The sequence below is a fragment of the Anolis carolinensis genome, chromosome 5, assembly GCF_035594765.1.
Source record: "Anolis carolinensis isolate JA03-04 chromosome 5, rAnoCar3.1.pri, whole genome shotgun sequence".
NCBI lineage: Eukaryota > Metazoa > Chordata > Lepidosauria > Squamata > Dactyloidae > Anolis > Anolis carolinensis.
In genome coordinates, this window is record NC_085845.1 from 147,431,780 (window position 1) to 147,503,868 (window position 72,089).

The window sequence follows — 72,089 nt, forward strand, 5'->3', positions numbered from 1 at the left end:
CCTACGATCCTTGAACCTGCAATCTGCAAGCTAGACTGCTCTCACACGCTTTTAGGTGCCAGATGTTCCCGCGTTTCACCAGGATTTGTTACCGAGCTCTGATCTGGAGTGCAATACCTCCAGAGCTCCTCCCACCTGGGTCTTAACAACGGAACCAGTTCCTTTTCAGGGCGTCCCCTGTTTCACGTTGGCGCCTTTCCTTCGAGGAGCTAAAAATCTGCTTCCTCCTATCTGGCTCCTTTGTTCAGTACCCTGAATCAGATCTAGAGAGAGAAAGGGACTGCCAGAGAAATTTGGATGTGAAATGAGGTCAAATTGTTGGTCGGAGGGCCCTCCTTGCAGCCGTTTCTCTCCCCAACCTGTTCCAGAATATCTGGACCAAGGTCGCCGCTCGGAATTTTAGCCTAAAAATTGATTTTTTTGGAACTTCCAAGCAAGTCCCTTCGTGGTAAAGCCAAATTATGTTGTCGACCGCGTTTTAGGGGATCGGGCCCTTAAGGAGAGACCCGATCTGGTCCTGAGAGAACGGACCTTGGCGGAGCCAAAAGGAGAATTACGAGCCGCAATACAACCTGAAGCCGAAATGAAGAAGGTCCGCCAAAGTTGAAGGAAAATCCGCCAAGGAGTCTTTATTGAGCAATTCAGCTGAAGAGGACTCTAGTAGCGATCATTCGGTCTACTAGGGTACCATACAATCAAAATAAAGCCATATTTATACAAAATTTCAGTCTGACAGCCCTTTGAATTTCCCGCCTTGCTCCCCCGCCTATCTGATCGTTGATAGGCTAGAAGGTTGAACGAGGTGGGCTTTCGCTTCCCGCCTCGTTTCGTTGGCCCAATAGGAAGCTGCCTTATGTCTCTACTCGGACCAATCAGGAGAGAGAAGGCGGGAGTTATCGAAACAATGAGGTGACGGGACAGGAACTAGCGGATTAAGTCCTGCTAGACCGATTTCTAAAGGGTGCTTAATTTATTAATGGCAGCAATCAAGGGTGTCCGGGTTTCTGTCACGTATACAGATTTTAGATATGCCTTGGGGTGTCAGAGATGAAAGCAAAGATGGGTGGTGATGAGCCATATTGACAGGCTCTGCAGGGCGCCTTCCTGAGGTGTCCTGGTTTTTCCTTTGGGTGAGATATGACAATGTTTGCCTTGGGGCGAATCACCTTTAGGTCAGCAAACTCCGAATTCAGCGACTCAAGCCCTATATTGCCCATGCAATTTGAATTTGATTGGATTTAGCGGTGGCAGATCATCCTTTTGTTTTTGGGAAAGGAAGCCTGGGTCATAGGAAATAGGATAGGTTCTGGGGTTCATGTTGAGTTCAAAATATTTCCTATTTGATTTCATAAATTGACAATTATATGAAATAAAATGAAAAATAAAATAAAGTTGGAATATAAACCATGCTGGGAAAAATACATATTTTCCGGGTTCAGCTAGAGTTCAGACTGTGCCTTCATTGATTAAACATACTAGGGGATATAGAGAATCATATTATAGCCATTTTATCCCTAAACTGCCAGAAAAAGTATTACATATTAACACTTATAGCTCATTTTCCCTCCCTGCGTTAATAGCGCTGATTGGGGAGGCTATTTACGCAAAGAGAGCGATTTGACTGTCAGCTGTTGAGCCGAGGAAAAATGGTCCAAGGTGGTTTCTGCTGGTTGTATTTTTAAGACTAGACAATTATAGGGATAAATATGAAAAAGGGTATTTTTTGGTGTGAAATTGAGTGAGTTCTGAGTGGAAATATAGGCTGGGGGGGTGTGTGTGGGTAAACAATCTGGCCATATCGCGGGTTTCCTAGGGACCGGGAGGAAATTCAGATTCCCTCCGGCTTTAAAGCAGAGAGTAAACCCGGTTTCCTTTTTTTGTAATATAATATATAAAAAAGGGAAATATATGAATTTGGGAATCTTCCAGGGGACCTATAGACCAAGTGACATTTGGCTAGACAGTAAATAAAGAATTGATTCCAATATTTCATAAACATATAAGCATGCAATTCATGAAAAGTTCATAAACAGTTCAGGCAATAGGAGGTTCATGGAAATAACAAAGTGAAGGGATTCCTGTTGATTCCAGTCCGGTCATTCATATGAATGAAGGTGAATGGATGAACGGAGGAGGATCGCGGCTGGTCCTTGAGGAAACTATATTTCTCTTCCAGGGGAGATGGCAGTCCACTACCAGCAGTCCTGGAAGTAGCTTGTGTCCCTGCAGAGGCAATCCGCTCGCCGCGGGAGCCGGGAAGCGGCTGTGGCTGTAAAGGAGCGATCGGAGCCGGCAGTCAGCTGTTCCGCAGTTTTAAACTGGACCGATTTTGGTTCCGCTTGTGGTCCTTGGGTCAGGAGCCTTAGGAAGGGTTAGAACTAAAAGAAGAGCGTGCTAGGGGTAATTTTGATAAAGATATGAGCCAATTTGTATCGTCCGCCGTATTAACCTATGGCGGAGGAGCCTCAGCCAGAGTTTAAAGGACGGACGGGTTAGAGAGAGAGGGAGGGGGAGGATTGCGTGTAAAAGAAGGAGTCAGGGAAAGACACAAAATAACCAGATAGAGAGTGTTACTGTTAAAAATGAATGCTACTTTTATTGGGGGGATTTGTTACATAGTTCAGGGAAGGGAAAGTGAAGAAAAAAAAAGATCTTTTAATAATAGTCCACTGTGGTCCCGCTCTGTTCCTTTGGTGATGGATCTGCGGAACTCTCCGCTGCGGGTTCAAATCAATTTGAATGCTGGCGCTTCGGACATCAAGAAGAGTGGAATATAAATACTGTAAATAAATAATTTTTTTTCATTTGGGTGTTAGGGTATGGGGATTGGGCTGGGTTTCAGGTTCTGAGGACTTCATGTATCATGCAGATGGTGTTATGTGCACTCAATGTAGTCTTATGGGAGCATTCAAAGTACTATGGGATGTTATGGGAAAAATAACAGAAACAAATGGGATTTACTGCCCCCTTACTGAGTGTTATGTTCTAGCCAGCTGATCATGTTTTCTTTCAGGATAGCTTTTCTACTCTTTTTCTTTTTGGATCTTTGTCTTACCCCATCAGTCATTATTCTGTATCGACTGAGTATGCTCTGTCTTGATTTGGAATCTACAAACTTTATACTTTATACTCATTTTTCCAAACTCAAAGCATGAATCCAGTATAAGTATTCTTAAATGAGCATCATAACAATATCATGTTCAGACTACGAATAGGAATGCCTATTCCTATTTCTCAAAAATATATGGTGCCTTAACATGTATATGTTTGCCAATCCATGGAGCTAGATTGGTGAGTAAAGGCAGAATTTTGCCTGTAGCAGCACCCTGGAGTTGGAACTCCTTTCCAAGGAGTTAGGCTGGCTCTATCCATTCTGAGTTTCTGGTAAGCACTTAGGACAGTGTTATTTCACTTGCCCTTGGGGCCCTTCCCCATAATCCTATATCTCAGAATATCAAGCCAGAAAATCCCACATTATCTGACTATGAACTCAGATAACCCAGTTCAAAGCAGATATTGTGGGATTTTCTGCCTTGATATTCTGGGATATGGGACTATATGGAAGGGCCCTCGATCTTTAAAATTTGAACTGGCTGGTTTAATTGCCTGTGGTTTTAATTCAATTTTAGGAATGATTTTACTATGTTTTTATTCATATATGCAATGTTTTAGATATTTTTAATTATTGTCCACTTCCCTGGGGCCCTGGTGGGTTTAGAAGTGATGCAAAATACTTTAACTAAATACAGTAAACAAATAATCTAAGCCTGGTCATTTCCTTCATTTCCATTAGATTTGGTAAATCTGTTAATTTAAATGACCTGTTCAACTCAGTGTTGATTGTTAGTGTAAAGTAATCCTGAATGACAGAACTATTGATTAACACAGATGTCTTGTGAGAGAGTTCTGAGAGCTTTAAAATGTGTCGGCACGAACATATTTGTTTATTGCTTCTCAGCCTGCTAGAGCCCTTAATGTGATTTGCAACAGATAAACATGGTTTAATAACAACACAAAGCATTTTTTTAAAAAAAATACTTATTTAAAAAATGTCAAAATATTGCCAAAGGGCAATTTTGGTTTTATGAACCAGAGGCCATACAAAATACTGCAATCTTGGTTGCCTGCTGGAAGCTTGGAAAGAAAGGAACGAGCCTGACATCCTTTGGGAGGCACTTCCACAACTGAGGTGCTGCTATTGATAATGTTTTGTCTCATGTAGTCAACAACAACAACAACAACAACTCTTTATTGATTAGTCAATTTTGACCATATCAAAACATGTGAAACATACAAAACGTACACACTTACCCATACATACAGTAAAACCATGTATAGATACAAAGCATCCCGGCCTACAGGCCTAGGTAGTTGTGCAAATACAGAGTAAAAAGATTAAAATTAATTATTCCCTTAAGGTAAGGTTTGAGCGGGGGCAAGGGTAAGTGAAACTAGTAGATTGTCCATAGTAAATTTTAAATTTGGATTTTGTTAATGGCATTAATGTCACAGCTCTCAGCTTCCATCTTTTCGCGGATGACCAGCACTTTTTGCATTAAAAGGGTCAGTTTTGAAATAGAGATTTTATCTGAACCCTGTAGAAGGATGTGCAATTTCTCCTTATTCTCTAAATGAGTATGGCTCTCCAGCAGAGGCTCTAAATAGAAAGATTGAATCCTGTTGTAATAGGGGCATTTTAAGAAAAAATGTTCTGAGTCCTCCACTTCTGCATCTACCTCACGGCACCCACAGGTTCTCTTCATATAGGGGATATTCTGATGTCTACCTAGCTTAGACTTAATGTCGAGTTGCTCGAATCTAGCCTGGGTAAAATGTTTTCTAATATATAGTGGAAGTGTAAAAAAAGAGGTATCTCATGTAGTCACCAGTCTGGCTTCTTGAGAGATAGAACATGCAACAAGGCCTGTGCATTTCCTGATCAAACTCTAGTGAAGGCCAATTAAGTATTAAAAGATCAATTTCAATCTGATTTCAGGCCTGGATATGGGACAGAGACAGCTTTGGTTGCCTTGGAGGATGGTCTTCCCAGAGAGCTGGACAGGAGGAGTGGGTTCCTGCTAGTTTTTCCTGGCCTCTTGGAAGCTTTCGATACCATTGACCATGGTGTCCTTCCAGGCTACCTCGCTGAGATGAGATTTAGAGATACTATTTTCCAGTGGCTCTGTTCCTTCCTGGAGGGGCAAGCCTAGCCATTGGCTTATGGCATTCATCAGGACTTTATCTTATGCTGTTTAACATCTACATGAAACTGCTGGGAGAGGTCATCCAGAGTTTTGGAGTGTGGTGCCATCTATATGCAGGTGACACCCAGCTTTCCCACTCCTTCCCAACCAAAGCCAAGTAAGCTGTCCAAGTCCTATACCAGTGTCTGTTATCAGTATGGACTGATGAACAAATTGAAATGAAATTCAGACATCACAGAGATCCTCCTGGTTAGTTGGAGGGCAGGTCAGGGAACAGGGATTCAGCCTGTACTACATGGGGTCAGAGGCAGTCCAACCACCAGGCAATCTAGGCATTTGCCTGTGGCGCCATCGTCCCGGGGGCGCTGTCGAGGCCCCCAGGAGGGTGGCACCACCCCCCGCCTCCTTCAGCTTCGGGACGTGCCTTCCCGCCGTGGCCCTCACGGCCAGGCCATGCCGGAGAGCACTGTGTCACTTTTCTCCTCAGCAAAGTGCCCAGGAACATTTGCCTTCTTGCCAGGAAGACATTCCTGGGTGCTTTGCTGAAGAGAGAAGCGGACACCGCTTTTCTCCTCAGCAAAGCACCCGGCCCCAGGAACGTCTTCCTTCCCGCCCCACGCGGTCTTGCCTCCTGCCCCACATGGCCACGCCTCCTGCCCTGCGCGATCCTGCCTCCGGGGGGGGGGGGGACACACAAAAATTTCATTTGCCTACTCCAGAAAATTACCTAAGGACGGCTCTGCATGGGGTTACACTTTCTCTGAAGACACAGGTCTACAGTTTGTGGCGACTCCTGGAATTAGTGTGGAACCTGGAGGCCCGGGTTTCTTCAGTGCCAGGAGTGTGTTTGCACCTTTTAAACTTGTGCACTAACTGCTCTTTCTTCATTCTAGATTATATTCATGAACATTTTCACATTTCTATGCTCTTGGATTTTGGATATTTGACTTAATTTGAAGTGAGGATTGCGATGAAATGTTTGCACTGTTCCTGGATTGTATGACATTATAAAGAAATGCTGTCTACAAGTATGATCAGAGCATGTTTCCATTTCTGCTAAATCAGCAGATAAGATAAGCACCATAATGTAAATGTAAAGAGAAAAGAGAACAAGAAATAAGAGACATCCCTGACTTAGACTGGAGCCCCTGCATCAGCAAATTCTGCCTGAAATAAGACAGCTATGCTCCAATAGTCTCAGAGCCAATGTCAGCATTTATCATGTGCAAAGTTAAATAATGGAATTCTGTGCCTCAAGGAAATCACTGCAACAATGGATTCAGCAATTTCCAAACGGATATTAGCATAAAAATATACATATAATTTCTTGAAGATAATGCCAAACCACAACTTTATCCATTACCACTTTGTGATTGGCTTTAACCCCTATGCTGCCATTTTCTGACTGGTGGGTCTCATTTTTTTCCTCAACTCTCATTGTTTGAGATTTTTCTTTGGGTTGAAAGTTTGAGAAACCCTGCTTTAGGATATGAATATTCTTGTGGTAGCCCTGACTAGTATAAACAGATCAGCTGTGTTGGCACAGTAAAAAATGACAGGCACACAGTGATATTCTGTGTTGGTATCACTTCTTTATTTTCACCCACATCCTTCAGATTAGCCATGAGCCACATGACTTTCAACCATCACAGAAGCTGCCATCTAGAAATAGCCTAAGAAGATTTATAGAACTAAATTGCAGCTCTTCTGAATGGGTACACACACCCCTAACAGATGTTTCACAAGAGAACACTGTAGTAAGAGAACACTGATACATGTTATGTAATGTTGCCTTAGTGCACAATGATTTTATAGCAACATAGTTTAAACTATACAAAACCTGCTATTACATTGGAGAGGAATGATGACTTGCTGAAAATGTGCAGCCATAGTTGTGACTCACAAATTAGTTGATTTTTAAAGAACGAAAAGTGTAAGCCAAGCTGGTATCAGTGTTCAACTCTAGCAGTTTTATCAGCAGGCCTGTTCAAATTCTAACTGACAGTCTGGATGCCAATATCACCAAACACCATGGAGTTAACATGCTAATCGTTTTTACTGAGCTTTTAGATTTAAGTTACAACCAGGCAGAAAACACTGGTGGGAACAGATGGATAAATGTAGTTCCTCCCTGGATGAGCCATATTCATGTGTAAGAGTATCTGCGCATAAATAGACTCTTAGGCCCTTTCCACACTGCCATATAATCCAGATATCAAAGCAGATGATCCACATTATCTTCTTAGGGCTGGATTATCTGAGTCTACACTGGGCCCCTGCTGGTGGCGCAGTGTGTTAAAGCGCTGAGCTGCTAAACTTGCAGACTGAAAGGTCCCAGGTTCAAATCCTGGGAGCGGAATGAGCGCCTGCTGTTAGCCCCAGCCAACCTAGCAGTTTGAAAACATGCAAATGTGAGTAGATCAATAGGTACCGCTCCGGCGGGAAGGTAACGGCGCTCCATGAAGTCATGCCGGCCACATGACCTTGGAGGTGTCTACGGACAACGCTGGCTCTTCGGCTCAGAAATGGAGATGAGAACCAACCCTCAGAGTCAGACATGACTGGACTTAACGTCAGGGGAAAACCTTTACCTTACACTGCCATATAATCCTGTTCAAAGCAGATAATCTGAATTTTATATGGCAGTATAGAAGGGGTCATAGATTCTGTTCATGCTGTTTTACAAAAAATTTGCTTCAAAATTGTCACCACTGGTTTTCAAGAGATTATGCACAAGCAGTAGACTCAGTTCCCCCAACCCTCAGGTGTACTTCACTGCTTTGTTATAGGTTATCCACATGGCTATTGAAAGGGAACAGCTACAAATAGTGAGAGAACTGAATATTCACAGCCAGAACCACTGTTCTTTTGTTAAAGTGACAAGCACACAGAAAAATAATGGTCTCTCTACTGTTTTCTTCTTTTCCTTTGTGCTGCTCCAAGCCTTTGTTATCTTAATTGGCAAATGTACCTGTTAGCAACTCATATCACGTCTTGCGTACCTCATGAGCTGGTTAGTTTCCCCCTCTCTTATTTCTTTTTGAATGCTGTGTGTATCTTCAACCAACAAAATCTTATTTTTTTTTCTTCTGATTTACAGGAATAGGGTCTTCTTTATAGCCCAAAGCTTTGGAATCCCCTTCCTAAAAAGGCTTGAAAACACAAACACGGATGGGCTTTTGAGAAGAGAATTTAACATTTTAATAACATTTTAATAACATTTTAATCAATGCATGAATAATCAAATCTGCAAGTCAAATCTGCAAATGTGGAGGGCAAACTGTACTGCTCGGTCAGCTTGACATAAATACTAGAAAGATTCTAGAGCAGATCGTTAAACACATATTTCGCAAGAACTTAGAAAGGACTGCTATGATCACTAAAAGTCAACATGGGTTTCTCAAAAAGAAGTCACGCCAGACTAATCCCATTTCCTTTTTTTATAGTTATAATGTTGGCAGATGAAGAAAATGGAATGCTGTGGATATAGCATATCATGATTTCAGTAAGGCTGATATCGAATGAGAGACTCCCTCCTGGGGACATAGAAGACTGGGTGACTTGGAGGGCACTGAACAGACTGCAGTCTGGCACCACGAGATGCAAAGAAATGGGGCTACAAAGTGGAGGTCACGGGCCCTTCCAAACAGCCCTATATCCCAGAATATCAAGGCAGAAAATCCCACATTATCTGCTTTGAACTGGAATATATGGCAGTGTGGACTCAGATAACCCAGTTCAAAGCAGATATTGTGGGATTTTCTGCCTTGATATTCTGGGATATAGGGCTGTGTGGAAGGCCCCGAAGACATGCGATTGTGGAGAAGAGCAAACCACAGACCACCTATTACAATGCAGTCTGAGCCCTGCCTTCTTATAACAACACCAGAGATACTCCAAGTGGCCAGCTTCTGGTCAAAGGACATTTAGTATAATGCCAAGTTTTTAAACTTTGTGTCTTCAAATACATTACAACTGTACCCACGGTTCACTTCTGACATGATAAATAAGTAAGGCCTTCGACAAGATGAGATGCAATATTCTTGCAAACAAGTTAGTTATATGTAGGCTCAACAATGCTGTTAAAGGGATTTGTAATTTCATGAGTCACTGAACCTAAAGAAGTTCTAAATGGTTCCTCTCCATGTGAGACAGAAGTGATGAGACAGTGCCGCAGGGTTCTGTCCTTGGTCCAGTGCTATTCAACATCTTGATAAATTAATTGGATGGTGGAATAGAAGGCATGTTTATCAAATTTGCAGATGATGCCAAATCTGGAGGAGTAGCAAATATCCAAGAAGACAGAATCAGAGACCAAAATCACCTTAACAGATTGGAGAGCTGGTCAAAACTAACGAAATACGTTTAGACAAGGAGAAATGTACAGTTCTACACTTAGGTATATAAAAAATGAAATGCACAGATATAGGATGGGTGGGACCTGGTTTGACAACAATGTATATGACAGGGATCTAGTAGTCTGAATAGACCACAAGCTGAACATGTGTAAACAGTGTTTTGCTAGCAGCTAAAAAAGCCAATGGAGCCTCTGGTGGCTCAGTGTGTTAAAGCGCTGAGCTGCTGAACTTGCAAACTGAAAGGTCCCAGGTTCAAATCCGGGGAGCGGAGTGAGCGCCCGCTGTAAGCTCCGGCTTCTGCCAACCTAGCAGTTCGAAAACATGCAAATGTGGGGCCGGGCTGTGGCGCAGCTGGCTAGTAACCAGCTGCTATAAATCACTACTGACCGAGAGGTCATGAGTTCGAAGCCCAGGTCGGGTTAAGCCTCCGACCATTAATAGCCCCGGCCTGCTGTTGACCTATGCAGCCCCGAAAGACAGTTGCACCTGTCAATTAGGGAAATTTAGGGACGCTTTATGCGGGGGGCTAATTTACAACACCATAAAACTGCCAGCAAAACACAAGGAAAGGAATGAGGAAGTACAGCCACTACTGGACGGTGAAGCAACAGCTCCCCCTGTGGCCGGAATCGTGAAGCTGGAAAAATGTTTTAAAAAAAATGCCTCTGAGTCTGTCTAATGTATGTTGTTTGTCTGTTGGCATTGAATGTTTGCCATATATGTGTTCATTGTAATCCACCCTGAGTCCCCTTCGGGGTGAGAAGGGCGGAATATAAATACTGTAAATAAATAAATAAATAGATAGATAGATAGATAGATAGATAGATAAATAGGTACCGCTCTGGCGGGAAGGTAACAGTGTTCCATGCAGTCATGCCGGCCACATGACCTTGGAGGTGTCTACAGACAACGTTGGCTCTTTGGCTTAGAAATGGAGATGAGCACCCACCCCCAGAGTCGAACACAACTGGACTTAACATCAGGGGAAACCTTTACCTTAAAAAAGCCAATGCGGTCAATAGGACTATGATATTTATGTCCAGGGGTGTAATAGTACCACTCAATTATGCTTGAGTTAGACCTCACCTAGAATATTATGTCCAGTTCTGGGCACCATAATTCAAGGATGTTGAGAAGCTGAAATGTATCCAGAGAAGAGCAAGCAAAATGGTAAAAGGTGTATAAAACATACTGTATGATGAGCTGGATATATTTAGCCTGAAAAAAGAGGTTAAGAGAGGGATGTCATAGCCATGTTTGAAAGGATGTCATATTGAAGATGGATCACGTTTGTTTTCTGTTGCTCCAGACACTAGGATATAGATCAATGGACTCAACTACATTTCACTTAAACATTAGGAAGAACTTCCTGGTGTAAATAGCTGTTCCATAGTTCAATATACTGCCTCAGAGTGTGATGGAGTCTCTTTTTCTGGAGGTTTTTAAACAGAGGCTAGATGGCTAGATGGGAGTGCTCTGATTATTTATTTCTGCATGTCAGGAGGTTGGACTGGGTGGCCCTTCTATCTCTATATTTTTATGTGCTATGCCTACACTATTCATTTGGTGGTATATAAAAATTGCTTTAAGCCAGAGAAACATCTCATCAGGCATAAGCCACATACTCCAAAAATGGGTTTGTACTGGGACTTGCTAGGTACACAGTGTCCAAAGTCTTAAGTGTTGGTGGCTGTTCTGTCGAAAAGATTTTCAGCTTATTAGGGAGAGAGGCCAAATGTTTTAGACTTAAACACTGCTATAACTTCCAGTTGTCCATGCTTTATCACAAGATGTTCCTCCTTTAGAGTAACTCATTTCCTCCTTGTACAGTCCAATTTGTCCATGCACAGATGGCACCCAGCAGTAAATCCGGTATCGTTTTTATCCTTCCTCTTCAATTAAAAAAAAGCAAAACCCTGAACTCTTTAAGCAACAATTTCTTAATGTTCCCCCTGAAGGTCGACAGAAATTTCTTCATCAACAAATGAAAATTTTCTTGCTTTTCTCTCAAAATAATATCATCTCTTTAAAAAGTTAGAATGTATTGGAGATATTTGTCATCCTTAATGAGCATAGGATTGTTCACAAAATTATAATGTCAAGACAATTAAAGCTCTCTATTAGTGAAAAGAAATATACAGGATGTAACAGGACAATTGGCAAGATTTTAATATTTAATTTTCACTCACTGGTTGTGAAGTCATGTTGTTCCTGGAAATTTGTCATTGGTCTCTTACTATAGTACAACCATTTATCCACAGATTCACTATCCATGGTTTCACCCGTGTACAATCTCCCTCTTTCCTCAAAATTAATTTCTGTGGAAATGTTTGTGGACCATCCTAAGCTGATCAAGGATGACAAATATCTCAAATACATTCTAACATTTTAAAGAGATATTATTTTGAGAGAAAAGCAAGGAAATGTCAAGGCCTCCAGTGCAATTCTATGGCATACTTCTAGCTCATGTACAGTCAAAAGGTACACTATTATCTGCAGTTTCAGGAATCCACAATGTTCTTGGAATGTATTCCTTGGGTCTGTACATTATATAAGTAGATAAGGCATAGAAACTGGTATTGTCTGAAAATTTTACAGTGAGAGAAACACAGGTCATTGCAATTGCACCTAACACTTTTTACAAAGGGCCACAGATGAATATCTTCTACTTTGTCAGTTAGGTAATATCTTATGTAATAAGACCGACCAACTGAAAGGTGGCCAGTTCGAAGCCTGGTCAAGAGTGAGCACTCGACCACAAGCCCAGCTCACTGTTTACCTAAGCAGTTCGAAAATAGTTTATAAGCTGTAAGTAGAGAAATTAGGTACCACAAATTGTGGGTGAGGTATTTTATGACACCATAAATAACAAGAGCAGAAATGCAGTGACTGAAAGGAAGGTGGAAGGAAGAGGAAGGGGGAATTTCTGATGGCTTTTCGTCATAGAGAATGAAGCAACAACACTCCCTGTGACTGAATCTGAGTGCAAGATCAACCTCCAACACACCAAAAAAAACCGGACTTCAAGATTCCATACCTCCTTCTGTTTGTCTTATTCTGTTCTGTCCTGTCTCCAAACAGCATTGAATGTTTGCCATGTATGTGTACTGTGATCTGCCCTGAGTCTCCTTGGGGAGATAAGGTGGAATATAAATAAAGTATTAATATTATTTTATTTAAAACTGTTTCAAATCTATCTACCTGGTCAGGTTTCAGAGACTTTATTCAAAACAGCGAAAATACATTTACATTAGATCTATCTGACGTATGAAAGATAATATTTACGGAAGTGTTGACTGGATAATAAAACCGATATGGAAAAACCTCAAAACTAAACTCCTCAGGAGGACAATGGGAAGTTTATAAATTTTAACCCACTGGGACGAGGTGGGTTTTTTTTTGTCTTTCCCCCCTTTCTCTCTGCTGTCCTTTCACCCACTTTACCCCCAGCATCTCTCTACACTATCCCCAAAGTTTTGTTTTCCTCGCTTTTGCTGTAAATATCACTTAGAAAGCAATAAAATTTATATACAAAAAAAATCTATCTACCTTTAAAGAGATTTGTTCATTTTTTAAACATTTGCATTATTTATTTACTTTATTTCTACCCCCTCCCCCTTCTCCGCATAGGGACTCCAGGCAGCTAATAGCACACATGACACCCAATAAAATGTAAAACTAGAGCAAGCACATTTTAAAAAGAAAGTTAAATATTAGTGTCTTGAATACCGAGTTAAAATAGTGTTAAATGCAATAAAAATGCAGTTAACATTATATTTTGTAAAATAAGATTTTAGCTAAACTTCTACATTAAATTATTGTAAGCCACTTTGGGTTCTATACCTGGAGAACAGCAGGGCATATACTGAATCAATGAGTAATCAATCTTGCTTTGGAAAAGTGCATTTTAATAGCAATAACTCTGACAGTGACTGTTGAGATTTATCTGATTTCAGAATTTTATGGGCTCCTATCAACCAGCTTGCTATACAGCTTAAGTATTTTTTTCTGTTATGTAATTTCTAGATAAAGTAAACAACAAAATCAAAGTTAGAAAAAGCATCCAGAGAACTTGAAGAATAAAAACATGGGTGGGATGGGATAAGAGACGTTGTCTGGCATGTAAAAGATAGTAATATGTTGTTGCCTAAAGAGTTGATCTGTGAAAGGAATTTGTCATTGGCCCTTAAGGTAGAGGAACTATCTCAGGAACAAGAGTATGATGTGCCAAATTGGATGATCAAAATATGAAATAATGGATGGCATCCTGTTAGTAACAGGCATGCATAAGTCCAGCTTGTTCTATTTTTTGGGGGTGGTTGTGGAGGAACGAATTCTAGGGGGGAGAATGGAGTAAATAACCTCTCACACACTGTTGTTCAAGGTTACAGACACAATCCAATATTCACATTTGGCCCCACCTGTGTGTATAATTTGTTGCCAGGAGTCCCCTCCCTTAGCAAACATTAATTAGCATAAACAGGGAGGTAGATTGACACATGGAAACTCTTTCTCCCATGCTGAATCTTTGCCAAAATATGTACTCTTATGAAATGTAGGGGGAACTCATTTAGACACCACTTTCTCCAATACATACTAATTGACTACAGAGGCTCATCTGCACACCTCATCAAAATCAGAATTGTGTTTGGCTGGGACACAAGAGTGTCTCTGACCATATACAGATTCCAGAACTTGTTGCCAAGAAAAATCCAATTACTAATCCAATCCCACTTACTAATGGATGACCTTCTAATGCATTTTAAACAGGCATTTGGCCTTTTTGGGTTGCTGGAATTGCTCCCAGACATGTTAATTGTTGCTTTATGCATTTGTAACTCTTTCTCTTTCAATTTATTTACAATCGTTATGGCAAAGTGTGATTGGCATGTAATGTTGAGATTGACAGGAATTGTAATTTTACATTTGTTTTGCATTCTCTGCCAAAGATTATTGGTGCATCACCAAATTACAACTCTCAATATTCCATAGAATCGAGGCATGGCAGTTAAAGTGGTTCAAACATATTAGTTTTACAGTGCAGATGCACCATGAGACACTAATGTGTTGGATGCAAAAACAGATGCAATATAGGCATTCTGAATAACTGCACAGCTGTTTCTTTCAACCTCCATTAAATCCACTGATAATTCACCAAAACAGACACTGCAATGCATCAAAAGTTTATTTCAAGATACTTTATTAATCAAGAGCTATATGAAGATCACATGGAATCTCAAGGAGCAGAGATGGTAGAACTGTAAGCTGCCCTATTGCATCTCTTAATGTTAGCTGCTAACTAAGACCTCCATGAGAGAAACACTTCTTATTTGTAAGAGATGAACAACTGGACCTAAAAAATGGAAGTCAGGTCTACATTGACTACAGAGAGTTGCCATTTTTATTATAATAATCCTAAAATGTTTATGAACAGGATATCCTTGATCATTTGGACTACTGTATCAGCTTCAAGGGCTTGAATGAAATCAAACTTGTGGACATCAGCAAGGCATGGCTGTTGAAACAGTGATGATCCAGGATCTAAGGCTTGTGGAACTTCCACAAGTGAGAGGATGGAGGAGGAATGTGGTAGACCAAGAACCAAGTTGTTCTAACCTCATTCCTTGAAGCCCATCATACAGAACTGTATGTCAAGACTGGGGAAGGCATAGTCATTTAGATTAGACTGCCACTCTCAAAACCTCCCACCACTGGCTGTATTGCCTGGGGTGGATGGGATTTGTAGGACAAAAAAAATCTGGAGACACACATACTTCATAGGATTATTATTTAGCATAGACCTCTCTGTACGACAACTGTAACTGACAAATAACACATTACGGCAAGCTCCCCTCCTTACCTCTAAGTGCAGGATGCCTCTGAAGCCATGGCAACACACCAATCTGAGTGCCACTGTAGCAATGTATATCTCTTCGATTGGAGTGTGACTAGTAGAAGCGAAACTAAGCACACTGGGAACTTTGTTTCAGGAACAAAAAACCAGTATTTCAGTTTGTAATACAAAGTATGCTAAAACATATGCCTGTTAATGCATTTTACCATGAAAGCGTATTCCTACAAAATTTGAGTCTTCTTACAGGAAAGGAACACTTTCAGAGCGGATCAGTCCAGAGATAAGTAGCTCAATTATGCTTTCAGTATTAAAACCACAAAACACATTTTTTTGTGAAATCACTGCCATTTTTATGCTGCTGGTAAAATGAGCCGAATTTGTTTCAAATCTACTAAGTAAGGCTGCAGTCAGTAAATTGCATGCAACCAACTTCCACTGTCTGCTAGGGATGTCCGGGCACACAAGCCATTTCATTGCTGATAATGGGGAGGAAAGGCTGCAGCAGGGTTAGTCAATTTGGGTTTGACCGTTTCCATTATGGCTCTCATTAGTTCAACTTAAGTATTCAAAGTGCAATAGTTCTTATTAAAAACATCTAATTGTACAAATTCTGGCTGCTTTGCTTACAAAACTAACTCTGATTTCTCAAGGTATTTTCTATGCAAGCCACAATTCACACACATACTGACACACATATTTCAGTACAAACAGACAGGCTAGGCCACATTCCAGAGCCAACATGGCTGTTGTCCCCTTAAGAATGATGAAGAAAGATAGAAATCCCAAAAATGCAATGTTCTCATCCTTGTACTGGTAGGTAAACCATACCTGTTTAATATCACTCTGCTTCAGGATCAAAATGAACTCTCCTTTTCAGAATATAAACCGTTGAGGCTTAAATGGTCACAACCTTGGGCAGAACGTTGTCTGGCAAGGCTTACAATTAGTAAAAGCTTTCTTAGAGCAAGTAATTGTATATTATTTTCTGGCTATTAATATTCCAGGATACAAAAGAGGGGAAATATTCCCAAAATCCCATTTCAAAATGTATGTAAAAACTTATTTTGGAATATTCTGGTTTGTATAACTTCATCTTATTTTTAATGTGCGCAGTGCTTCCAGGCAAAAACCAGAAGCTGAATAAATGGCTATTTATCTCATCACTTCTAAACTCCAGGAGGAAGCCTGATTACTTTTGTAATCCCTGATATTATAACAATTCCAGTTCTAGACAGGGAGAGCAGCTAATGTTCGAATTGGATGGAAAGTTTTCTGACACTTTCATGAATGGGAGCAGTGCACAAATGTGACCCCCTTACCCTCCTTTAAGCAGAAAGACTAAAATAAAAGCAGTGTATACCACAATGCAACTGCTTTATATTGGAGAGCGGCAACAGTCATGTAGCAATGGGCTCCTTCCCAGATTTAGCACCACTCTTACAGATTAGTGGTTATGTTCTCACCCGTCACTTTGAGAGGAAAAAAACCTGAGCATAATTACAGTCACTTTTCATTTCACACCTTGACATTTGTTTCTTAAAAACCCACCATCCTTTTTTTTTTTTTAAGAGTAGCTAAATGCAGGGAAGCTTCTGAGTTCACCGCATGACATGAATACAGGCAGGAAACTAGGAAGATGTCATGAAAGGTGTGTCTGAAAACACCGAATTCACAGAATCGGATTCGGATTTGGTTCGAGGGTTTTTTAGGATACTTTCCGCAATGAGGTTCTCATTGGGAAACATCTTTATTTTCCCATTCTGTCCTGGCTTTGGCTCCTTCACAGGTTCAAGAAATACAACCCTTTTGCCACTGCTTGCTTTCTTTTCATCGCCTGAAAGTTCAAGGGGTGAATTGGTGGTCAATATAGAGGCATGAGGCATGTTACTTTGGTCCAGCTGTCTTTTTTTCCTCTGCGACTTACATCGGCAAGGGCATGGTGTCAGGTAGAGGTAAACAAGTACCAAAATAATACTGGCTATACAAGCTGCGAGTGTAGTAAAAGCAGTGTTAAATGTCTCATATGAGTGCGACCTGTCCACGGTGAAATTGCTTACATTTATCCTCACCTCAATCGTCTCATTCAAGAGTCTTTTCTTGTTTATTGCAATGCAGGAATAAAGTCCAGCATCCTCATATTGGGCCTCGTCTATCTCCAGACTCCCATTTTGAAACACTCTGAAGTGTTCAGTGGTCACGTCAGGCTCCAGAGATTGATTGTTTGGACTGATCCAGATGAACTTGGTGCCCGCATCACTAATTTTCGTGTCACATGGCACTATTAACCTCTCTCCAAGTTGGGCTTCATGAATGAATCCAAATGCATGGAAAGAGCCATTGATGGTGCTTTCTGAGCAATTCAAATAGTTGTCATGCAATAAAGGCAGTTTGTTGGCCGTTTTGTGGTCTGACCTCAGAACACATGTATACTCAGCTTTGAAATCCTCCACAGAGCTAAAGTGTCGAAGGTACCAGAAGCTTAGCATGGAGTAAAGAGCACAGTCACAATAAAATGGATTCCCATGAAGGTAAATTCCACTCAGATGCCTGGCTGGCACTAAGCGCATGTAGTTAATAGGTATTGACTGGATTCGATTGTAAGAAATGTCTAAGAGCACAAGTTCAGTAAGTTTATACTTCCCAATGTACAAATCTATTGGGAAGTGAGTGAGAGCGTTGTAGCTCAAATAGAGTTTCTGCAGTTTGTGGATCCCTCCAAAAGCAGCCGAATCAACCTGTGCAATATGATTGTTATAAAGCAGCAGTACCTCTAGCACTTGCAGTTCCTGGAAGACAGGACTGCCCAATGACCTCAGGTTGTTGGATGACAGGTCTAGGTACTTCACATTTGTCATCATAGAAAAGCTTCCTGGAGAAATCAAGGTGATGCTGTTATGACTGAGAATGAGGGTGGTCATCTTCTCAAGCAGGACGGGCATCCAGTCATGATCCAAAATCCCAATGCGGTTGTGGCTGAGATCCAGTCTTTTTATGTGCTTGAAGAGTGTTGACGGCACTCTGGAAAGGTTCTTGCTGGTGCAGCTTACAATGTCACTAGCACAAATGCAAGCTGAAGGACACATCCCAGGGGCACTTAGACACATATTTATGGTGAAGACCAAAAGGCATGCCAGTTGCTTGTAGTTCACATTAAGAGTTGAAATGGTATGCCAAACTGGAGACATGACTGACTTTTAGCCACCTTCCAGTGTTCTTTGCCACACTCTATACATGTAGGTAGGTTTGTACCAGTCACTGTTAAAAAGAAAGATAAAAAAGATTAATATACAAAACCTACCCACCTTTCTACTATGAACAGCTTCACTTCTGAATTATTTGGAGATTTTGAATTTTCTCACATGGGTTGCCTCGCCCATAGCTTTTTCTTGTAGCATATGATGCCATTTCTGATAAACAAAATCCATTTTTAAAGTTCAGATTTACTAGTTTACATTAACTGGATTTTATATATATCTATAACTTGTAATGCTATGTAAATTTTGTATATCTCTTCAAACCATGTGGCTCTCTATCATGGATCTCAATGTCTCATAAGTAGAAAACAGTTGCTAAAGATGTGACTTGATATTCCATAGATGCTGTTGTTATTCTCTTAGTATGTAGAACAGATAAAAAGAAGACATAACAATAACTTTAATAAGTTTAAATAATAAATAAATAAATAAAACTACTACAACAATCATGGATGCAGGAATACTAGGGACTCTAGAAGCAATTCCTAATGGACCAACAAAACATCTGAATGAAATCACAATGGAGAACATCACAATTACAAAAAACTTAGATTGTTCCACATTATCTGATCCAATAGTCCCAAAATCCTATCAATAACACCTGGCAGGTTATGAATCCACCTACAACAATAGCAACAACCACCACCCTATCCCCAATATGGTGTCCTTCAGATGTTTTGGACTACAAATTACATCACACACAATCACTGGCCATACCGGATGGGATAAATGGCAGTTTTGCTACAAAAACCTCATGGGGTCACCCTGTCAACAAAGGTGAGTATTTACCACCAGGATATTTCTACAGGACTCATCTATAAAAATATTTTCATTGGATATTAGACTTTTCTTTTGATATTCTGTATCAGGATACCCACATCTATATCAGGAGATGGCCCAGAACACATGCGTATTATATTGCACAGAAATCATTAAGACACCAAAGGTGTGATGTTCCATTTATACTCCCCAGCAAGGAATATGGCTTTGAGATGTATGCATTTAAATTCCTTTCCCATATGGATCAACTGAATCAGATGATGGTACTTGTGCTGGCAATGCCAGCTTTCAAGAAGATGAAGTACTGAAATCTTGCAGGTGCCTTTTCCATAAAAGCCATCCAATCCACAAAGGACAAAAATTCAAAACATTTTGGAATTTTAAATCCCTGCCTGTCTGAAAACTGGTTTTGGTAGTAACAATCCTAGTGTGGGGACATATGAACTGGTCCGCTCTATGATATCTTCTTCTATTTTTATACACTTTACCTGCTTCTCGTGTTCTAAATCCCTGCTTCTATTGTCACCTGTTTTTTAAAGTGGCATTACAAGATGTTCTTGGTGTCTGATCAGTGTAATTGTCTGGGAAGGAGACAAATTTTAAAATTATCTAGACAATATTAGGTAAGACTGCAAGGTAAGACTATTTCTAATCTATTGAGAAAGAAAGATATAATTTCCCAAAATAAGAAGTAGAATTAACTGTTCATTTAAACGTTTTTAGGTTGACCCCTTTTTATTTCTTCTCTCTGTGTTATGTATACTCAGAGGTAATTTTCCTGAAGTTTACAAATATCCTATCAGACAGCAAAAAAATATGTTAAAAATGAAATTAGTAGCCAATATAAAATTGTGATGTTGAAGGCTTTCATGGCCGGAATCACTGGATTGCTGCGAGTTTTCAGGCTATATGGTCATGTTCCAGTAGCATTCTCTCCTGATGTTTTGTCTGCATTGCCAGTGGAATGCAAGTGGAATGTATATAATATATATATCTGTGGAATGTTTCACGTGGGAGAAAGAACCCTTTTCTGTTTAAAGCATGTGTGAATGTTTTAATTAGCAAGACTGAATAGCATTGAGTAGCCATGAAGCCCAGACACAAGTCAAAGAACATGAAAGGCACTGCAGACTAAGTCAACCAGAGAAGTCAGCCATAGCAGAGCACTTGGTGAACTAACCTGGACACAGAATATTATTTGAGAACACAGAAATTCTAGATTACTCTGACAACTATTATGTCAGACTACACAAAGAACCCCCAGAAATCCATAAGCACGTGAACAATTTCAATATAAAAGACGAAACTAGGAAAATGAACAAAATCTGGTTACCAGTATTAAAAAACACCAGAATCAAGACAGTAAATAAGGAACACTAGTGAGAAACAGGAGAACTCCAGACAGCAAACAATCAGGTACCAGTTATCACCAATCAAACAAAGGATGCCTCCAAGCAGCAGAGGACAGGCTACCTCTAGGCAGATACTCTCACTGATTGACTTTGCAGCTTCATGGCTACTCAACACTATTCAAGCTTGCTAATTGCAACATTCAGACTTGCTTTAAACTAGTGATTCCCAAAGTGGGCTCTACCGCCCCCTGGTGGGCGCTGTAGCGATCCAGGGGGGCGGTGATGGCCACAGGTGCATTTTTTTGTATTACCTTTCTATTCTGAGTTCAAAAAATAGTTTCATAATTTCAAACTTCAATGTTTCTAATTTACACCTTTCTTTACTATATTTTACAAAAAAGGTAGAAACATTAATACATATATCTTTCTATTTAATTGCTATTAAAAATAAAAAAAATTCCAGGGGACGCTGAGTAATATTTTTTTCTGGAAAGGGGGCGGTAGGCCAAATAAGTTTGGGAACCACTGCTTTAAACAGACAAGGCCTCCTTCTCCCACCCTGGACATTACACAAGATATATATGCACTCCACTTGCTTCACTGCCAATAGAACCTCTGAAGATGTCAGCAACAGATGCAGACACAACATCAGGAGAGAATGCTACTGGAACATGGCCATATAGCCCGAAAAACTCACAGCAACCCAATATAAAATTATGGTAGTAATTGTTGGCTGGTAACATCAAACTCCACTTCAATAGACAATCATTTTGTGACTGCTTCTACCATTTTCACCATTCTCAAGGTCTCCAGGGATGGAAAATCTGATAAATTCCCTAGAAAGTGGTGCAGAATAACAAAGTCACAGGTCCAACCCTTCTATTAACCAAGAATGTTGTGTTTTCCTTCTTCCCTTAGCCACGGCCACAAATAGCAATCTCCTTTTAAACAACATTGTTTAAAGAAGATATACTGGTAATTATTCACAAGTAATAATTCCCTCCTTCATCTATTCTGAATTTTACAGCATTTCATGAAAATAGTATTTATTATTATAACAAAGTTTATTACTCCAGAGTATCCTGATGGAGGAATTAATAAATAAAAGCTAAAATGAATAAGTATATAAATATGTGTTCATGCTTTGTTTGTTATACGTACAGAAAACATTAAAAGTCTAGTGATGTGATCTCCCACCCTGCATCTTAAGCAAACAGTGGGGATTTTATTTCACTGTACTGTAAAAAAAAAAATCAGGAATATTATTACTTGTTTTCTCTGCTTTGTTGGGGAACTTGATGACTTACTTGTGTATTAAGAGCTTTGCTGTATCTTTAATAAAGATGAGAATGCAGTCTCTTCAACGGGCAAGGGCTCTTAAGAGAAATACTGGAAGTGCTACAACCAAGCATGTTTTCCAAAGAAGCAATTTCAATAATAACAGTAATAACCAAATCCCCCTTCTCTTGAATAATGGCTTTTTTGTTATCACAGTGCCATGGAAGCTAGTATTATACAAACAAAGACAGACAAATGCTCACATACAGAGAAAGAGACAGATAAAATCCTTATGCCACATGGTCTGGCTTAGTGACTCTCTCTCTCTTTCTCTATATATCTATATCTATACCTATATCTATACACATAATAAAAGTGAAAATCTGTATGTGTGTAGGTGGCATAGGTGTCCATTCACACAGCCTTCGGCCTCCACAAATAGGTTATAGTTTCCAGTGCTGAGGAGCCACCAAGTCACTTCCTCCCCGGACAATGCAGGTTACAGCGAGCACATCCCAGTGTTCTTTCTCTCTCCATTTGCATGACCCTGCCCACTGCCTCTCCCTTAACCCTTTCCTACCCTTTCCTATGGCACAGCAAACAGAGAAATTGATTAGTAACAGAACACACTGGAGAGGTTTGGGGAGAATTCACCATGATTTATAGGAGTTGTGGGAACTGGGATGTATAATTCACCTGCAATCTAAGAGCACTCTGAACTGCATCAATGATGGACCTGGAACTAACTTACCACACAGACCCAACATGGTCAAATTTGCATAGTGGTGGGGCTTGGGGTGATTGACCTTGACATCCAGGAGTTATAGTTCACCCGCATATAGAAAACACTGAACCCATCTGATGACGGATCTGGACCAAACTTGGCACACAAATTCAACATGGCCAACTGGGAATACTGGTGGACTTGGGAGATGATTGACATTTATCTCTGGGAGTTATAGCTCACCTCTATTCCGCGAGCCCTTTGAACCCCACCAATGATGGATCTGGACCGAACTTGGCACACAGACCCAACATGGCCAACTTGGGGTGATTGACTTTGGCATCAGAGAGTTATAGTTCACCCATATTCAAAGAACACTGTGTCCAGTTCTACGCCAGAAACAGCCTTAGACACAAATGAAAGCAAATAAAAAAGGCTTTACTTCAGCCAAAATAAAGATAATGCAATTTAAAAAACAGAAAGTACAATCTCGATGATACTGCACGGTCTTCAAGCAGTTGATGGTAGGTGACCCTATGCGAGGAAGGAGATATGCTCATTTGATATAGATCTCGACACTTCTCAGTACATTTGGAGTATAACTACACTACATGGTTATAGCAATTTGATAGCACTTTAATTGTCCTTATGCAGTCCTATGATGTCTTGCGGTATGTAGTGTGGTGAGATACTTAGAATTCTCTACTAGGACATGCTAGTATAGTTCTAAATACCATACCACATTTCCTATCTCATTATTCCACAGAATAAAACTGCGATAAAGTGGTATCATGCTGCTATGACCGTGCATGACACATAGAATCTCAGATTCTTGGCTACCTTTATGATAAAATATTGGGAGAGAAATATAAGGTCCAACTCGATTCTTAAGCAGATATGTGCAGATTTAATGTACTCTCGATTTTCCTCTAACAATAAAATTTGAGCTTTGTGTTACACTGAGTTACTTCTTAGCTGGATTAATTAGAAACTCAAGGCATTATTTAGCATATGCATTAGTCTTACCTTGCCTCTTTTTAATATCCTAATATCTCAATGTAGGAGAGAACAGAGCTTTGTCAAAGACGTGACAGCTTAATGTGGGACTAATCCTATTAGATGTTAGCTGAAATATTCTACCTGTAGCGTTGCTGGCTTTTTTTTTTCTCAAGAGGATAACTGAATCATAGGGCTGCTGGAGAGGAAAAGGTATCCCTTTCCATCTTAGCCATAGAGTGTTGCTATCCAGTACAAGCCTTTCCTAAATTCACCTGATCTGTTTGTGTATTGCACAGGGAACATATGTGCCTGGCACAAAGTGCCACAAAGATTATTGTACTTGTATTAAATTTAACTAGATAGTTAAAACCAAATATATAATATTTGGGTGTGTGTGTGTGTGTGTGTGTGTGTGTGTGTGTGTGTATGTGTGTGTGTGTGTGTGTGTGGGTGTATATATATATATATATATATATATACACACACACACACACACATACACATATACATACACATATATACATATATCACCTGTATACAAAGTTGGCCATGTTGGATCTGTGTGGCAAGTTTGATCCAGATCCGTCATCTGTTGGATTCAGTATTCTCTGAATATGGGTCCAGATCAATCATTGATGAGGTTCAGAGGGCTCACGGAATACAGGTAAATTATAACTCCCAGAGTTAAAGGTCAATCACCCCCAAACTCCACCAGTGTTCCCAGTTGGCCATGTTGTGTGCCAATTTAGTTCAAGGTCCATCGTTTGTGTGGTTCAGAGTACCCTTAGATTGCAGGTGAACTATACATCCCAGTCCCTACAACTTCTGTAAATCATGGTTTTGGATACTGTAGTTCCTGGGTTCGGTTCTAATCTGCATTCGGTGGATACGGTGGCCACCACCTCAGCCTCATAGCAATTCCTGGGTTCTTGTCTAGGCGCTCTGCAGTGAACTGGTTTTCTTTCATTCACTCTCTAATTTGATTTAAGTCACTGTCTTACCTTTAGATCACAGACAACAATTCTGAATTCTTTAAAAACTGCAATTTAGCAGTTGAACAATGAAGCCTCCCTTTGTTCTACTGGATGTTAAGAAAAAAGGTATTGCTCTGCCTGGCTTCATTTATGGAGAATTAAGAGGAGAGAAAATTAGAAAGGGATATTAAGAACTAGCCTGGGGAACCTCGCTCTCCTTCCATCCTCACCCCAAATTTAATAATTCTGGATACATTACAGCATTCCTTGATATGTTAAGATACCTAAATTTGGTAATAATTTGCTTCCATTTTCAGTCTCTGGATCTTCTCAGGACTGGGCTCTTCAGAGGGTCAAGTCTTGGGAATTTTGTCAACTCAATTCTTCCCAGTCACGAGTGTGGAAAAGATGAGAACATCCCTTTTCCTAGCTGTCAAATTTGATAAACTGTCTATTTTTTGAAAACGAAGAATCCTGCATCCTATTGATAGGCATACTGAATCATGGCCTATTAAATCCAGGGGATTTTCATATGATAGTCTCACCACTGAGCAAGTGATATATTGTAGTCTGGACCACAATAGGATTCAGGCTAGAGTTGAAAGGAGCATGATTATGAGGCAGAGAACACAGATGGAGAACGGTAGCTCAAAAGATTAAAATCGAGGAGGCCATATTTTTCACTTCTCCAAAAACACAGATTTAGAACATAACTAGATTACAGCATGGTACTCAATACTGATTCAGAATTTGTCTTAATGTGCCACCCTATTGCTTCAGGGAAACAATATGTACTGGTTTCATTTTATGGTCACATTAACACTCAAATATAGATTCAGTTGAGAGTAAGGGATTAAATTCAACAACACCCTATGCAATTTGTAACTATGATGATTCTCATGCATTCTGTTACCACAGTGGTTCTCAATCTGTGGGTTCCCAGGTGTTTTGGCTTACAACTCCCAGAAATCCCAGCCAGTTTACCAGGTGTTAGGATTTCTGGGAATTGATGGCCAAAACATCTGGGGACCAACTGGTTGAGAACACTGTATTACCAGAACCTTAGTAGATTACAAATTACAGAATTTCACAGAATGTTGTCATGGCAGTTAAAACACACTGTAGTGTTGATAGTCAGACCTCCTGGCTATCAGACAATCTAGTTTTTATTTTTATAGAGGCAACATTACCTACATACTTTTAAATGTTTTGAGCCCCTTCTTGCTTATTGCGAGAACAGTGAACATGGTTGACATCCACACAGGTGTAAAGGGATTGGATTGCTATACACCAACATACTTACATGCACATATACTCATGGATAAGTCAAGAAATTTTAGTCAAGAAATTGACCCCAAAAACCTGGGTCCACTTATCCATGAGTCAATGTAAGTACTGAATCTCAACTCTTCTCTGAATAGAGTGGTGAGAGCTTAGTTTGTCCAGTGAGAACTCCAAAGAAGCACCAACTCCCTTTACTCTCTTTGCAGCTACACAGCTTTTTTAAAATGTCCGGGCAGTAAAATAGTAGTACTAGTGGCCGGGGGTGGGTGATCCCCTTAAGTTCTTCCCACACTGCTACCCCATTCTCTTTTTCTGTCATGTCTTATTTAGATTGTAAGTTTGAGGGCAAGGAACTGTTCTGATATGCTCTTATTGTAAAGTGCCATGAACAGCAGTGGTGATACATAAATAAGATGATGGTGGTGATGTCAATGTTGATGATGATCTGGAGGACCACAGTTGCTTATATCAGAGGTTAAATGGTCTCTCAAGAAAAATCTGTTGGAAACCTAGGTTTTAATCTGGAATAAGTCTTGGGGTGCATCTACATTGTCAAATTAATGCAGTTTGACACCACTTTAACTGACATAGCTCAGTGCTATGGAATCATGGGTGTTATAGTTTGTGAGGTCTATTTGGCAGAGAAGACTAAAAGCCTCTTAAAACTACAACTCCAGTAAGGAAGAATGGAGATTTGCTACAGGCAGCAAACTGGCTAAAACATTTCTTTGTTTTACTATATTTTTGAAGACATTCTTCTCTATGATGATAAAGGCAGAAAGTTGGAGGCGGAAAGGACAAAAACTCATCAGGATGTTTAGAGCACACTAATCCTGGTCAGAGAATCAGCACACTATTTCATGATGGCTGCATTAGCAAAAGACTGAATCCTGGAACAAGCCTTAGCTGGGAAATGATTAAGGACACTATTATGAATGTATGTCAGAGCCCGATAAAAGGAGCAGAGAAAAGCCTGTTCAGCTAAAACAGGGTGAAAGGCAAAGCAGATCTCTTTCACAAATTCCTTGTCTAAAATACGTTGTTCAGCAAAGACATTCTGCTGGCTTGATTCAACAAGGATATTCAGACGCCATAAATCACGATAGGTTAATATTCTGATGTAGAGATAGAGATTACATGGGAGAGCACAAAAGGTCAGCAATGCATTGTGCTTTCCTCTTGTCCCTTGTGACCACATGGTCTTCGCCAGCTGATGAACATTTTTAGATCACAGGGCTAGAAGAGGCAGAAAGAGTTTGAATAACATGCTATCACAAACCTAAATATCTGCACAGCCTTGAAATAAGCTGCGCTGATATTAGCATGACTTATGCAATGCACATTGAGCATTAAAATGGACTGTGCTCATTCTAAACGTGTCTAATGTTCCAGAGCTCAAAGCATCCCAGTTCCTTGGTTATTCATCCTTGTAAAAATGTGACGCGTCTATCACTCAGTATGAAAAATTGCCATCTCTGGACCTCTTGTCTTTTTCATCATGGCCCATCATGATCCACAATGTGGTAAGAAGTGGATAGATTTGATTAATAATGATAATACTATAACTAATAATAATAATAATAATTTTATTTCAAACCCGCCTCCCCTTATGGCTCGAGGTGGGTTATAACATAGCTAAAAACACATAATCATTATATAAAATACACTTGTTAAAACATATTTCTAACACACACACACACACACACACACACACATATAGTGTTCCCTCACTTATCACGGGGGGTTACGTTCCACCCGCAATAAGTGAAAATCCATGAAGTAGGGACGCTATATTTATTTTAATATTTATACTTTATTTTAGTAGTTATACACTATTTCAACCAATTGTGTGCTGATCAATTGCCTCCTTCTCCTCTTGTTGACACTTGGGCTCCTTTTCTTTCCCTTTGGCTTTTCTCCCTCCCTTCCTTAGGCTGTACATTGTATTTTTTATGATTTATAATATTCTTTTAGAGTTTATTGAAAAACCACAAAACAGCAAATCCGCAAAAAGCGAACTGCGAAGTAGTGAGGGAACACTGTATATATATATATACGCAGAACAATGATTAAAATATAAGTGGACACAAGATACGAGTCTAGCATTCATGATTAAAACTGACTGGGTAGGCTTGCCAAAAGATACAGGTGTTTAGGTGAGTTTTAAATTCCAACAGCTCATTTAGCTGTTGGAGCTTTTCCGTCAGGTTGCTCCACAGTCGTGAGGCAGCCAATGAAAAGATCCTTTGGGTGATGGTGCCAATTGGGTTCTGGCAGGTTGGAGTAGCAGGAATACTCCCAGAGAACAGGAATAAAAAAGCACAGCAAGCAAATAGGGATCTTTCCTCTGGTTCCAAATATATTTGGTGTCTTTAATAGCTAAGAATGTAGTATTTCAGATCAGAAAAAAATGGATTATAACTCCTGAAGTCCCTTAGCCACCATGGATACCAGACATGTTAGTTAGGAAATTTTAGGAGTTACAATACAAATAGAAGTTATATTTTAAAGCTCTGTACAATACAAGTCACTAATGGCAATGTGGTCACTGATTCTGACAATTGTAGGAAGAAACCAAAGTCAGATGCTGTTTCAGTTATGTTTTTTTGTGTTGGTATGTAGACCGCGCAAAAAGTAAATTATTTAACAGTTTATATGTCAACTGTGATAGACGTTCAGTACAGCAAGCTTGCATGATAGGTGAAGCCGCACAGCTTGCCTGTCTTGATTTATCACAATACTCTCAAAGAGTGCCTGAGTCATAGCTCTTTTGAGTCAAATGTCCTTTTTGTGTGTGTGCAAGCAGTGACACTACCATGAAAATTAAAACATTTCCCCAAGACATCAGAAATGAGGACAATGAAAAAAAATTAAACAGAGAACTCTTTGGTGAATCAAAATATGTCTTGTCGAATTAAATGGCTATAATTCAAACAGATTCCAGGACAAGTTTTTATGTTGTCACTGGGATAATGATGCTGTCAAATTGTACATGGAGAACACTTGGAAATGGTGACAGCCAAGTGTCTGCCATAACATTTTCTGTTCAACTTATGATTTTCAAATATCCTATCCTGCATTATGTGGTGTGTCCATTGTACAAAACTTCCAGAAGAAATCTGCACAGAACTGAGAACATAATTCTAGCCTGTGTAGTAGGCTTGCTCAAATAATTCGTTTTCCCCGTTTACCGTTATTGATTCGTTATTTTCGTTTGTTTTGAAGCAATATCGAACCTTGGTTGTCCACACGCCTGGATATCGCGGTTTCGAACCGCGATTGGCCGTTTTCCGTTATGGCGCCTTTTTTTTCGTTTTTAAAAAATGCTTTGGCAAATCATCCAAACTTGTTTAAGTCCACTGGGGCAATCTAGCGTGTTGTTTGCACCTTGTAGCCAATCAGAGAGCACGTTTAACCAGGGGGAGGGGCTGGTAGGACGTCCTGAGCATGCACACGCCTCGTGGCTCAGTCGCACTGGGAATTTTGGAGAGAGTGGAAGGGAGATTTTGGTGCAGGCACTGGCAGGCAGGAAAGATTGCTGCGTCACAGCATGGCTGTGTGAAGACCGGGAGAAAAGGTGGGGTGGCTGGCTGAGTTTGGGTGGTGTGTGTTAGTTGGGTCTTTCTTTTTCTTTTGTTTTTGCAAAGGGCTGTCCTGTGGGTGTTTTTTTCCTGGCGCCATTTTTCTTCTTGCGGGCGGGGTGGGCTTTCTCCTTTCTTTTTTCCACGCAAAAGTGTTTTTGGAAACAAGGGATCTGAGCCAGGGACGCTTCCTGATAATCCTAAACCAAGTTTGGGAAAGAGTTGCATATCCCATACCTCCCTGTACAAAATACAACTCCTTTTGGGGAAAGAAGAGGGGGTGCCTTTGTCCCTTCACCGCTCTCAAACACAAGCGGGGCTGCTTGTGTCTCAGCCGGGGACGCTTCCTGATAATCCTAAGCCAAGTTTGGGAAAGAGTTGCATATCCCATACTTCCCTGTACAAAATACAACTCCTTTTGGGGAAAGAAGGGGGGGGGTGCCTTTGTCCCTTCACTGCTCTCAAACACAAGCGGGGCTGCTTGTGTCTCAGCCAGGGACGCTTTCTGATAATCCTAAGCCAAGTTTGGGAAAGAGTTGCATATCCCATACTTCCCTGTACAAAATACAACTCCTTTTGGGGAAAGAAGAGGGGGTGCCTTTGTCCCTTCACTGCTCTCAAACACAAGCGGGGCTGCTTGTGTCTCAGCCAGGGACGCTTTCTGATAATCCTAAGCCAAGTTTGGGAAAGAGTTGCATATCCCATACTTCCCTGTACAAAATACAACTCCTTTTGGGGAAAGAAGGGGGGGTGCCTTTGTCCCTTCACTGCTCTCAAACACAAGCGGGGCTGCTTGTGTCTCAGCCGGGGACGCTTCCTAATAATCCTAAGCCAAGTTTGGGAAAGAGTTGCATATCCCATACTTCCCTGTACAAAATACAACTCCTTTTGGGGAAACAAGGGGGGGTGCCTTTGTCCCTTCACTGCTCTCAAACACAAGCGGGGCTGCTTGTGTCTCAGCCAGGGACGATTTCTGATAATCCTAAGCCAAGTTTGGGAAAGAGTTGCATATCCCATACTTCCCTGTACAAAATACAACTCCTTTTGGGGAAAGAAGGGGGGGTGCCTTTGTCCCTTCACTGCTCTCAAACACAAGCGGGGCTGCTTGTGTCTCAGCCAGGGACGCTTTCTGATAATCCTAAACCAAGTTTGGGAAAGAGTTGCATATCCCATACTTCCCTGTACAAAATACAACTCCTTTTGGGGAAAGAAGAGGGGGTGCCTTTGTCCCTTCACTGCTCTCAAACACAAGCGGGGCTGCTTGTGTCTCAGCCAGGGACGCTTTCTGATAATCCTAAGCCAAGTTTGGGAAAGAGTTGCATATCCCATACTTCCCTGTACAAAATACAACTCCTTTTGGGGAAAGAAGGGGGGTGCCTTTGTCCCTTCACCGCTCTCAAACACAAGCGGGGCTGCTTGTGTCTCAGCCGGGGACTACACCAATTTAACAAAGTTTCAGCCACAAAAACAAAGTTTTTGAAGTAGAGCAATGACTTTCACAGTAAAGACAACCCAATTTAACAGGAAATAAGACTTTCAAACCAGGAACAGATTTCTGCAATTATTAAAAAATGGTTTATTATAAAAGCTATGAAAATTTGCCAAAAATCAGAGGATAAGGGAAACGTTCCACATTTTGGTGAGCTATCAGTGTTAAATGTGTTCTACCACTGTACCAAGTTTGAAGAAGATCACTCAAAAAATGAGGGCGGGAGAGCCCCCTAAGCCCCCCCCCCTTCGGGCTGTTTTTGGGCCACCGCGCATGCGCGTCCGCCATTAACGAATTAATTTCGAAAATAACGAATTTTCGTTAATTTCGAAAAATTTTGGGGGCCAAATTCGTTATTAGCAACAAAAACGAAAAAATGCCCCCTCTAGTTTTGAAACGAGTTTAGAATCAAATTTTTCATGGATCGATCAAGCCTACTGTGTAGTTATGGTTTAGGTCAGGGATGACTATTTTCCTGTGAGAACCTAAAGATGTGCTCAACACTCATCCAAACTGCCCTATTTTGAGGGATTTTGAGGCAAAGGCAGACAACCTACTTTTTCATTATGCCGCCATTACCAAGTCTTTTCTTGCAAAATTCTGTGAAAGACCTAAGGTCCCATGGAGACAAAGGAACAAATATGAAAAATTGATGTAGAGTACAAAACCTAAAAAATCTATTTTTTAATAGAAATTTTCACAAATGAACTTTAACAGGCAGGGCTATTTAATATAGTCCCTGTGTTACATGATCACATGGTATGTGTCTATGTTTAAATGAGAGAGATCTTTCATGGTCAGTCCTGAATATCTTGATAATGACTGTAGAGGAAAGAATTTCAGGAGGAAATACAGATTGCAAATAAAAGGGATTTCAAAACACTTAAAACTGATAGCAGTTTTTTCACTGCTCTTTATATGTCTATGGCTCCATTTGAACACAGGAAGAAACATACATTATTTTATATTCATTATTTAAACTGCATAGCCAATTTGTTTTGTGGTATTATTTAAAACCTGTTAGCAATTTAAAATATCAATGTTTTTCCCATTTTCCCTTTGTCTGTCTTACCATACTTGTCTCTCGATAATCCTAACAGTGCAATGTTTGAGTGATATCTGTTCAGGGATTTACTCTGCAAGCTTACTCTTGAGTTACGTTAAATAGATGAGAACACTACTGCAACTAAATCCACAAAGCTGGCATAACTCCAAGTTATGACAACACGGGGACATCATAAATGTGTATACAGGGGGTCTCCAAGTTACAAACAAAATAGGTTCTGTAGGTTTGTTCTGAAGTTGAATTCGAATATAAGATGGAACAGGTATATTTTAAAAGTATAATCCCATATGGGTCGCATAGAGACTGGTGATAAAGATTCAGTGGAGATACCTTTTCCCCATGATAACTCTTTCAGGAATGAATTTCCCTTCCAAGGGGTAGATTTCTCTCACTTTCTGTTGACTCACCCCATTCTTAACTATGAGTCATTTGTAAATCGGATGTTTGTAACTCGGGGACTGCATGTATATGAATTATCCAGGAATTTGTGGTACAAAGAAGAACTGAATGTGTATTGGATCTTGGGTGCTTTTATTGTTGCAAAAAAAATATCTGCTGACAAAATAAAGATTCATTGTCTATGGTTCAGTCATCCTATAGTTTTGACTATGCATGAATGTGTATTTGATAGATGTCAACTTCAAGAAGATATATTTCTGGAAAGATGGTCAGTTCATAAGATGGCCGAGCCCCTGTTTGTGTCTTATGCGTTTTCCTTTACTTTTTCTTCTCTTATTCTTTTATTTCTTTACTTTGTAATCGTAATTTAAAATCCAATTTTAAAAGAGAAATAGGTGTATGGTGGGAGAAAATAAATATAGTGGCAGTGAAGCTGCATTTGATTTGCTGCCAGAGCTTTGGTCCCACCTCTCTCACCAGTACATATAATGACAAACAAGTATAATGAAGTACACTGAAGAGGTGGCAAGCTTGCTTTGTCTAGGACAGGAGTCCCCAGATTAAGGCCCGCAGACTGGATATGGCCCTCCAAGGTCATTTACCACCACCCTAAACTTTAGACCAAATCTGAAATGACTTGAAGGCACACAACAACAACAATCCTAATCCTACCTAGTCCTAGCTCATCAGCCAAAAGCAGGTCCACACTTTTCATTCAAATACTGGTAAGATGATGTTAGTTAAAACTGTTCACTTTAAATATTGCATTGTTCTTTCATTGTTTTCACTATAAATAAAATATGTGCACTGTGCATAGGAATTCATTCATGTTTTTTTTTCAAGCTATGGTTCGTCCCCCAACAGTCTGGAGACCATGAACTGGTCCTCTGCTTTAAACGTTTGAGGACCCCTGGTCTATAGACTAGGACATGGAACCATGGATTAAATCTCCAGGAAAGGAAGAACTTCTTAACTGTTAGAGCTGGAATATGCTGCCTTGAAGTATGGTGGTCTTCTTCTCTGGAGGTATTTAAACATAGGTTAGATGTCAATCTGTTGGGAGTACTTTGATTGTATGTTGCTGCATGGTAGTATGAGTTTGGTCCCAATAGTCCTTGTGGTCTTTTCCAGCTCTATAATTCTATAATTCTAAGTATAAGAGGAGTCAATATATAACCTCTTCCTTTGGAAGATGAAACACTGACTGGAACCCCATGCAGCTGTTGTCCTATGGGATAGAAATATGCACTGTCAGGAGGACATCTTTCTGTTTGTCTTATTCCATCAGATCTTTCAGGGCCCTTCCACACAACCATATAACCCAGATTGTCAAGGCAGATAATCCACAATATCTGCTTTGAACTGGATTATCTGTGTCCACATTATCATTTAATCCAGTTCAATGTGGATTTTATATAGCTGTGTGGAAGGGGCCTCCATTCGATGATCCTGGTTCAGACTAGTGGGCAACAGTGTTGAGAGCAATATTCTTGCTCCTGGACAGGTTGTACTGCCTTGATTGAGTTTGTTTCTGTAGTGGTCTTGTTTCCCAGATTGAGTTGTGAGAGTAGAACTTACAGTAGAAGGGGAAGCATTGCATACAAGGTAGATTTTGAAGAGAATGCCATGGTTGGAACAGAATTACTGGATGGAGTGGGAAGATGATTGCAAATGTGCCCAGGTTTTCTACTGTAGCTTGATGAACTGCAATGATGTTATCTGCAGGGATGTTCTAATGTAGTGCTTCTCGACCTGTGGATCCCCAGGTGTTTTGGCCTACAACTCCCAGAAATCCCAGCCAGTTTACCAGCTCTACAGATTTATGGGAGTTGAAGGCCAAAACAACTGGGGACCCACAGGTTGAGAACCACTGTTCTAAGGGCTCCCACAGGTCTCTGCAGGTACTTTTTGCAGCATGTTCCACTACATAAAAATATGTGGACTCATTTTTGCTCATCCTCCTATGCTTCAAAAAATATGGAAACAACTGTGTCAGAGGGGGATCATATTGCTTACATGGGGAATGGGCGGAATAGGAGTGGAACATATTACTATTCGATATATGTTCATACATCTGCTAATGCAGAACCTTAGCCATTATTTCATTTTGACCCTGCTTTTCATCTACGGAGAACAAAGGATATATCACTTGCCTTACATTAAGGCAAGTGATGGATATCACCCAATGAACTTCAGATCTGAAAGATCCAGGTTGTCTGGATCCTAACCCAACTTCCTAATGAATATATTACAGTGACATATATAATGCTTGCATGAGACTTCCCCATACAAACAATGAGAAAAGCCTTTAATAGCATTTAAACACGAAGAGTTACAGGTCTTCTGCTCTTTTAAAGCTCCTTTTCAATCTATAGAACAGTTTAAATCAGGGGTCCCCAAACTAAGGCCCGGGGGCCGGATGCGGCCCTCCAAGGTCATTTACCTGGCCCCCGCCCTCAGTTTTATAATATAATATTTTAATATCATTTTTAGTAATATAATATATTGTATATACATATAATATTGATAATATTATAATGTTATACAATATAGTATTAATAATAATATCATATAATAATATGAATTATATGTTATATATTACATATAATATTACAGTATAGTGGTATTGTTCAATATAGTAATATATAATGCTAATATTTTGCTATGCTAATAATATAATATATTGTATGTACATACAGCTGCTCTGAGTCCCCTTCAGGGTGAGAAGGGCGGGATATAAATGTAATAAATAAATGTAGTAAATGAATAAATAAATAATTGTAGACTTAGGCTCACCCAAAGTCTGAAATGACTTGAAGGCACACAACAACAACAACAATCCTAATTAACTTGACTATCTCATTGGCTAGAAGCAGGCCCACACTTCACATTGAAATCCTGATAGGTTTATGCTGGTTACAGTTGTTTTCATTTTTAAATATTGTATTGTTCTTTCATTGTTGTTGTTGTTTTGCACTACAAATAAGACATGTGCAGTGTACATAGGAATTTGTTTGTGTTTTTTTTTTCTCCAAATGATAATTCGGCCCCTCCACAGTCTGAAGGATTGTGGACCGGCCCTCTGCTTTAAAAGTTTGAGGACCCCTGGTTTAAATACTTAAGGTAGCAGCATGTTTCCCAAAACAAAGGACACTGGGCAATAAATTATTTTGCACTATTTTGCTCCTGCTGGTCAAAAATTCCTAAATGCATTAAGACTGAGTACTGGTAAATACTATGCATTCCACTTTAGCTACTGGTACTGCTAGTTAAATATTCATAACTGGTCAAAATACCAACTAGAAGGCGTGCTGCAATCATAGGTGGAAGTGCTTGTGGGGCCTTCTTTTGGATAAATCTGAATTGCCCTGCCAACTACATTATTTTCCTTTAAGTGGGTGAATATTGCCAGGAATATCAAGTTAATTCACCCCCATGGGCACAATAAGTAGCTGGGCTGAAATGAGTAGCGAATGAACATCTCATCATAGGAATCCCTGGTTGCAGCTGCTACTCATTACTCATCATGATCTCTAATGCTTTTCCAGGATGCCTCACTGTGAACCTGTGTACTATGCTGACCACTACTGAGTTTTCCAGCAGTACTACAAATTAAGAAACCTGCTGCCCCTATGCAAGGCCTCTACTATTTGAACTAGTAGGGCCTTGACCCCTCTGAAAATGGTTTAACAGATAACACAACTGGCATATCTCTAACAAGAATGCAGTTGCAGAATTGAAAGGTACTGCACACTTTTTGCTACTGTTTGTTTTGCAAGCTTCAAAGTTACAAGGAGAATTGAGAAACAACATGGTTGTGAATGGGCACATCTGAAAATCATAACCCATGATCTATCATGTAAACCAGAAACTCATGGTAAATAACCACATTTGTGTTACACGTTTCTTTTCTGATTTGTTTCTCTTCTGTGGTCCATCCCTTTCCCTGTTCTTGCTTTAATGTGGGCACGGGTAAAACAAGCCAGTAACAGATCAGACATGGCTGGAACAAGCCAAAGTTCAAAAGTCAACATCAATGGATTGATTGAGGGTTTTTTTCCTGGTCAACAAATGATAGCTCAATTACAAAGTTAGCTTCATACAGAACAAGTCATTTTTTAAAAAACACCATCTTTTATAACAATGTGCTAATGTGGTTAAGAAATAGGTTTCCCTACATCTGCATTGCAACTGAATATAATAGGCATGTCATTGTGACAACACTGACCTATAAGGATGAAATAACATGCCATGAATGCTCACATATTCCTATTTGATTAATGTGAACATTAATTAAACCAAAGACAATGGTTCATTTATCATGAGATCCAACCTATTGATTTTGGTTAGCCTCTTTCCAAACTTGCCAGAATCATAAGGTAACAGCAAACTATGGTTTTCATTCAGTCAGTTCTGTCAAGACCAAATTCATTTCTAGCAACTCTTTGTAAATATGCTGATTCTTTCACTGACAATATTTTCTTAAGGCATCCCTTATATTAGAGATACAGAAGATTTCATCAATAAGATTAAGCAACAAGAATGTAGGAGTGGCAGAATGATATTTATTCAGACTGGATGTGGCATCTTTCTAAACCCCATTATGAGTCCAGATTGGTTTTACACAGACACTGGAACAAGGCGATGAACAACATCCACCTACAGATATTTATTAGATTTATCAGCTATTATCCTTGGAGAAAAACTTGTTTCAGGTTCTGAGGCAATGTTATTTTCAAATAAATAGGAATCATTAAAGGTAGCTCATCCATGAATCCTGGGAAGAAGTAAAAAGGATATTTCAAAGCAGAAAATCATCTATGCTGACATGCTATTATTTTATGCTAGACAACTATGGATAATTTATTAGTAATATAAAATAATGATGTTTTTCTAGTGGCTCACACTCTTCAATCAGATACATTTTATTTTGCCCATGTCCTCTACCCACATTGTACCCAACATCCTTTGAATGATAAGCAGATGATGCCGCCATCCTTACAACCAGATCTTGTTATCTTTCCTCATCTCCCCCTTAATGAAGCTGAGCTGTACTGCTCATCACACCAACAGGAATCCCCCCCCCCCCGTGAAAATCAACAGAACAGGAGGATACTGGTGCTTGCTTGCTTCCCTTTTTCTGGTACTCTAGTAGGCTTGATTGAGTATGTTCTATATTAGAACAAGCTCTACATGCACAGACGTCAGTTTTCCATAGGAAAACTTTCCACGTTTTGCAGACTGGAAGCTCTCAGCAACCCCATTAGTTGTATAAACAGGATACATTCACCACATATTACTTTTTTTTTGGATGAAAATCCCACTTCACCCTCTCCCTGCATTATTATTATTGCTGCCATATTGCTAGGTCTATTATTCCTGCCATGAGCCCCCAGATGGCGTAGTGGACTAAGTGACTTGAAGGTTGGGTTGCTGACCTGAAAGCTGCCAGGTTCGAATCCCACCTGGGGAGAGTGTGGATGAGCTCCCTCTATCAGCTCCAGCTCCATGCGGGGACATGAGAGAAGCCTCCCACAAGGATGGTAAAAACATCAAAAACATCCAGGCGTCCCCTGGGCAATGTCCTTGCAGACGGCCAATTCTCTCACTCCAGAAGCAACTCCGGTTGCTCCTGACATGAAAAAAAAAATTCCTGCCATGGCAAAGCTGACCACAAAAGGGGCTATTTTAGAAGGAGACAAAAGCAGCTGGAGGCACACAGAACCATGAGTTGGAAGGAAATTTCCAAAGGGTTCAACTCTATTACTCCTTTCTATCTGTTGCTAAGGAGGCTGTTCAGGTCCTGAACTGGTGTTTGGCAGCTGTGATGGTGTGGATGAGAGTGAGCAAATTGAAATTGAATCCAGACAAGACAGATACTCCTGGTCAGTTGTAAGGCCGAACAGGGTATAGAGTTACAACCTGTGCTGGATGGGGTTACACTCCCCCGAAGACACAGGTTCTCAGCTTGGGAGTTATCCTGGAAACATTGCTGAGTCAGACTTGACCACGGTGGTCCAGGCTCTTGTTACATCTTGTATAGACTATTGCGACATACTCTTTGTAGGGTTAACTTGGAAGACTGTTTGGAAGCTTCAAGTAGTCCAATGGGTGGCAGCCAGATTTCTAACTGGAGCGACTCACAGGGAGCATACAACCCCCTGTTGAGCCAGCTCTACTGGCTGCCGGTTTGCTACCAAGCACAATTCAAAGTGCTGGCTTTAGCTTATAAACCCTAAACAATTCCAGTTCAGCTTACCTATCCAAACGTATCTCTCTTTATGAGCAAGCTAAAGCATTAAGATCTGCTGAGGAGGTCCTGCTCTAGGTCCCACCACTCTCGCAGGCATGACGGCTGGGGATGAGAGACAGGGCCTTCTCGGTGGTAGTGCCTTGGCTCTGGAACTCCATCTCCAGCAAGTTCAGAACAGCACCCTACCTCTTGACATTTAGAAAACTACTCAAAACACGACTCTTTTGAGCAAGCATTTGGAGAATGAGATGAAGCAGCCATATTAACTTTGGGATTGGTGCTATGTCCAGTGCTTTTATGTTTTATATTGCCTATGTTTGATGTTTTATAGTTTACTGGTTTTAATGTATTGTTATATGTTTTTTTAGTTATGTGTAGTATTTCCTATTTTGTGATGCATTGAATTTTGCCGTTTACTTTGTTGTGAACCACTTTGAGTCCCCACAGGGGTTGAGAAAAGTGGTATATAAATGAGAAAATTAAATAAATAAGGGTTTTCTAGTCCAGCAATCCTGACGGTGCAGCCATCCTTGAGAAATGGTCACATAACTTTGTTTTAAAAGTCTCTGGATATGTGATGCCATTGCAATGATGACAAATGCCTCCAATCGACCTTAACAGCCAGGCATGAGTGGGTGGGATGTTGAAGGATGACGTGTCAAGCCCCCTCCTGCCAGTGAGCCATGGCACTGCAAGCATTTATGACAGGACCCTACTGCAGTGCTGTGCTATGTCAGAGGAAGAGCATTGAATGCATTATCTTTCAGCACTCTCCTCAACAGCACTGTAGGACTTCTTCAGTAAATGCAGCTGCCTGGCTGTTCAGGTGGACTGGGAATGGATCAGAGCTATAGCATCACACCTACGTCTCCAATGCAGAATCTTGACCAACATGATACAATATGATGCATATATTGTATCAGTAGAGGGTTATGGAGATGGTCCATGACCCCCCACTATGACAGTGGAGGCCCCATGTGACCTCAGGATCATATATTGTCCACCCCAATGTAAACTTTAAGCACTAAACTAGTGATAATAAAGACTAAAACGTATTACCAGTGATGAATACAACCCATTCAAAGTTAAAGAATCTTGCATTTTACTGATTTCAGTAGAAGGATTATATATCAGCAGACCGCTTTCTCAAAATACATGTGATTCCCAGCATGCCATTATAGAAACTGTTAAGGATAGGTGAAAAGGAAAGGTTCACTGACATATATTAGAGACAGAATCATGAATGCATTCAAAGAAATTTTTAGAAATAAAAGTGAAGCTGCTTTCAAAGCACTTGGGAGAAATAAAACAACAAGAACTGATAACGTATCAATAGTGCTGTTTCAAAATACAGAGACAGAATCCATTTAGATTCTAACTAAATTCTGCCAACTTATGTGGAAAATAAAAAAATGGCCCACAAACTGGAAACATTCAATATACAACACAGTCCCCCCCAAAAGAAGACACAATGGATTGCAGTAACTATTTGAGAATTGAATTAATCTCTTGTGTAACAAAATGGTACTCATAATTTTACAATGAAGACTTTTATTACATATGGAACAAGAAATGTCAAAATGGGTTCAGAATTTGAAGAGGCACAGAGGGAAATACTGAAAACATATGTTGGATAATAAACCTCTCTCTCTCTCTCTCTCTCTCTCTCTATATATATATATATATATATATATATATATATATATACACACACAGTAGAGTCTCACTTATCCAACATTCACTTATCCAACATTCTGGATTATCCAACGCATTTTTGTAGTCAATGTTTTCAATACATCGTGATATTTTGGTGCTAAATTCATAAATACAGTAATTACTACATAGTATTACTGCATATTGAACTACCTTTTATATCAAATTTGTTGAATAACATGATGTTTTGGTGCTTAATTTGTAAAATCATAACCTAATTTTATGTTTAATAGGCTTTTCCTTAATCCCTCCTTATTATCCAACATATTCGCTTATCCAACATTCTGCCGGCCCGTTTACGTTGGATAAGTGAGACTTTACTGTATATATATATATATCACATACAGATACACACAGTGATTGTAGATCATGAAAATTATGGATCATGTAAATTAAATCATTGTACCACAACATCAGATAATTTTCAAAAATAGAAGCTCTCTATCATTTTTAAGTGGAAACCAATGATGTCAATAGAAAACCAAAATTGCTGACCTTGTAATATTCTTGCAATTCCAGAAATATATCCTAACAATGAGTGCGGTGTGCACATGGAAGCTGTTTGGGTGAACTGGATGTTTACATCTCTTATTTCTGCTTTTGGATCTCCTGACATAGGCTGAGGAATCCAAAAAAGAGAACCAAACACTCTTTTGAAGATTTGAGACTGGCTACTGATGTACTGTATATCCTTAAAATCTCCAGGAAGCTGACTGTTTGAGCCAGAGCTTGTTGAAGCAACTGCTTTGGACTGCTACAATCAGAGTTCCACAAACACTAATCATGCTGGGAGTTGGGGTCCAATAAAATAATGGTACTGTCCAAAGCTCCGGATCATTGCCAATAAGTGCAACACTAATAAAACACTGAAGCAAAAGTATAACAAGTGGAACCCAACTAAAAATAGAGGAAGAATACACCATAGTTAGAAATGCTGTATGGTTCATGAAGTTAATCTTATTGAACATTCTACGCCTCCATGCTGATTGTGGCAAAAGTGAGCATTGATGGATTTTTCTAAGCTTAGGTATGATCACATTCTAGATACCAGATAGGTTGTGTGGTGTAGCAGTGAAAGAGTTGGGAGAGATCTAAAGTGTAGTCCGCAGGGAGCTATGAAATTCATTGAGTGGCCTTGGTTCAGTAACTCTTTTTTAGATTAATAAGTTCTACAGGGTTATGGGAGAGAGCCATGTACACCAAAGGAAAGATAGCACAGAACTACAACTAATAAGAACAAGAACAATCTTTATGTCTTTGAGCACTCCCATGAACATATCCAAAACAGTACGGGGGCCATGTATCAGATGGACAAGAAAGACTGAGATTTGCAGATGTAAAAGAGAGAAAGAAAGGTGTACGGAATGGGAGAGGACAACAAGTAAGCAGTGCGGTGATGAATAAGCATGGTCAAAAAAGCACAGATCACTGTCTGGAAAGAAAATCTAGAAAACAAGTGATAATGGATGGGAATGGAGAACTGGAATTCCCAACAGAAACACTACAGATTGCAATATCCTGTAAATGATTACTAATATACACTTGCAAATGATAATACAAATGTTTTAACATGTTAAAAGGGGGAAAACCTTCAAATTCTTAAAATCTACCTGATGTAAGTACTAATTTTTTATTTGATTATCTCAGAGGAAAATACTCCAGGTGTCCAGTTTGTCAAGTCACTGAGAAAACTGATGTTGAGATACTGAGAATGTGAAATATTTTTTTCTTCCAGCATGAAAATCTTAGTACTGTTATTCCACCAAGGTCTATAATCATCTATGCATGCATGTTACTTAAACTTCCCTGCGGAGAGTTCCTTACAGTTGTAATCATAGGCTCTTACAATTGGAAGGAACCACAAGGGCCAGCTAGTCCAACAACCTGCCAGGAATACACCTTGAAATATGTCAATCCAAACTCTAGTCAAATACCTCCAAAGAAGGAAAGTGCATTCCCTTCAAAGGCAGTCCATTCTGCCCTCAATTTGTTTTTGACATTCAAGAAGTTCTTCCTAATGTTTAGGTGTAATTTCTTTTCTTATAACTTGAATCCACTAGTTTGTGTCTCTTTGGAGGTGAAGAAAACCAGCCCACTCCATTCTCTATATGACATCCCTTCAGATATTTAAACATATTGTGTCACAATAGACACAATAGTTTATGGATTGATGGTATCCTTGAAGTGACTGGCTTGACCTTGAAGGAGCTGGGGGTGGCAACGGCTGACAGGGAGCTCTGGCGTGGGCTGGTCGATGAGGTCACAAAGAGTCGGAAGTGACTGAATGAATAAAAAACAACAATTGTGTCACATCTTAGTCCTTTCTCCAAGGTACACATATTCAACTCTATACACTTGGTATAAAAAAACCCCTACATCTTAGGTAGCACAGTGGGTTGAACCCTTGTGCCAGTAGGGTTGTCTTAAAGGTTGGTTTGCTGACCTGAAGGTTGCTGGTTCAAATCCAATCTGGGGAGAGCGCAGATGAGCTCCCTCTATTAGCTCCAGCTCCATGCGGAGACATGAGAGAAACCTCCCAGAAGGATGGCAAAAACACAAATGCACCATAGTTCACATCCTCACATTCAAGATATTTCTTAGTAGAAAACTCAGTGGATGATTCTCCATTAACTCTGGTACAGGAAGGTGAAAATAGATCTGTGGTGTTCACTCAACTGTGCTTTTCAGCCTTAGCCCTCCAATTAATGGAGGGACCAATCTTAATCTGCAACTAAAACTCTAGGATGGAATTCAAGGACTTAGTTGCTTGAAAGCAAGGTCCACTGAAATCCAGGAAATGTATTTACAAGTAAAATATATTTATTTTGCACTGCATTGTTAATAAATTCTCCTACCAGGCAGAATCAGTTAAAGCTGGCAGCCCCATTTTACTAAAATGGGTACATGCTGGGTCACAACACATATTAGCAAATAAGAACAATAAAAGGGGAGGATTTGAGAGAGCTATTTAATATAGAGATTTTCAAAGAGTTGTGTTTATTGTAGATTTTTTTCCTAACAGCTTTGATGTCTGTAATTAAAGGAATGTAAACAGTCAGAGTTCCAATACTCCCTACCCATATTTTCATTTTGGATAAAGTTTTAAACCCCCATTTTTATCCATACCATGCAGAGTGTCAAGATAAATGGGGATTACTTCAACATGCATCAGGATAAAAATTCTGATGCATGAGTTCATTAATGAGCCAAACCTGTCGGAAAACAATATTTAGTGTTATTAAGTTTTATTGTAAACTAGTACTATCCCTCTAGTTTACACTCTTGTACAAGTTGCTTTATCAAAGCCGAGCCCCACAGTTCCCAAGTAGATTTCCTCTGTTTCTCTCTTTTATAAAGAGAAAGCATGGATGCTCTGCTCTGAAGCTTCAATACTCGACCTTCTCCCAACAGGAAGCTGCTGGCAATATGCCGCTTCCTAATTATCTACCTGTTTCACAAAGTTTTGTCTTGAGATTTGCCGCCATCCATAATTCATTTCCATTTAAAAAATACCTTAGCACGAGAGCAACTTAATAGAGCAATCTTACACATTTATACTCAGGTCCTACTGAACTCTATGGAATTTGCATTCAAATCAGATAGAAATAAAAATGTATTTCTCTTAAAACTCATTGCCTTCTTTCTCCAGTAGTTTTGTTGCCGGACACTAGGGATTGCATTTTCTTTTATCACTACTTTTTGATTTTTATATATACAGTGCATGTAATCTGCTTCCTGTCAGTATTGCTTCACCCCTTCATTTTTTTCACCTGCACTCTCCATCTTTTCTGCGCTCTTAGAAATTAAATGTCAGTAGGGTGGCCACTTATGGAACATGCAAATAGCAACTATTTATAAATGTGCATCTGTATGCCCATTTGCATCTGTACATGCATCTGTGCCCCTACAATGACAGAAGATCAGAGTGTTTCTTAAAATGTATATGTGTTGATGTATATGTACAGATGCAAATGTATGTGCAAATACAAATATACTCGTATATTTATATATACAGTAGAGTCCCACTTATCCAAGCTAAACGGGCCGGCAGAAGCTTGGATAAGCGAATATCTTGGATAATAAGGAGGGATTAAGGAAAAGCCTATTAAACATCAAATTAGGTTATGATTTTACAAATTAAGCACCAAAACATCATGTTTTACAACAAATTTGATAGAAAAAGCAGTTCAATATGTTATGTTGTAATTACTGTATTTACGAATTTAGCACCAAAATATCACGATATATTGACAACATTGACTACAAAATGGCTTGGATAATCCAGAAACTTGGATAAGCAAGGCTTGGATAAGTGAGACTCTATGTACATGCAAATGCATGTCCAGATGCAAATGGACATATGCTGATCTATATATACAGATGCAAATTTATAAATCGTTGCTATATATGCCTGCACATTATGAAATACACTTTGATTTAAGTTCAGATAAAATACAGTACATGTTCTATGTAGTTATAACAAAAACTATGCTGCACACATTTCTAAATAATGGAATAGGGTGTCAGTTTGGTACTAGCTGCTCTTGATGGGCAACATCATGGGTCCCTGCTCTTCCTCTTTAGGGTTCTTTATTTTTAACCCTTAAAAACACAGGAACCCTTCAAAGAGGAAGTGGGACACATAGCCATGCCAGCTGCCACCATAGGCAGCTGAGTTCCTATATCAATAGTATATATCCAACCCATGTATAAGTCGATCTCATGTATAAATCGAAGAGAGCAATTTTTTTTATTTATTTATTGAATTTATAGTACCGCTTTTCTCATCTCTGGGGGGACTCAAAGTGGTTCACAACATAATCAATGGCAAAATTCAATGCCTCATATAAATAAACATCAAATATCAAAACAGCAACATATGGCAATAGAATAATAATTAAAATGATAAAACTGTGACAATAATCACAAGCACAACATAGAACAATTAAGCATGGCAACAATCCCAAATGTCTTTCCATATTTCTGTCATTCATCAAATGCCTGCTGGAATAACCAGGTCTTGAGTTGTTTCCTAGACGTTACAGATTGTGATATGACCCATGGATAAGTCGAGGGTGATTCCACACAGAGAGGAAGCACCAATGCCGACTCAAGGGGCCAACCATTCTTAGCTGCTGCCATTTCCCTGCCCAGGCATTCAAAATGGCCAAAAATGGTGCAGAGAGAGTCAAGAAGGTTGGAGCTTCTTTTAGGTTCTCCGAGGACAGACTAAGTTCTCGCCTTTTGCAATGTTAGTCAGAGAAGGGGATGGCTCCTCTCTTTTGGATGCAAGGAAAGGTACAACACATAGGATTTATTTTTACTAATATTTCTTGACTTATACATGAGCACATCTTATGACACTGTGGCATAGTCTGAGGAACCTGTGCCCATCCACAAGTGGCGTCTGACCACTGTTCCCACCAGCTCCTGCCCATTTGGACAAGAGTAAGGCGTGAGTGGTGCTGGAAGACTATCGGATATCTTTGCCTGCTCTGAAGAAAAGGCTCCTATTCTGGGCAGTTGTTAATGGGATGTGTGCATGTGTCAAAATTAAAGATTTTTGGGTTGCTGTGAGTTTTCCAGGCTGTATGGCCATGTTCCAGAAGCATTCTCTCCTGACATTTCGCCTGCATCTATTGCAGGCATCCTCAGAGGTTATGGGGTATGTTGTAAACTAGTCAAGTAGGGTTTATGTATCTGGAGTGTTCAGGGTGAGAGAAAGAACTCTTCTCTGTTGGAGGCAGGTGTAAATGATTGGCCACTTTGATTACCATTGAATAGACTTTCATCTTCAATGTCTGGCTGTTCTCTGCCTGGGGGAATCCTTAGTTGGGAGGTTTTAGCTGGCCCTGATTGTTTCATGTCAGGAATTTCCCCATTTTCAGAGTGTTGTTCTTTATTTACTGTCCTGATTTTAGGGTATTTTAAAAAAATAATACTGGTAGCCAGATTTTGTTCATTTTCAGGGTTTGTCCACATGCTTGTGGATTTCAATGGCTTCTCTGTGTAGTCTGACATGGATGTTAGAGTGGTCCAGCATTTCTGTGTTCTATAATAATAATAATAATAATAATAATAAGACCGCACAGGGAAGCTGATGAAGAAACACAACCTATAAACTATCTACAGACCCACTAAGAAAATCAAACAAATGCTAGGTTCAGCAGAGGACAAGAGGGATCTCTCACCTCTGCAGGAGCCTACCGTATACCATACAGCTGTGGACAAGTCTACATAGCGACATTGCCCAGACACAAATCAAGAACACGAAAGGCACTGCAGACTAACTCAAACAGAAAAGTCAGCCATAGCAGAGCACTGTATGAATGAACCAACCTGGACAGAGCATATTATTTGAGAACACAGAAATGCTGGACCACTCTAACATCCTCCTTGCCAGACTACATTGAAGTCATTGAAATCCACAAGCATGTGGACAATTCCAACAGAAAGGAGGAAAGCATCAAAATGAACAAAATGAACAAAAAAACTCTAAAATCAGGACAGTAAATAAAGAACAACACTCTGAAAACAGGGGAATTCCAGACAGTCAGCTAGCACCTCCCAACAAAGGATTCCCCAGGCAGTAAGCAGCCAGACCTTGAAACTGAAAGGCTATTCAATGCTAATCAAGGTGGCCAATTGAAACAGTCACACCTGCCTCAAACAGACAGAGTTCTTTCTCCCACACTGGACCTTCCACAGATATATAAACCTTCCTTACCTAGTTTCCAATATAACTCACAATATCTGAGGATGCCTGGCATAGATGTGGGTGAAGCGTCAGGAGAAAATGCTTCTGGAATATGGACAACTCACAGCAACCCACTATGGCAGGCATGGGCAAACTTCGGCCCTCCAGGTGTTTTGGACTCCAACTCCCACAATTCCTAACAGCCTACCGGCTGTTAGGAATTGTGGGAGTTGGAGTCCAAAACACCTGGAGGGCCGAAGTTTGCCTATGTCTGCACTATGGCTTCTCTTCCCAAACCATACCCCCTTCCTTGTCCCTGAAAGGGAAGCAGAGAGGATCCAGAGCCCTTTTCAGTATAAAGAAATGAATCCCCATGGCAGGAGGAAACGAAGCGAGCAAAAGGGGAGAAAGATAGAAAGAGAGACCTCTGTCCATCTTCTCCCCTTCGGATGGATGTGATGGAGAGCTGGATTGCCGGAGACTCATCCTAGTAGGTGCTAAAGGATGCCAATCGACTGCTAGGAAGAGAGACCACCCTCCGTTGCCCCACCGCTCACCTGGGATGCCGAGGCCTCATGGCAGGGCGCGTGGAAAGCCTCCCGCGTGGGCGCCGCTGCCTCCGCCGTGCATGCTCCCGCTTTGCTCCTGCTTTGCCCCGGCGATGCTGGAAGTTTGGAGCGCCTCGCTACCGCCGCCCACCTCTCGAAGGAGGATTGGCACGCCTCTCGCCTCGGGATTGGAAGCATCGCCCGGGACAGCCAGGAGGGCGGCGGGCGGGTTTTTATGCTCCCTCCCCGCCCTCTTCCTCCTCCTCTTCCAGACCCCGGCTCAGCAAAGATGCTACAAGGCGTGGGCGCTCAGCTTGGCTGCCTTGCCTTGGGATGGAGCCGGGTCCCATTGAAGGAAGGAGGGCTGGGCTGGGAGGAAGGCGAGGGAGAAGGACAGGCTGGGAAGGGAGATCACCATGATGAATATTAACGGGGCTCATACTTATGATTGACTTTAGTAATAGCAATAACGAACATGATTAAACACATTTATTGGTGTGATTTTAAATAATATTCCGTACTATTATTTTAAATGACATTTATCAATATTATTTGAACATAGTTAATTAGAAGTACCTTCGTAATATTTATTAATATTCTTTTAAATCATTTTAGTTATTGTTTATTAATATTATGCATTAATATTTATTAATAACATTTAATATTATTTATTAATATTATTTTAAGGTAAAGGTAAAGGTTTTCCCCTGACGTTAAGTCCAGTCGTGACCGACTCTGGGGGTTGGTGCTCATCTCCATTTCTAAGCCGAAGAGCCAGCGTTATCCATAGACACCTCCAAGGTCATGTGGCCGGCATGACTGCATGGAGCGCCGTTACCTTCCCGCCGGAGCGGTACCTATTGATCTACTCACATTTGCATGTTTTCGAACTGCTAGGTTGGCAGGAAATATTATTTTAAATAATTTAAATAATATTATTAAGAAGCCCCCCAGTGGAGCAGTGGGTTAAAGCACTGAGCTGCTGAACTGAAAGGTTGGTGGTTCAAATCCGGGTTGCGGAGTAAATTCCCACTGTCAGTTCCAGCTTCTGCCAACCTAAGGTAAAGGTAAAGGTAAAGGTTTCACCTGACGTTAAGTCCAGTCATGTCTGGCTCTGGGGGTTGGTGCTAATCTCAATTTCTAAGCTGAAGAGCCGGCGTTGTCCTTAGACACCTCCAAGGTCATGTGGCCAGCATGACTAAATGGAGCGCCGTTACCTTCCCGCTGGAGCGGTACCTATTGATCTACTCACATTGGCATGTTTTCGAACTGCTAGGTTGGCAGAAGCTGGAGCTAACAGCGGGTGCTCACTCCACTCCCGGGATTTGAACCTGGGACCTTTCGGTCTGCAAGTTCAGCAGCTCAGTGCTTTAACACACTTCGCCACTGGGGTGAAGTACATTAGTGATATTTATTAATACGGTATTATTTTAAATCATTTTAGTTATTGTTTATTAATATTATGTATAAGTAATATTTATTAATATTGTTTAATAATATGTATAAATATTATTCATTAATATTTATTAATATTGTTTTAAATAATATTAATGATATTTATTAATATTATTTTAAATAATATTAATAATATTCATTAAGGAGCCCCAACAGGCGGTGCATTGGGTTAAACTGCTAAGCTGCTGAACTTGCTGACCAAAAGGTTGGTGGTTCGAATCTGGGTTGCGGAGTAAGCTCCTGCTATCAGCTCCAGCTTCTGCCAACTAGAAGTTCAAAAACATGCAAATGTGAGTAGATCAATAGGTAACGGTGCTCCATGCAATCATGCCCGCCACATGACCTTGGAGGTGTCTACAAACAAAGCTGGCTCTTCGACTTAGAAATTGAGATGAACACCAACCCCCAGAGTTTGACACGACTGGACTTAATGTCAGGGGAAACATTTAAAGCATTTAAACATTTAAAGCATTTAAAAACAATTACAGTCAGTATTAAAATCACATCATACTCCGAGGCCGTTCCGTCGTCAAATTGTACATAATTCCAGGTCTATTATTACACTGTACTAATTATTGAAAGCCTGATCCCAGAGCCATGTTTTTGCTTTCGAAAGCTAGCAGGAAGGGTGCTGATCTGATGTCACTGGGGAGGGAGTTCCACAGCCGAGGGGCCACCACTGAGAAGGCCCTATGCCTCATCCCCACCAGCCACGCTTGCGAGGCAGGTGGGACCGAGTGCAGGGCCTCCTCAGATAATCTTAATCTTCAAGGTGGTTCATAGGGAAAGATACGTTCAGACAAGTAAACTGGGCTGGAACTGTATAGGGCTTTATTGGTCAAAGCAAGCACATTGAATTGTGCTCGGTAGCAGATTGGCAGCCAGTGGAGCTGGCGTAGCAAGGGAGTTGTGTGCTCCTCTGGTGGGCGACTGGCTGCTGCCCATTGGACCGGCTGGAGCTTCCGAACAGTCTTCAAAGGCAACCCTTTGTAGAGCGCATTGCAGTAGTCTATTTGGGATGCAACAAGAGCGTGGACCACTGTGGCCAAGTCAGGCTTCCCAGTACGGGTGTAACTGGTACACGGGTTTTAATTGTACAAAAGCTCCCCTGGCCACTACCGAGATCTGGGGTTCCAGGCTCAACGATGAATCTAGTATCACTCCCAAGCTGCAAACCTGTGTCTTCAGGGGGAGTGTAACCCCATCCAGCAGAGGCTGTAACCCTGTGCCCTGTTCGGCTTTATGACTGACCAGGAGGACCTCTGTCTTGTCTGGATTCAGTTTCAATTTGTTCGCCCTCATCCAGTCCGACACAGCTGCCAAGTACTGGTTCAGGATCTGCACAGCCTCCTTAGTAACAGGTGGGAAGGAGTCACACAGCTAGACATCATCTGCATAAAAATGACACCTTACTCCGAAACTCCTGATGATCTCCCCCAGTGGCTTCATGTAGATGTTAAACAACATGAGGGACAGTACTGAGCCCTGCAGGACCCCACAAGACAATGGTTGCAGGGCCGAGCAGGTGTCCCCCAACAACACCTTCTAAGAACGACCCTTCAGGAAGGATTGGAGCCACTGTAGAACAGTCGAAGGCTGCAGAACTAACAGACACATTCCCCCTGTCCAGTCCCCGGCGTAGATCATCTACTCAGGCAACCAAGGCTGCTTTCGTTCCATGTCCCAGCCTGAAGCCAGACTGTGCCGGATCTAGAAAATCAGTGTCTATCAAGAATCCCTTTAAATATTATTTTTAATATTATTTTAAATTATGTTGATTAATATTACTTTAATAATATTTATTAATCCCATTTGAAATATTAATATTATTTGCAATAATATTTACTAATCTCATTTTCAATAATATTTATTAATATCATCTATCTGTGCACATAATAAAAGTGAAAATGTGGCTGGGGTGCCAACTTTCACAGACAAGCTCTTGCCTCCACAAACAGCTATAGCTCCCACTATGCAGGAGACACCAATGGTCCTCTCTTCAATGACATTGCAGGTTATAGCAAGAACACACAAACGGCAAACATTCAATGCTGATTATACAGTTAACAAGGATAGACAACACAAACAATGGTAAAGCCGTTTTTCCCATTGTATTTCCAGCATCTTGGAGGTTGTACTCGACGCCAGCCACTGAGAGGGGAGAGGTGTTGTTGCTCCCTCTTTCATGCTAAGGAGCTTTCCTCTAATTGATGTCCTTAGGGGTGCCTTTATTACCTCCCTGCTAAAAGCGGTACCTGTTTATCTACTCACATTTCTGCTTTCAACCTGCTAGGTGGGCAGGTGAGCTGGAGCTGACAGTGGGTACTAACCCTGAACATTTTACTATGTCATTGTATAGAATGGAGCACTGATTTTGTATCCACAGGATGGGGCAGGGGTCCTGGAACCAAACCCCAGTGGATAATTAGGGTCCATTGTAGTGGTAGGCAGCAACATTACAGCACATTATTATTATTGTCCTGGTTTTAATTCTGTTGATGTGTTTTATGGTTTTGTGTAATTATAATGTTTTTAATTGATTGCTCTGTGTTTTAACTTGTGTTGTTGGGCTTGTCCCCATGTGAACCACCCCGGGTCCCTTCGGGGAGATGGAGGCAGGATACAAAAATAGTTATTGTTATTATTATTATTATTATTATTATTATTATTATTATTATTATTATTATTACATTAACACAATGCTTCCAAGCATTATTTAGGGGTGCACTCTCTCTGTCAAAGGCTAAATCCCAATATACAATACATGAATACTTAGGAGCTGTGGTGTATAAATAGTAGAAATCTATGACCACTTTCATGAAACATGTGCTAGCCTATAAAACACATTATCTACCACAGTAGTTGCAAAAATAGACCACTGAATACAAAATTTGGATTATCCATGCTGCTGTATTTCAATTTCTTTGTATGGTTGTGAAAGCTGTCAGTGAAGAATGTTGACAGGAAGAAATCAACTCATTTGAAATGCAGAGAGAGACTTCTATAGATGTCATAGACAGTCAGAAAACACATAAATTGGTCCAACAGTAAATCTAGCCTGAACAGTTCCTAGAAGCCAAAATGATCAAACTGAGGTGATTATACCACAGAAATATCATGAAGCAGTATGGCTCATTAGAAAAGGTTATTATGTCTGGTAAATTGGAGGCAGTAAGAAAATAGGAAGAAGAGACTCAGTCAAGGAAGCCACTACTACAGGTTTATAAGGCCTGAGTTGGGACTGTTAATGATAGATTTGCTCATTCATAGGGCCATCATAAGTCAAAGCCAGTTTGATGGCACATAACCTGGGTTTGGAAAAAGTTGCTCTAGAATTTATTTTGCTACTTAACACCTCTTTTGGAACCAAGTTTCAATTAGACTATGTTTCAATGTTGACTCTGTGCATTGATTTTATACATACCACTTGTAATTGTCTTGTCATTTTTGTTGTGGGTGGATCATTAATAGTAACACATGGAATCATCATTATTGTAAATGTAATACATACATTAAAAAGTGAAGATTTTCTGTATTTTTAAATAAAGGGCACACAGTCTTCCTAGGTAAGGGGTGTCTGTTAAGATTAAATTCCATAACGAAGAACTCAGGCAAAAGGTGTAGTTCCTTATCCTGTGGGAAACTGGGAACACACACAGTCAGGCTTAGTCTGTTATGGACATTTTGTGTACTTCATAAAAAAAAAAGAGAGCTGGTTCCCTCCATGCTGTTTCAGGCAACTTTTGTTTCAATTAATGTTGTAAATATAGATTTAAAATGACACTCTACCAACGATGGAACTGAACCAAACTTGGTACACAGAACTCTCATGACTGACAGGAACTCTGGAAGACTTTGGTAGCATTGATCTTGAGTTTTGGAGTTGTAGTTCATTTACATTCACAGAGCACTGTGGACTCAAATAATGATGGATCTGGACCAAATTTATTTTATGTATTTATTTAATTAATTTATATACCGCTCTTCTCCCCCAGGGGGACCCAGAGCAGTCTTAAACAATGGCAGAATCAGATGCTACATATAATACAAATGTAGTAAAGCCAAACAAAAATACAATTAAAAGACAGTATTCAAATCAAATTAAAACAATGAAAACCATGTGACCATTACAACAGGGGCAGTAGAATTGAGTCAAAAGTCAGGGCCAGTCCGTGTTCAACTTCATATTAATCCACAGAATCCATCAGGTCATATCAACCTACATCCTAGGATGGGCCAAAAGCTTGGTCACACATCCAGGTCTTCAGCTTGACACAATATGCCCAAATGCGAACACTCTTTGAATTTGGGGAAAATAAATCTTGACATTCGGGAGTTGTAGTTGCTGGGATTTATAGTTCACCTATAATCAAAGAGCCCCTTGAACCCCACCAACAATAGAATTGGGCCAAACTTCCTACACAGAACCCCCATGACCAACAGAAAATACTGATCTTTGGTGACCCCTCTGACAGCCTTCTCGCAAACCTCCCAAGGGTCCCGACCCCCAGTTTGAGACACGCTGGTTCAGAGGAAGGCAACTTTGGTGGGTTAGGAGACCAGTTTTTCACCCTCCACGGCTTCTGAAATTTGATGATGCCACAGCAGCCATAAATTTTTATTAGTATAACATCTGCAGCTGTGAAGATGCAATGGTTCGTTCTTGTGCAAAGACTCATCTCCAAAACTGCCTGGAGCCTGGAAACTCCTAAAGGATTAATTTAATTGGTTGCCAAACCCAAAAAGTTCTTAGGAAGTGGGTGGAAAATGTTCCTCAGACAGTAGGCCAACCCCCAAATCCCCTCTCCTGAAGAGTTTAGCCCTAACAAAAGTACTCTGAAGCTTCTGTTATGTCTGGATTCATGTTTGTGATTTATTGATAAATGAACAAGAGAGGCGGGGACTCATGGGGATTGGGATGTGTAGGTAGAGAGTAGCTGCAGACGAACTCCAGGGCACCTACAAGAACTTAAAATTATATGGTGTATGCACTTGTGAAACCGTTGGGGTTTGTATATCTGGGAAGTTGGTCCAGTGTCCAGCTGGGAGGGAATCCCCTCAGGGATGCAAAGCAAATTCTCAATTCTTCCAGTCATGGGGAAAACTCCATCCACCTCTGATGTCAGATCCCACCAACGAAAGCCCAGATCATGGTTTGGGAGGGAATTGGTCTTTTGAATGATTGTCAAAGGGGATAAATGTCTTGCTTTGTTCTGCATGGTTATGTCCAATTCCTTTTGAGCAGACTCTTTATCAGACATCCTTTCAGGCTTGAAAGTAAATTAAACCTCTGTTATTGCCTTCAAGCCTGGTCTACGTTTCATCTGGCTGTCAAGGTAGCTTGCTGTGCCAGGCGACAGATCCACATCACTCCTTAAGCGGCTAGCTGATGTCGGCATCAGTCCCACTTCAGTTTTGTCAGAGGCAGTTTTTGTTCTAAAACAAGGGCCTTGGATTAGAGCATTGTTTCTTAAACTTGGGTCCCAACCCCAAATGGAGCCCCCTTAGCCCAATGTTGGGGTCACAAGAAATTTGGCAACAATGTGCTGTGTTTCCAATGGATTTTGCAGAATATGCTTCAGCTGTACTTATAAAAAGAGAAAGTCAGACTGGTTAGCAACCCCTGCAAATGCTGACTTCTTCTCAGTAAATAATTGATTTTGTATCTATTTTTTTATAGATACATCTCTTGGCCAGAAAGGGATCACAAGTGGAAAGTCCTAGTTTAGAGACGGCTTCTGCTCCTACAAGCTTCTAAATAGTGTAGGCTGGATGTGTTGTCCAAGGCTTTCATGGCTGGGATCAAAGGGTTGTTGTATGTTTTCCGGGCTGTATGGCCATATTCTAGAAGCATTCTCTCCTGACGTTTCACCCACATCTATGGCAGACATCCTCAGAGGATGCCTGTCATAGATGTGGGTGAAACATCAGGAGAGAATACTTCTAGAACCTGGCCATACAGCCCGGAAAACATACAACAATCCTGTAGGCTGGATGTTTCATCATTCAGTGCTGTTCTTCTGAGTGCCAAGAACATGCAGCTACCTCCCTTTTAAGGTGAGTTTAAGTCAGTTTGATCAGGACATAAAGAATACTGTATATCAGCACATAATAGTCACCATCACATGTAAGTCACACCATCATTTTTGGGGTGCCGAAATTGATATTATTGATGTTTCTCACATAATAGTTGCACTCACTGGTCCGTGCATCTACCCCTTGGAACTACTGGGCCTCCTTTAGCTTCCCTCAAGTGAGGCTTCATTCACATGCAAGCCTGCACCCTTTACAAAAAAAATCACCATATAATAGTTAGCATTGCATAATAGTCACCCCCCCCCCTTGATTAAAATATGGGAGCTGTGTGACTATTATGCAGTGGAATATAGTAGTTATGACATCGTAGCTACATGCCATTCCCTGTGCATATTTTTTGTGACCTGGGGCAATATATTAAATTTTATGTTCTTCACTGCTCTTTTTGCAACACAGCAAGAACAAGGCCATTGAGCAAGGCTGGTTCAAACTGCATTATATGGGTCTACACTTAAATTATTGGCAATTTCTGAAGTGGAATACATATATACTCTTTACTGGCAAATGCATTTCTCTATGTGAAGCACCTGTTTTACATTGTTAGTCTTTGAAAATGGATTAAATTTAATTACTAATATGTTAGTCATACGAGTAAATTATAATTTTAGATGTAGCCTCGGTATCTTTTCACTTTCATTAGAGCTGGTATCTTCTGGCTTACTTTTATAATTTTGTTTACATTTTACTATTTAGGAATTCCCCCCTGTCAAATGAATCAAGTATTAAAGCACATGGCTGGCATCGTGTTAGGCAGTCATGAAGCCATAGGCCAGCCTTACATTCTCATAACTGTTTTGCATTCACATTTACAATCAACATCATATTTGCAACTGTACATAAGGGTTGCTTTAAAAGCTTTGCAGTCATACTGAGTGAAGGAGCTCTGTGGCACTGGAGAATGGGGTGCTGAAGGAGGACATTTCCATTCCCCCTCCCGGAAGCAGACTGCAGTGCAATGAATACAAGAAGGACTCTTCAGGGACCTTATCAGATGGCAGTATTGAGAGGCTGATCATACCTTCCAGTCCTCCCTTGCTCATTTTCATTTGTTCTCCTCTCATCAGACTTTTGGTGCTTCCCCATAGCTGCCTGCTATCTTCCTTATCACACATAAGCAACAAGTCTCTGACCCAGTTTTTTTCATGCAAATTTGCCAGAATCCCTTTCTGTGGGATGCAATAGTTCTGCATCTAAACCCATTGAACCCTTGAGACAGGAATCTTGTTTTAAACCATTGATTTCAATTGGATCCAATTGTTCTGCATCTAAACCCATTGGACCCTTAATAATAATAATAATAATAATAATAATAATAATAATAATAATAATAATTATTGGTGCTGCGCCAAAAGATCTCAGCCGGTATTTGGAAACAATAGACATTGACAAAATCACGATCTGCCAACTGCAAAAGGCCACCCTACTGGGATCTGCACGCATCATCCGAAAATACATCACACAGTCCTAGACACTTGGGAACTGTTTGACTTGTGATTTTGTGATACGAAATCCAGCATGTCTATCTTGTTTACTGTGTCATAATAAAATAATAATAATACTTTATTTTTCTATCCCACCACCATCTCCCCGAAGGGACTTGGGGCAGCTAACATGGGGCCAAGCCCAAAACAGAAACAAAATGTGACAAGTCAAAACCAATATAAATAACTAAAAACAGTATCATCATAACATTCAGACATAAAAACAAATTAAAACACAAAATACAATATACAGTAGGGTCTTGCTTATCCAACCTCCACTTATCCAACGTTCTGTATTATCCAACGCAGTTGGCCTTTTAGTAGTCCATGTTTTTGTAGTCAATGTTTTCAATACATTGCGAAGTTTTGGTGTTAAATTCATAAATACAGTAATTACTACAAACGCTACTGTGTGTCAAACTGCTTTTTCTGTCGATTTGTTGCAAAATGCACACTTGAAAAACCATGTTTTCAGCTGTTTAATAAAGGCAGATAGGGTTGGGACCCTTGAGACAGGGATGCTATTTTAAACCATTGCTTTCAATGGGACCAAATTGTTCTGCATCTAAATCCATTGGACCTTTGAGACAGGGATGCTATTTTGAACCATTGCTTTCCATGAGATCCAATTTTTCAGCATCTAAACCCACTGAACCCTTCAGGCAGGGATACTGCTTTAAAACATTGCTTTCCATGGAATGCAATAGTTCTGCATTAAAACCCATTGGACTCTTGAGGCAGGGATGCTGTTTTAAACCATTGCTTTCCAAAGGATTTAATTGTTCTGTATCAAAACTCATTGGGCTCTTGAAACAGGGATGCTGTTTTAAACCACTTCTTTCCATAGGAAGGAGTAACCATGCAGTTCTATGAACAGGGATGACAGCTCTCTGCTAAGTATAATATCGTATTTGGAACAAACCAGCAAAGGAAAACTTCCTGTTCTCTGATCTACAATGCCTCTATTATGCTATATTTATTATTAATATTTTTTAAAAGAAATTTGTGAAGGGAAGGAGTTATGTACTTTTGTAAAGAGGGACGACAGCTCACTGCTAAGGACAGCTCGCTGTTATTGACCGCCCATCGGAACAACCATTTCACCATGGCAAGCTCCAAAAAAGAATGGAGACTGTCATGGAACCCATTACATTTTGTTTTGAGCCAAAATAACAGGTTCTTAATGCTATTTTGGCTAAATTCATGATTTCTCCCTGTGATTATAGATCTTCCCAATGTCACGATTGCTCTATATGTTTTGTCGAAGGCTTTCATGGCCAGAATCACAGGGTTATTGTGCATTTTCCAGGCTGTATGGCCATGTTCCAGAAGCATTCTCTCCTGATGTTTCACCCACATCTATGGCAGGCATCCTCAGAGGTTGTGAGGTATTTTGGAAAGGGGTTGTTGTATGTTTTTCGGGTTGTATGGCCATGTTCCAGAAGTATTCTCGCCTGACGTTTCATCCACATCTATGGCAGGCATCCTTAGAGGTTGTGAGGTATGGAGAAACTAAGCAAGGAAGGTTTATATATCTGTGGAAGTTCCTGGGTGGGGGGAAGAACTCTTGTCTGTAAAAGAGGCCAGTGTGAATGTTGTAATTAATCATCTTGATTAGCATCAATGGCCTTGCAAGCTTCATTCCTGCCTGGGGGAATCCTTTGTTCTGAGGTGTCAGTTGCCCTGGATTGATTCATGTCTGTGATTCCTCTGTTTTCAGAGTGTTGTTCTTTATTTACTGTTCTGATTTTAGAATTTTTTTAATACTGGTAGCCAGATTTTATTCATTTTCATGGTTTTCTCCTTTCTGTTGAAATTGTCCATGTTTTTGGATTTCAATAGCTTCTCTGTGTAGTCTGACATGATAGTTGTTAGAGTGGTCCAGCATTTCATATTCCTTGATTTGTGTTTGGGCGCTGCATTTGGTGGTCCCTATGTAGATTTGTCCACAGCTTATGGAATATCCACAGCTTTATCAGCTTATGGAGTATCCACTACAGACATCAGAAGAGCTGCAAGGCCAAGAACAAGCCATGAGACTAAAGATCAACCCAGAGGAAAAGTGTTCTTACCATACATCAAGGGAACCACTGACTGCATAGGAAAGCTGATGAAGAAACACATACTACAAACTATCTACAGACCCACTAAGAAAATCCAACAAATGCTGCATTCAGGGAAGGAGAGGAGGGATCCTATCACCTCTGCAGGAGTCTACTGTATCACATGCAGCCGTGGACAAGTCTACATTTATGATGGCTGCCCATAAAATGGGGAGACGGGGACTGTAATTGTGATGAGGTAGCAGGGATCTGTTGCAAATCATCATCATAGCATAACTTGCTGACAAGAAGGGGCTAGATGTGCCATCATTTAGTACTGCTCTTGCTAGTATTGTAGGACTCCTTCACTCCTGGCAGGTGCCTTCCTTTAAGGCGTGGATCAGGAGATGAAGCATAGTTACAATAACATAGCTATATGTTCCATAAGAATATCAGTTTATATGTTTTAATTTGCTATGCTATGATTTGTGGCTATAGTATTAAACTTGCTAGTATGGAAACATGCTTTTTCATGGAATTTGGCAGCACCATGCCAGTACTAGAGGAATGTGGGGCAAAGTGGCCTTAGTTGATACTTTGAAATGGTTCCTTCGTCTTCCTTTCCCTTCTGCCATTAGATAAGTGGAACAAGTGAAGTCTGTGAGTATAGGGTGAAATTAGTCTGGGTTATGTGAGTTTCTGAAGGAGGATGATATCTGAGGGCAACAGAAGTATATTTCATGCCAAGACACCTTATGTATCTCATGTTGAAGCTATATGCACAAGATAAAGAAATTTACGGGGAAAAGGTCATAAAAATGTCATACATTTCCTGCACCCACTTCGTAATTAAAATGAACCTTCCATAATCTCTGGAACATCTTGAAACTTTTCACGTCTCAGAAATGAACACACATAAAAATATTGTACACTGTGATCAGCTCTCTTTCTTTGAGGTTGATGCTAAGAGATTTGCTCCAGATACTGCTGTCCCTTAAAAGAGATTGATTTTAACTAACCCTGGGACTGTGACCTTTTAAAACTACATCTCCCAGAGTCATTCATTCATCAGGGACACAGTAAATTTCCATGCTCTAATTTTCAGTGTGTGTGTGTGTGTGTGTGTGGGGGGGGGAATCAGAGCACTTAAATATCAGATGTTGAGAAGGTATTGGGAAAGGAAATGTTTTTACAACTATCGCCTACTATATGACATTGCAGAGCTGCTGCGACATTGTTGTGATGGGTTTTTGTTGAACAATTACTGACTGAAAATATAGTCTGGGCAATAGTGTCCAAAGGCTATGCATTTTCTGAGAAAAATGCACTGCTGTAAACTTAAATGGCAGCTGGCAAGTAGCAGCCCTACAATTCTGTTTAAACGAAAGTCTAGAGAGTAGGAACAGAAACCAGGGAGTATTTCTTTTTCTGCTAAGCAGGGAACCTCAGTGTTGTTGTTGCATTTTATTTGCCATCTGTCTTGTGGGCTGTTTGTCTTCCAGGTTGGGATATGTGTGAGTGTTATTTCCATTGCTCTTCTGTTCAACTCTGGCTGCTGCGCTGCTGGAGCAATTTACCAAAGAACTTTTCCAGGCATTTTCATTGTCAAGTCAACCAGAAACAGAAGTATGAAAACCATTAACAGTTCAGAAAACTCATATTTATGATGGGAGATCTCAGTATGCTTCCTTTTTTAATAGTTCATGATCTCATATCAAATGTCATAGCCTAAAAGAGACTGGTGAAGAAGGGGACCAGAGCTTGTAAAGATTACTTTCCGGAATATAACTCCCAGAACTCCTAACACTGGTTGACAAATGCCTGTTGTTAGGGAATGTTTGGGAAGTGTAAAAAATATTCTCAAGTTCTGTATAAAGACATCTAATTCATGCTCTTTTACTCATCCACCACTAATCAGCTTCTATGTCTTAACTAGCTTTCTCCAATTTCATGCTCTCCAGATAGATTGGACTTCCATGCTCAACATCCTCATCTGTTTGGGATGATTGGAATTCCAATTCAATCGTGCATGGGACATTTGGTACAGATGAACAGTGTTCTAGTTGAGGTGGGCATGTACTCTATAGAAAGGTCAGAATGCCTACACAGGTCAAGAAAACTCAGTGCAAGTGTGTCAATCTATATGGTTGTAGAGATTTCACTGGAACCATGGATAGAGAGGTCCATGCCCAGTGAGTCTTCACTAAACTAGACTAGCCAGGACAGAGTACAAGCATTCTGGATTGAAGGCAAAGCTAGAGAGGTTTATTATGATTTGGCCAAATAGGATGCAAATACAAGCAAGTGCTTCAAAATGTACAGCTATAAATTCACAGAGAAAATACATGACATTTTATGCAGTTTTGACAGCTATTCAGACTTCCCTCTCCCGATTGGTTGAAAGGAGGTTAGAATCTGTGCCAGGATTGCCTGGAGGTTCACAGCCCGTAGGAGAAGATTCCCAAGTTGGGAAGAGAGACAGTTAGTGGTTGGATAGATTGAAAACCTAATATGTTACAGACACCCCCTGGGAGGGCATAAACCTGGGGGAAGTAGTGATGTGAGAAAACAGATGTCCCCTGATGAACTTAAGTGTCCAGCTCTGTTGAAACAAAGGGTGCAAAGCTCAAAAGACAAAAGTGATAGTTTCAGGTAATCAGGGGCGTGACTGCCCATTCACAAAGTTAATGTACAGTAGAGTCTCACTTATTTTATTTTATTTATTAGACTTGTATACCGCTATTCCCAGTTTGGCTCGGAGCGGTTTACAGAAATCGATTAAAACAATACACTTAGCTTTAAAATAACAATAAAAACAATAAAAACAACAATAAAAACAGACATAGCCCCGAGTTTTTCACCCATCAAAAGCTTGTTGGAAGAGCAAGGTTTTGCAGGCTTTCCGAAAGGCAAGTAGGTCTCGGATAGTTCGAGTTTCAACTGGCAAGGCATTCCATAAATGAGGGGCTACAATCGAGAAGGCTCTCTGCCTAGTAGAAGACATATGATAAGCTAAATGGGCCGGCAGAACCTTGGATAAGCAAATATCTTGGATAATAAGGAGGGATTAAGGAAAAGCCTATTAAACATCAAATTAGGTTATGATTTTACAAATTAAGCACCAAAACATCATGTTATATAACAAATCTGACAGAAAAAGTAGTTCAATACGCAGTAATGTTATGTTGTAATTACTGTATTTACGAATTTAGCACCAAAATATCATGATCTATTGAAAACATTGACTACAAAAATGGCTTGGATAATCCAGAACCTTGGATAAGCGAGTCTTGGATAAGTGAGACTCTACTGTATTTATGTTTTCTGAGCCTCTTCTATGGGATCGGCATACTCTCAGCTTCAGTTGAATAGACAAACATCCTGGGCTCATCTTGTTGACAAAGGGGATCATCTCTCTTTCACATATACACAAAGGTTCTGATAATATCTGCCTTGGGAAATAGCTAGAGGGACCCTGGCTATGATCTCTGTTCTCAATGGATTATGCAAATTAAGGGCACAGGAAGGTATCTGTATTCAGGAAACATTTGATACAATTTATACATGTTAAGAATTACACAGTATACAAATAATGCAAGTTACACAGAAAGTATCAATTTTGTACATTTATTAAAGGGTTAGATTTTATAGAGTTCAGGATACAGCTGCTGCTAGGTCCAACCCAGATCCTCAAGCAGCTTTGACACCATACAACTTTGGAGCTGCAGAACATGTTTGAAAAATAAATGAAAAAAAATATCTCTTGCTTGGAGTATGGTCTATAAATCTTTGTGGAGGGGCGGAGGTGCCATTGCTTGACAACACAATGACCAGAGTTACCAAATTAAACAGATGGGGAAAAGACAGCAGTACTAAAACAGAATCCCATTTTATCTTTTCTGAAATTATATGGAAGCTTAGAATTTGGCCCCGAGTTCAAAATTCAGCTTCCTGACACTCAGCAGTTTTAAAGAGATAGATTCTAGTGTTTATGGCTGTGAAAGGCATAATTCAAGCATTAGAAAAGTGAAGATTCACAAAACTTTATAAACATATATGCTTCTTGCTAAAACAGGTATTGCTTCATCTCTAAATGTATGGGTAAGCCTACATGCAGCTCTATGATTAATGTAATTAATTGCTTACATTAATCAGCCTCACATAATTAAGAAATGTAGCGATTGATATTCTTTTGTTATTTTACATGCAAATACTAGGTAAAAAAAAGTAATTTACAATACTGTGAATAAGTCAGGGCTGCAATCCTATCTACTTCAGGAATTTGCATGGTTGGGCCTTCACTTCTGATAATGAAGAGAAATTCTTGGACTGAGAATATGCCTTTGGACTTCTTTAATTCTGAAGCTATGTCTGCCACACTGAGGCTATAAGTCAATGCTTGACTTCAATTGATTGATTTCAAGGCTTTAGGCTTTTTTCCCCCAGACGTAGACTTACAAGTCTTGAAAACTTGAAAACTCATTCTGTAAAGGTCCATGCAGAAAAACGTCCTACTGAGAGAGCTGTCATGTTCCAGGGCTCTGCCCAGTAAAGCGGGCAGAGTTGAACCAAAACAACACCCAGTTTGTGTCAAAAAATGCTATATTGAAAGCAATAACGTGAACACTTTGTTTCTTCAATGGACAAAAAATAAAGATAGGTTATAAATCACAAGTCCCAAGTTCAATGGCACAAGCAGAATAACATTAAGTTATTCAGGCAAAACAATGTCCATCATCCAGAAACTCAAACTGTCTTTCCAGTCCAGGAATCATGCCAAGAAGTCAGTCTGCATTCCAACACAGGGTTTCAGTTCAACTCGCACACAACGAAGTTCAGGGTTCAGCAAGACACAAAGCATGATCTCAAAAATCAGGTTTGGCCATCAGGATTCACACAGCCAAGTTCCAGGGTTAAAAAACCCTCCTCAGAACAAAATCTCAGGAATCAGGTCTAGGCATCAGGATCCACAAAGCCTTGGATAAAAACAGCTAGGATACATATCCCAATACAACAAATACTTTTCTCTCAAAGAGTAGTCTCTTGCAGAGCTCTTTTTTGCAACCAATCCCAACTCCATTCTGTATCAATCCTTCCCAAATAATCTCTGCAATCTGTGAAATTACTTGGAAGTGAAGGTCAACTTGTCCTCTTGTTAGCTGGAGGGAGATTAACCCCTTCCAAGCATTCCACAGTGGCGACACTAAAACCACCAGATTGCTTGTCACGGTACAAACTTGTTTCAGGTTTGCCAAAAAATCTATTTTTTTGTGCAGAAAAATCTCCCAGAACGTTTCAGGATGCCTTAATAAAGGGTAGCAAGACTTATTTTCCTCTGCATTGGAATAAAAAACGACAATAATTATTCTTCCTTGCATTTAAGGATGAAATAATCAAGGATTTCTATCCTTAGCAACTTCTATCTTTCCCACATGTTCGTGTGCATGAGGGTGCTCTGAAACAGGAGTCCAAGAATTTTCTGTGTGAGAGGAAGTGTTGATCCTCAGTAATTTTATTAAAGTGTAGGGGGGTCTCTGTGATTTCATGAAATATGTTAAATGCAAAATTGTAGTTCAAGTATTGTGGATACATCCTAAGTCACAAGAGCCACTGATGTAAATGGTTTGAGACAATACTATAACTATGGTAACACTATGGAAGGAATCCGATTTACCACAAGGATAAATTTGCTTCAGTATGTAGAAAATAATCCTCAATTCAGAGCAAGCTTTTCAGCTTCCTAAATCCCTGGCACCAATAGGGAACCAGTCCCATGGTTATATAAACAGGAAAAGGGAAAGCCTAATCCTGGAAATATCACTGGAATTGATGGTATAATGTTGCAGTACAGACTTCATCCCCAAAGCTGCCTTCAGTAAAGACAAAGCTACATAAATAAATGCAAGGATAAATAGATGCAAAAGAGCTTTTGTCTTAATTTATGAAAGAGTTATCTTCCATTAATTAAATGATGACAATCGAGGGAGACTAACTCCATAAACTAGGCTTTTATCAGAACAAAAGAACCCATCAAATGATACAAAGATAAATGTAAAAATAATTGCCAGGAAACCTGATTGCCTTTCAGAGTGATTATACAATGGGAAAGTAGCTCAAAATAGCATGAGGTGAAAATCATATTTGAACACTGTTGCTATTTTTTCCTAAATTTTCACTGTGCATTCATGGATGGCAGGATGATTCTGTAAAGTTCTGTGGAAGAAATGGAGTTGATCCAAGTAGAAATATTTAGCGTGTCAAACGTTACACCAGTAGCCCCTTGAGTGGAAGGCAAGGTAACTTGAATGGTTTTCAGTTCTAGACTGGGGAAGGGATGGCATTTACTACAGGCAGCAAAATAGGTTGGACCAACCCTGGCAGAACATTGGGTTAAACCCTTGTACTGGCAGGACTGGTTATTTGAAGGCTGGGTTGCCGACCTGAAGGTTGCTGGTTCGAATCCAACCCAGGGAGAGTGCAGATGATCTCCCTTTATCAGTTCCAGCTCCATGCAGGGACATGAGAGAAGCCTCCCACAAGGATGGTAAAAACACCAAAACATTTGGGCATCCCTTGGGCAACATCCTTGCAGATGGCCAATTCTCTCATACCAGAAGCAACTTGCAGTTTCTCAAGTTGCTCCTGACACACACACACACAAACCCCAAACTTTCTCTTACATATTGTGTAAAATTGCATGCTTTAAAAAAACCCCATATAAAGTCTGAAACAGATCCTGAACTAAATAGTAGATATAAACTGCCATTCAGCATTCACTAGAAGGTGCTAGAAAGCTGACTGGCACAACTTGGGGATCACAACCAGACACAGTGAAGACATCTGCTCTTGTGCTTTGCTTCTTTGCAGCTGAATATGCATGCCCAGTGTGGAATACATCTCACCACTTTAAAACAGTGGATGTGGCTCTTAATGAGACATGCCGCATTATCACAGGATGTCTACACTCCACACCACTGGATAAATTATACTGTTTAGTTGGTATTGCACCACCTGACATCCACTGGGAAGTAGCAGCCAGCAATGAAAGGATTAAGGCATTGACATCTCTGGCCCATCCCCTGTTTGGATATCAGCCAGCACGCCAAAGCCTTAAATCTAGAAATAGTTTCTAACATCTACAGAGATACTCGCAGGAATACCTCAGCAAGCGAGAGTCCAAAAGTGGCAGGATAAAACTTGGAACCTCAATCAGTGGCTGATGCCGGAAAGACTCCCTCCTGGGCACTCAGAAGACTGGGCAACTTGGAAGACACTGAACAGACTGCTATGGCACCCCAAGATGCAGAGCCAACCTTAAGAAATGGGGCTACAAAGTGGAGTCCACAACATGTTAGTGTGGAGAAGAGCAAATCACACTCCTACTACCTACTACAATGCAGTCTAAGCCCTCCCACATGCACAATGGAGGACCTTCTTATTGCAACACTAGAGGCACTCAAAGTGGCCAGCTACTGGTCAAAGGGCATTTAGTATAATGCTAAGTTTTTAAAACTTTCTTTATGTTTTCAAATACATTTAGAACTTGAACCCTCAGTTTGCTTCTGACACGATAAATAAAAAAATAATCCCTTCCCAGTCTCAAAGATCCAGGATTCCATAGGCTATACATAGGGCAGTTAAAGCAGTATTAAATTTCTATAATAGTCTTGTAGCTACATGCTACATTTGAAAGTAGAGGAAAGAATTGAGAACACAAAGAAATCATCTGGGAAAATAACCGCAGCAAGATAATATAGAAAAGAGATTTTTGATCATTATTTTTCTTCCCTTTCCAGTTAGAAATATAACTTTTTATCTCAAAAGATACTTTTATTACCATCTCAACCCTTCTTTGCCCTTTGGCAAAGGATAGAGTTTTGTAGAACACTTGTACAATGAAAATCGCTTCTCATAAAGAAATTCAGAGGCAAGGATCTGGTAACTGTCAAACTCTATCCAGCTGGGTCTGCCTTTCCTCTCACTTAATTTTCTCATTCCTGTTCACTGAGAACAGCCACTGTTAATGAACACCAACAAGCCAGAGCATCCATATGATCAATCTGGAGCCATTCTGAACCCAATTAGCCAGCTTGAAGTTCATGTAACTGCCTTGGGAGTTTAAATATAGCCTAGGTCCCCACCAGTGCAAGGAGTGTAATCAGAACAGTCCATATTGGTAGTGCATATTGGCATGATATGGAAACCAAGGACCCCTTCTGTTTTTACTGTTTAGAAGTGAACATTTGGTGTTCCCTTCAAGCTTAAGAAGATCTTTCATGCATGAATGCCCATTCCATGTATGCTCCTTACATTTTGCAGCAATGAATGACCAATGTAAATGTAAAAAGAATTTTTTCCTTATGTGACCTTGAAAATCATTGCATTCAAATTGGCCCCTTTTGCATGTGTATGCTCAATTTGCATGAGTTATTTTTAACTTACTATCTGCGGAATCAAAAGGGATGAGCAATAGATATCAATATGTTGGATGAGCAAACTCCCCTGGGGAGAATAGTAATGGAGTGGTGTTTGATAAGAAATGAATGCACCAGCTCGATAAGAACTTTAAGAAGTTAGAGCAATTCAGAATCACTCGAAAATGTAAAGAATGCTCCAGCAGGATTGGTCTCATTTTCAGCAAAATGAAATACTTCCCTTTGGTAATAGCTGCTGGGAGATGGTTTTGGAAAAGAGTTTTGTAACCTGGAGGCTGTCTTGTCCCTACTCCCAAGCTAGTCTGCTGCCCCAACATTTGTGTTGGAGACATATTCAGTTGCCCTTCCAGTTAGCTTCTTTATATGGAAGAGAAGGTAAAGGTAAAGGTTTCCCCTGATGTTACGTCCAGTCATGTCTGACTCTGGGGGTTGGTGCTCATCTCCATTTCTAAGCCGAAGAGCCGGCGTTGTCCATAGACAGCTCCAAGGTCATGTGGCTGGCATGACTGCATGGAGCACTGTTACCTTCCTGCCGGAGCGGTACCTCTTGATCTACTCACATTGGCATGTTTTCGAACTGCTAGGTTGACAGAAGCTGGAGCTAACAGTGGGCGCTCACTCCGCTTCCGGGATTTGAACCTGGGACCTTTCGGTCTGCAAGTTCAGCAACTCAGTGCTTTAACACACTTCGCCACCAGGGCTCCGGTTTTCTTCTTCAGCTCAGTGATAGCATGACTTTGGCCATCCCTGGACATTAACAAAATAGAATGATCTCTCCTAAACAAAACATGCAGTGAGGAAGTCCAGACGTCACCCACCTATTTCTAAATCTAGAACTACCTAATGATTCAAGGTGCTGGCTTTAGCCTATAAAGCCCTAAATGGTTCAGGCCCAGCCTACTTGAGAGACCGCATCTCTTCCTACCAGCGTACTTGAGCCCTGAGATCAGGAGAGGTCCTCAGTCCCACCACTGTCACAAGTGCGATTGATGGGAACAAGAGAGAGGGCCTTCTTGGTGGTGGCTCCGTGGCTCTGGAACTTCCTTCATAGAAAAATGTGAGCAGCTCCCTCCTTGCTGGCCTTTCACTTGCAAATTAATACATTTTGTGGAAACAGGCCTTTCCTGATGATCTATAATCAGATAACAGACAACAGGAAACAGATAACAGATATGTATGGTCAGATATGTGTGGGTGATACTTCTCTGTAGGTTATTTCTGACCGAGCAATGTTTTTTGAATGGCCTGAATAATGCTAATGTTAGTAAGGCTAAAAGGACTGAGCAATGTTTTTTATGCATTGTTTTAGGATTTTAGCTTAAATGATGCCTTGATACCCTCAATGGCCTGAGGCACAGAGAAATTTTAATAGTATATGTTATAGGTTTTTTTAAAAACTATGAATAGTTTTATATGGGTTATGAATTGTGTAATCTGTTTGTTTCGTTATGATGCCTTTTGTTGAATTTTTTTGTTTCTGTATTGTTATTTGCTTTTAACACTGTATGCCACTTTGAATCCCAACCAAGGGAGAAAAGCAGGATAAAAAATAAATAAATAAATAAATAAATTAAAGTTAATTTTAGCATTAGACAGGTGATCATGTAAGTGTCAAACTAGACATCGAAGGGGAATATATATTTCAATTTTTAGGACTTTGATACTGAATTACAAAATAAAGTATGCAGTGAGTACAAAAATGTTAGCTGTGTTTAACTTCCTATACCTAGAGGGCACATTTGGTTAATACAATTTGAGGGATCTTGTGCTTGGGATATATGATTAACATGTCTCAAAAACATAGTCCATGTGGGTGGACGCAAGAATAAATAAATATGTATAGAAGTCTTTAGGGCTGTAATCTGGCATGCAGACTGCTCAAAAACATACTAAATCAGTGGCAGTTATCTAGTGGCATTATATATAAAATTGCAGAACACCCTCTGAGAGAATATGTGGTATTCTTTATTTGATGAAGTATATTGAAGTTGGAACCTTTTTAAAAAGGTCTCTATAATTACTACCTAAAATGGATATTTGTAAATACAAATGTTAAAGTAAGCAATACAAAGAGGATAATTTGCACAACACATGACAAGTGAGGCTGTGTTGGTAAACCCACACACCAGATGGTATGGAATGTGGTTTTGAGGAAATTTAATGTAAATACTTCCCAGATTTTGGAAACGCGAAACAACAATATCAACACTGTTTTAATAAAAGAGGTATCCCTTTTGTTTCTTTGCAAGGCACCAGGATTACTCAAAGGGGATACATAAGGATTTTGTAATGTGCATAGGATAGAACAGTGGTTCTCAAGCTGTGGGTTCCCTGGTGTTTTGGCCTACAATTCCCAGAAATCCCAGCCAGTTTACCAGCTGTTAGGATTTCTGGGAGTTCTGGGGACCCACAGGTTGAGAACCACTGGGATAGAACAAATTCACAATTCCGGGGCACTCTATGATCCTGGCAGCTTTATGAAGCTGTCCTAGTATAATGCAAAAATCTCTAACTGATTTGTGCAATGAAACATCTCTAGTTGGGAAATGCCTGTTGTGTGATTTTCTTTGCACATAAGTTTGTGTTAATTTCATCAAAGTCTTTGGTAAATTTGTTGTGACTGGAATACACACAGGTACTGGTCATTATTCATAGGAGCTATCCATGGTGCTGAACTAATCCCACAGTAGCCTCAGCACCTTAAATAGCTCCCAGAAAACCAGAGAAGCTTCCATAGAATTCAGTGCCCAAAGCAATAGCATCACTACTTGCCTCTGTAGACGATTAAAATATACTGAAATGTTTTTCTCCTTGGCTTTAGTACAGAAAGTGTTTACTAGGGACAACATGGTTCACATACTGCAGAAACAATAGTAATATGTTGGGAGGATGCTGCCATAATACTTTGGGTAGACAGAGGTATAGGGCTGTGCAGTCTTGTTCTACATATACAATCCTCCACTAACTTGCTATTATCTTGTGCCATGGAGGGCAGTGTTTCTGTGTTAAAGTTTGAAATAAGATTGAATGATCACTCTGGTCTATATCTGAGGGTATACAAATTTGCCTTTGACAACTAAATGTTTTGGCATAGTCTTGAGCAAAAGAAGAGTCAGGAACACAGGCTCGCCAGAGCTCCAGAATACATGTGAGCAATGAACTGCAATGCACTCCCTTCCACTTTCTGAACTGTTTTCTTGCAAGCAGAGACGGTCCAACTATGAGGCGAATTAAGTGGTCGCTTCGGGCGCCAAACATACGGGAGCGCAGTCGAGACTGCTTTTTCTGTTGATTTGTTGTAAAACATGATGTTTTGGTGCTTAATTTGTAAAACCATAACCTAATTTGATGTTTAATCAGCTTTTCCTTAATCCCTCCTTATTATCCAACATTTTTGCTTATCCAACGTTTTTATTTTTCAGTGATTGTTTTTTTTGGGGGGGGGGGCACCAAAATTCTGTTCGCCTACACTTGAAAAATACCTAGGGCCGGCTCTGCTTGCAAGCTATTGTAAGAAAAACAATGTAGCCTTAAGCATAATAAAATAGGAAAATAACCTTGTTGGACCTCTGAGGCAGCAGATTTATTTTAGCTTAGACTTTTGTGGATTATAACAACGTGTTTCAAATAACATCTGCAGAATTGTGAGTATCTGAAGAAATAAATTATTATTCATGGAAACGTATGTTAAAATAAACTGTACCACAAAGTTCTCTCTCTTTTCATTATGCTGAAACGGACTAACCCTGTGTTACATGGGGAAGTGCTCTCTAATATAAAAAAGCCTGTTTTGATTATTTCCCCCTTTTCTTTCTCAACCCACTTGTCATATTGTGCCTTGATCTTTAGATTGTAAGCATACACCAGAGAAAGTGTCTTGTTTTTAACCTGTTATTTTAGGAAACATTATTACAAGATAGTGATGAAAAGACAACAAGATCCTAAATTCCATCATGTCGTAAGGTTAGCATACACTTATACCAGTCAAAAGACATAAACCACATTTCATGCTAGATTTCAGAGTTTCACATGTATCTTTATGAGGCAGATATGGTAAAAATATGATTCAGAAGGAATACAGTGACAATGCTGTGATCCCACATTGTGATTGGAGAGTGGCAGGAAGCATGTTTAGATGAAAAATGACACGCACACCTTGACTGGGAACAAAGGTGATAAAACACAGGAAGTTGAGCATCTCCATTTTAAGTTCACAAAGCACCTGATCTTAGAACTGTATGTTACCTAACCTATTTGAATCTGTAGGCCAATATGATGGAAGAACATGTTGTTTAGACTTCTGGGGGAAATCCCTATACTGTATACTTGAGTATGGAGGTATCTTTAAGGCGAAGGTGCAGACAAAGTCTATCCATTAGGGTAAAATTGAGCTATTTTGGCGGGTATTTGAGGGATTAAATTCCCAGAAAAATAGTTCCCAGAATATAATGACACAAAATAATGCTGAGAGGATGCACAGTTGCAAGAAGAGAGTCTTAACGTCCATTATAAGCCTAAGGATATTTTACCAGGAGTATAATACTTGGAACAATATCCACGATTACTGTCGTATTAGGAGAGAGAGAAAAGCAAGAGCCATCCATGCAACTGGCTCATAGACCATCTCATGACTTATGGATGGATTCTGGGCAGTTATGAGTCCTGATATTAACTTTTTGGAGTGAATTTGGGATTATGAGCATATACACGATAGTTTCCAAAGGAAGAGAAGCATAGCAATCACATGACTGCAAAGTGGTACTCAAAATAAGG

General features: G+C 40.1%; 1 protein-coding gene across 1 annotated transcript; it reads right to left on the reverse strand.

Moving 5' to 3' along the window:
- Positions 1 to 14,745: 14,745 nt before the first annotated feature.
- amigo2 (adhesion molecule with Ig like domain 2) lies at positions 14,746 to 48,069 on the reverse strand. The gene is made up of 2 exons (XM_008111092.2): positions 47,817 to 48,069; positions 14,746 to 18,671 (listed from the first exon to the last, which is right to left on the reverse strand). The coding sequence occupies exon 2, from the start codon at positions 18,599 to 18,601 to the stop codon at positions 17,045 to 17,047; it is 1,557 nt and encodes a 518-aa protein (XP_008109299.1). The 5' UTR covers positions 18,602 to 18,671; positions 47,817 to 48,069; the 3' UTR covers positions 14,746 to 17,044.
- Positions 48,070 to 72,089: the final 24,020 nt, after the last annotated feature.

Excerpts from the sequence above, each read along its gene's own strand:
- amigo2 (XM_008111092.2), bottom strand. The coding sequence starts at position 18,601 with ATGTCTCCAGTTTGGCATACCATTTCAACTCTTAATGTGAACTACAAG.